At 43.8% G+C, this 70,966-nt stretch overlaps 4 protein-coding genes across 8 annotated transcripts; 2 read left to right on the top strand and 2 right to left on the bottom strand.

The window, feature by feature from the left end:
- Positions 1-10,887: 10,887 nt before the first annotated feature.
- LOC134883409 (endothelin-3) lies at positions 10,888-13,752 on the bottom strand. 3 transcript variants are annotated; one of them, XM_063911766.1, is made up of 4 exons: positions 13,536-13,752; positions 12,818-13,007; positions 12,299-12,445; positions 10,888-11,839 (listed from the first exon to the last, which is right to left on the bottom strand). In XM_063911766.1, the coding sequence occupies exons 1-4, from the start codon at positions 13,603-13,605 to the stop codon at positions 11,758-11,760; spliced, it is 489 nt and encodes a 162-aa protein (XP_063767836.1). In that variant the 5' UTR covers positions 13,606-13,752; the 3' UTR covers positions 10,888-11,757. The 3 variants fall into 3 exon arrangements, with proteins under 3 accessions (XP_063767836.1, XP_063767835.1, XP_063767837.1); XM_063911765.1 differs by having other exon boundaries at positions 12,818-13,010; positions 13,536-13,745; XM_063911767.1 differs by having other exon boundaries at positions 10,888-11,836; positions 12,818-13,010; positions 13,536-13,745.
- A 27,612-nt stretch (positions 13,753-41,364) lies between these two features.
- znf831 (zinc finger protein 831) lies at positions 41,365-52,507 on the bottom strand. 2 transcript variants are annotated; one of them, XM_063912086.1, is made up of 4 exons: positions 52,160-52,507; positions 47,164-51,244; positions 44,570-44,733; positions 41,365-43,898 (listed from the first exon to the last, which is right to left on the bottom strand). In XM_063912086.1, exons 2-4 carry the CDS (start codon positions 51,194-51,196, stop codon positions 43,191-43,193), a joined length of 4,905 nt encoding a protein of 1,634 aa, XP_063768156.1. In that variant the 5' UTR covers positions 51,197-51,244; positions 52,160-52,507; the 3' UTR covers positions 41,365-43,190. The 2 variants fall into 2 exon arrangements, with proteins under 2 accessions (XP_063768156.1, XP_063768157.1); XM_063912087.1 differs by having other exon boundaries at positions 43,744-43,894.
- Positions 52,508-54,958: 2,451 nt separating this feature from the next.
- On the top strand, positions 54,959-59,162 carry cstf1 (cleavage stimulation factor, 3' pre-RNA, subunit 1). Of its 2 annotated transcripts, none has more exons than XM_063909885.1 (6): positions 54,959-55,098; positions 55,430-55,623; positions 55,706-55,983; positions 56,077-56,274; positions 56,443-56,833; positions 58,658-59,162. In XM_063909885.1, exons 2-6 carry the CDS (start codon positions 55,455-55,457, stop codon positions 58,915-58,917), a joined length of 1,296 nt encoding a protein of 431 aa, XP_063765955.1. In that variant the 5' UTR covers positions 54,959-55,098; positions 55,430-55,454; the 3' UTR covers positions 58,918-59,162. The 2 variants fall into 2 exon arrangements, with proteins under 2 accessions (XP_063765955.1, XP_063765954.1); XM_063909884.1 differs by having other exon boundaries at positions 55,036-55,341; positions 58,658-59,161.
- A 613-nt stretch (positions 59,163-59,775) lies between these two features.
- Positions 59,776-68,978, top strand: cass4 (Cas scaffold protein family member 4). Its single transcript, XM_063909787.1, has 7 exons — positions 59,776-59,886; positions 64,897-65,319; positions 65,941-66,024; positions 66,115-66,231; positions 66,333-67,646; positions 67,791-67,874; positions 68,066-68,978. The coding sequence occupies exons 1-7, from the start codon at positions 59,884-59,886 to the stop codon at positions 68,480-68,482; spliced, it is 2,442 nt and encodes an 813-aa protein (XP_063765857.1). The 5' UTR covers positions 59,776-59,883; the 3' UTR covers positions 68,483-68,978.
- The last annotated feature ends 1,988 nt before the right edge of the window (positions 68,979-70,966 follow it).

The following is a 70,966-nucleotide window of genomic DNA, read 5'->3' as shown; positions in this document are numbered from 1 at the left end:
GAGACAACTTGAATCATCTGCTTCTAAACAACCTGCGGGAAAGCTTTGGAGTTTTCCTTGGCATGTGAGCAGTCAGTGTGTGTGGCTTTGGTTCCTTTCTGCTGAGAAACTGGATTATTTATTGACTTTCAAGACAAGATCTTATTTAGCTGTCATTCGCATGTCATCCCAATCTGCAGAACTGATTGGTGATTTACTGCAGGGCTGTGTGTATGCTGTCACAGAGCTGCATATTAACATGTGAAGACATGTTTTGAAGAAAAAATTGAGGGATCAGTCTCATGTGTGAGGCCGAGTTTTTCTTGGACACACAAGAGATCTCAGTGAGAGAAAAGACTAGTTTTAACAATTTTTACCATAATAACCAAAAAGACTCCTGGCCAATTGTGATCCTCAGTACTTTTTTGGTACAGAGAGAAGTGTGTGTGAGCATCTTTCTCTCCTCTCTCGATGAGAGGTCACTATGAGGAGCTCTTTCACACCTTATTTAAACACTGTGGTTATAAGATCTGCTATGGCCGCTTTAAGCAGAAAGCTTGTGATTTAAAGCAGCACATTTGATATTTGTATATGAATCATATGAACATGCAGTGTAAAGGTGCCACTTGTAGACATCTACAGCCAGCAGCAGTTGGTTGATAATCACTGCTCTGAGCATTAGATTAATCAGGAGGTCAGATTCTAGTCATTTGACTAGGACAAAGTAACAGGCCCGTATGATGCACGGTGAACTATAGAAAACGGCTAAATGTCATTTTGAAATATTGTGACTTTAGCTATTAGATTTTCTTTCAATATTCCTACTTTGTGGAAATGTCAACAGCACAGATATGTGATATGTTGTGAGTTAGCAGAATGTTTGGAATAGAGCACATACAGTATATTGGAGAAACACAAGCTATTACATTCAAGGGCTTGACTTGATCAAAATGAGTAATCCAGAGGTGGGACGAGTAAATCACAACTCAACACAAGAAGATTTAATCAGAACAGTTATTCTGCAGAAGAATAAATACATGAAATAATGAATGCCTGGGGCCGTAGTGCATTATATTCCTATGAATATGAATGTGATTTTTATTTTCCTCTACCTAAATATAGACATTTCCACCATTAATCGGTGCATAACAATACACCACATTAAACAAGTCAGATATATATATAATATTACCTTATAGGCAAAATGATCTGCAAACAAAAAGGAGCAATTGTACTCGTTTAACTTAAAATATCTGGTCTCAGTGAACACACAGATATCGGAAAATGTGTGCAGCCACACTAAATAAAAGTCAGACAAGTTTTCTGTCATGAAAACAAGCTTTCCCGAGGCAGGTGAACAGGTGTCCAACATGACTGATGTTCCCTCTCAGAGACCGTCAGCCACTTTATATCTGTTATTGCAGCTAGATTTACCACAGCTCCCAGTACAGACCCCCCCTCCAGTGGATCTTCCCTAAATTATTGGAAGTGCAGTCCAACAAATGGGCAGGGGTCCTAAAGTATAACAGCAATGGAGTGCGATGGCTTATACCCATCCGTGGAGTCCTCGGTCTGTGGTAGGTGCTTCACATTCTATGGAAGCTCTGAGGCTTCTGAAATCTGTGATAAACTGCACTGCTGGTGCTACATGTAAATCAAAATCTCACTCTTTTATTTATGACTGTTTCAGTCCCTCTCTTTTGCCTTTTCCCCAGTCAGTTTCTGACTAACCTTAACACTGTAACGCTGTCACACTTCCCGGCTAAACTGTCAAACCAGCAAATCATTTAGTTCTCCTTCATTGTCGATGGCTACAAAATCATTCCTTTCTCAATAAAAGCCCTCAGCATTTACACCAACATATACGGCTCCAAAAGAAAATGAAGAAAACCACTTTAAATGAGTTAAATGATTTTTTAATTTATTTTATTGTATTCTATAAACTACTGACAATATTTCTCTGTGTTGGAATTCAACAGACACTGGAATGGCTGCCATACATTTAGAGAAAAATGTGGAGTGGTCTCTTAATTTTTTCCTGAGCTGTATATAGTCATTACCGGCCCACTTTCAGCACAGTATCATATACTGTGCTGTATCACAGTATCATATACTGTGCTGAAAGTGGGCCAGTACTCACCGTTTTTTCTGGTACTCTGCTCAGCCCTCAAGTGCAGCTCACAGCCACACGTGCATTATGTTGGCGCTCAGGTGCTAACATCAGTGCACCTGAACGACTCCAGCACACCTGTAGACAATCAGACCGGGAGAGCTACTCACAAGAGTGGTAATGACTAGTCAGGGTGGTGAGTTGAAAATGCAATGTAACAGTCAACAAAGGGATGGACAGCTCCTTCCAACCAATGACGCCATTCTTCCAGTGCCAGGTTGATTGTAAGCAGTTCCCGGTTCCCTTTATCATAGTTCCTCTCTGCAAATGAGAGTTTCTGCGAAAAGAAGGCACAAGAGTGAAGTTCTTTGAGGGAGCTTTGTCACAAAACAGCGCCTCCCCCTGTGTCAGAAGTGTCTACCTCTACTATGAACTGAAGCTCTGGGTCTGGGTGGATGAGGACTGGGGCAGAAGTGAAGCAGTGTTTCAGTTCCTGGAACGCCATCACAGCTTCAGTGGTCCATCTGAAAGGGATTGAAGTAGACGTGAGGGACGTGAGTGGTGCTGCTAGAGAGCTGTAGTTATGGATAAACCTTCTGTAAAAATGTGCAAAGCCAAGGAAACGTTGAAGTTGTTTCAGGTTTGTTGCCGCCGGCCAATCTGAAACAGCCATGACTTTACCTGGGTCCATTTGCACCTGCCCCTGAGCAATGATGTAGCCGAGAAAAGCGTGACAGTACATGGGACAGGTGCGGGGGGAGTCGTGAGGAAAAAAAAACGTACCGGAAAAAAATCTGTATTGGTTTTTTGCAGACACTTTCAGCATTTTAAGAGAAAAAAAACAAAAAAAAACAGGGTCACCTTCCCCATACTCTTTAAGCGGTACAGTAGAGGAAGGGATAAGAGGGACAATTATGTCATATAGAACGGATACCAGTCGTCTTTGGGTGAAACCCAGGGTGAGAAACTGGTCAATTCCAGATTCGGCGGGGCGGTTGGGAAAGTGGGGAAATTGCTTTTGGACAAAATGCCTAATTTGGAAAATGCAAAAAAGATGGCTGTTTATATTTAGCTGACAGGGATGTGAAGGATGAGAAAATCCCATCCTTGTACAGGTCATTAATCGCAATAAGACCATTAGCCGCCCAAATATGGAAAGAGGGGTCAGAGCAGGATGGGGAGAACAAGTGATTATTTAAAATCGGAGTGAGCTTTGAAGCCCTATGTAGGCCAAGTTGTTTCCTGAATTGGAGCCATATTTTAATGGTACTAGTGACCTCTGGGTTTTTCTAAATATTGTGGGTTAATGTAGGAAGTTGAGATCAGTTTAAGGAATGTATTGAACCAGAGGAGGAGGAAGTCTCAGTACGGACCCAGGGTGGGCAGGAGTCAGGAGATTTGCAGCCAACCCAGTAGAGGAGTCTATTAATATTACAGGCTCAGTAGTAGTAGCGGAAGTTAGGGAGTGATAGACCACCTTCTGACTTGGGGAGCTGAAGAATGGATCTTTTAAGATGAGCAGGCTTGTCATTCCAGATGAACACATTATATTGTCGGTCGAGACTGGTAAGAAATGATTTGTTGATACAAATAGGAATATGTTGGAACAGATATAAACATTTCGACAGAATAACCATTTTGATAAGATTAACACGTCCAACCAGGGGGAGGGGGAGGGAGGCCCACTGGTAAGTCTAATTTGCATTCACTTAATAGTGGCTGAACATTTTTGCTAAACAAATCCTTAAAGTAGCTGCGGATGTACACCCCCAAGAACCTGAATCCATCCGGCGCAGTCGCGAAGGGGAAAGTAGCTTCGGGCAGAGTTTTAGCCAATTGGTTTACGAAAAATACTTAGCTCTTTTGGAGGTTTAACTTATACCCTAAAAACCTCCAAATTGGTCAAGGATTGACAATATAGGAGGAAGTGAGGACACCGGGTTGGAAATATATACGAGGATGTCGTCAGCATAAAGGGAAAGTTTATGGACGAGGCTGTGACGAGAGATGCCCTCAAACCCATCATGGCATCTGAGCCAGATAGCTAAAGGCTCGATGGCCAAGTTGAAAAACAGGGGGGGAAGTGGGCATCCTTGATGTGTCCCCCATTGGAGAGGGAAAGGAGATGATTGAAAGCCATTGGTGTGTAAAGATGCAGAGGGGACGGTATACAAAAGTTTAATCCAGGCTATAAATTTAGAGTCAAAGCCAAATTTTCCCAAAATGTAGCACAGGTAGCTCCATTCCACACTATCAAACGCTTTCGCCACATGAAGTGAGACTACAACTTCGGGGATGCTAGATGAGGGAGAGAAAACTACATTGAGTTACCTCCTGGTGTTACATCTCCCAGATGTAAAGCCTGTTTGGCCCAGCTGAATTATGGATGGTATCAGACATTGGAGGCGGAGGGACAAAATCTTACCCAGTATTTTACAATCCACATTTAAAAGAGAGATGGGTCTATAGTTACCACAAAGAGTAGGGTCTTCGCCTTTCTTCAGAAGCAAAGAGATGGATGCCATGGACAGGGTTGCTGGTAATTGGCCTACCTGAAGGGAATCATTAAACATCCTCGCTATAATTGGAACTAACAGAGTCGAATTTGCCTTATAAAATTCCACTGTAAAGCCGTCAGGACCCGTGGACTTCCTGTTTGGCATCGATTTGATTGCTTCCTGTATTTCTAAGACTGATATAGGGCCACCTAGTACACCAGCATCAATTTAATTAATTTTGGGGTAAGTTAAAGAGTCAAGGGGGTTGGGGTTCATTGTGTCAATTGTAGGGCATTCGGTTGAGTAAAGGCTATTGTAGAATTCAAAGAAGGATCTATTGATTTCAATTGGGTCGGAGACTAAATTGCCCTCAGGCGACTTGACTTTGGGGATTCATCTGGAAGCGTTGACTGCACGGGCCTGCTGAACCAGAAGCTTCCCAGCCTTATCACCCTGTTCAAAAAAGCGTTGCCTGGTTTGTCGTAATTGTTTTTCCATCATGTTCGCCATTAAAAGTTCATGTTCTGAATGCAGTAAAAGACGTTCTTTATAAAGGGCAGTTGAGGGGGATTAAGAGTAAGTTTCATTAACCTTCTGTAGTTCATCCGCGATTTCCAAAAGCCGAGCCTTTTCAGCCTTTCTTAGTCATGAAACGTATGCAATGACTTGCCCCCGAACGTAGGCCTTGAGAGCCTCCCACAGAATACCACTACTAATGAGTGACACATCATTGAATTCAATATACAGACGAACCTGTGAGGCAGGTGGGAGCTGAACCGCCATGATTTGTAGGGTGACACGCTAAGAGGGAAGTGGATGTCAATAGACACAGGCGCATGATCTGAGGTAACTATGGGGTGGTACTCGCAAGAGCTGGTAAGATGCAGCAAATTATTATCCAGCAGAAAGAAATCAATCCGTCAAAATGTGTGATGGACGTGTGAGAAGGATTATTAAATCTCCAAGGGTCTGACATTCCTAATTGTGCCGAATAATTCAAAAGCACATTGGAGGATTTTGATGGGTTGCTATTTCTAGGGGCTGATCTGTCAAGATGCGGATCATGAGCAAAAAGCTAAACACAAACAAACACAATAATAATAACATCGGAAAGGAAAAAACAGAAAAAAACATCCCATAAACCTAAATGTGACCATACCTGGAGTTAAACCCAAAATACAACCATGACTGAGTGCTGTGGCTCAAAGCTTAACAGCTAAGCTTATGTTTAGTTGTTATGTTAGTGAGCTGCCAAGTCAACTCAGGCAGCTAAAAAAAACAGTCAGAGTGCTTGGGTCCCCTCGCACTATAGCAAGAGTGTTTTAAGCTCAGAGTGGAGGCTTTGATGGGGGACCACAACATGTAAACAATAGAGTGCGAGCAGTGCAATGTCGATGCAGTGTTGGGAAGCGGGATGTTTCCCACAATAATTGTCAAAGTGTGCTTATGAAAGGACATTAATAAAAAAATGATATTGCTCTCTCACTGGCCTACAACAAGGCACAAGGTGTGTCAGAGTGGCTAGGTACCATGCCTGTGCCAGTTATCGTCAGGACGATTAGATGTCATGTAGTCCTTAGCCTCCGCAATTCATTGAAAATCTCCTCTTACCGCCATCCTTCGTTACGATGGAAAGCCTCGCGGGAAACAACACAGCCCCAGGTTATAGAGCTCCGACATAAACTCCCTGGTATTTGTAACGCTGTTCCATCACCTCTGGTGCATAATCCTCGTAAATATCAATAGGAGTACCTCGGTATTATAGCTGGCTTCTCTTGGTCCGGGCTTTGTGGATGATCTTCTCCTTCTGCTGGTATCAGTGGAGCCGAACGATAACGAGCCTCGGCCTCTGTCCCAACTTCGGTTTTTGTACTGAGTGAACTGATGGCGAATCCAGGACACCCTCACCGAGGACCTCCATCAGCATGTCCGGGAAAAAAGTGGAGGGACGAGGCCCCTCAATGGACTCAGGCAGGCCCACAATTCTAATATTGTTGCGGCAGCTGCAGGACTAGAGGTCGGTGACTTTGGCTAGTAGCTTAGCATTGCTCTCCATTAGCGTAGCGCAGCTAGCTTCCAGGGCTAACATACGTTCATCCTGCAGATTGGCGTTGGATTCCAGTGAAGCAATTGTCTGCCCGTGGTCTGACACTGTCACTTGAATGCGATCTAGCTTTAAGTCGAGGGCCGATATGGCCGTCCTGAAATCGGCGGACAGGGCTTTATGGAGATCGTCCAGGAGGCCGGAAATGGAGGCCATGCTTCATTGCTAGCTTCCTCTGGAAGGTCGGCCCTGGCGTGTTGTTTGTTTTTGCTCTGTTTAGTCGATTTAGTTGTCATTTTTTGGTGATGCGTTTAGGCGAGATTATATTATTATTCACTTGTTATTAACTTAAAGTAGAATTATGGGCTTTGGGAAAGTTAAAATACTAAATGTTTGGGAGCGAGACGCATATCTACTCAATCTTATGCAACCGGAAGTTTGGAGAAAACACTTCTACCTGTCCTTTCCCTCCGACGCTCTCAGAGACGATTGTCAACCCGGATGGCAAGGCGGAGGAGGTCATAAAGACTACCTGGCTCCTCTCTGGAAACCAGCTCCTTGATTACCTCCATCAAAGATTGCTGGAAGGTTCCTTGGAGAGCTTCATCGTTCCGCAGCCTTCTCGGCCACGCTGCTGGATCCTTGACGTAAGTTTAACAGTCTTTTGTCGGCGTCTTTACCACGGACTGGATGGTCAAAGATCTTCCTCATCTCCTCCGTAACACTGTAATATGAGAAGCAGAGACCCGACTGGGTCTCCCACACCGCTGAAGCCCAGGTAAGTGCCGCTCCGTGGAGGCTGCTAATTAGATAGCATATCTTGGCTCGTTCACTGGCATAGGTATGGGGCTGCTGTTCAAATACCAGCGAACACTGTACTAAAAAGTAGATAGAGCAGTGGCGGGCCGTGCATTTCACACCTAGGCCTTCAGTGATGTCCTACACAGTCCTACCTGAATTATTCCACCTCTTAATACCATCATTATGACGCCATGGCTCTAGAAACTATACATTTAGACAGAAACACAGTATAACCGGGCGTTGCATCACCTTAACATAGTCAAGTACAACAGAGTTATATTAATATTTCTGAAGCATTTATAATCAATACATCAGCATTTACAGTTAACTTAATTAATCAGATTATCTGACAAACCGCTCCTTGACACCTGTGTCTGTCACATAACGCAGGACAAGTGCCAGCTGTGCATCATTACCCACATCTGACGTCTCGTCCACCATAACAGCGACAAAGGGTGCTTTTTTAATCTTCATTTTGATCTCTTCTCCCATCACTTCAGCAATAGCATAAATCAGGTCGTTTTGTATTTTGCCTGACGTCCCAGTAAACATGTTGTTTGTGTACAGGTGGTAATGCAAATCTGTGTTGTTCTCAGCAAGAAAAGAAAGAAGCTCCACGTAGTTTCCTCTGTTTCTGGACTCGGCGCTTTCATCGTGTCCCATAAATGAAAGTTCCTTTTTACCCAAAAACAGGACACGATCAATCAGTCTTTCAATATTTCCCTATTTTTGTTCACCCTTTCATTGTGGAGCTCCGTTTCCCATCCGCACTTGTTCGTTGAGCTGTAGATCCACTCGGGTGTCCCCAAAGGTTTTCAAAAGCACCAGTGCTTCCAAGTGCCCAGCTGTGCTTTGGTGTCTCGTTGCTGCCTTGGTTAGACAACTCAAGTTTGCAAATTTAGTGTGGCTCCAAACACCAAATCGATCAGTTGCAAATACCAGGCATTCCCGGCAGTACAATTTGCAGTGCCTCTCGGAGGCTGTGAGCCAGGGGTACCGCTCGTAGTTTCCCTGCTGTGCTAGGCTCGCTAGCGTTGGAGTTGGTCGTTCCCTTTTCAAGATGTGTAGCTTTACTTGAAAAGTTAGTTTTGAAAATGGCGTTGTAATTATATCTTCGACCAAATTGATCTCTTCTCCTCCTTCAGCCATTGTGGGTTGAAAAAAATAGCTTGTAGAAATCTACACAAATTAGCTCGCTCAGGTTCTAGTTCTGTTTGCTAGCTTTGCCCATAGACTGTATGGCTCTGCCTACTGCCTAGCTCTGCCTCTCAATAGTGCGTATCCAATCAGAAGATGTGCACGTGCTAACGTTAGCGTACGCCTGCTAGCTGGCCCGTTGTCGTTCACTTTAAGCTACAGCCGCCCGCACTGTTGATTCTGAAGGCCTAAGGGCAGATTTCTTTGACCCTAGCAACACATTATGGCTGAAATATGATTGGATAAAAGCTCTAACATAAAGGCCAGCCCTCCAAATCTCATTCTGAGGCTGGAAGCAGCGCAGCCAAGACGAACGCTATAAAATGAAGAGAATAGACTATGGGGAATAATTTAATACGTATTTAAGGAAAAAATATATCAAAATTTAATTTATATTCTGATGATGTTTAGGCCAGCAGAGAAGGCCTTGCTGGCCCTGGCGGCCCACCACTGAGATAGAGTGTAGTTATGGCATTGAAATCTTAGATTCCCAGCTCCTCCAACAATGCAGCATATTATACACTCCCCGGCCAAAACAAAGGTCACACTCTAATATTCGTTGGACCGCCTTTAGCTTTGATTACGGAACGCATTTGCTGTGGCATCATTTCCACAAGCTTCTGAAATGTCACAACATTTTCTGTCTTGCATTCATTTTTTTTTATCTTGCATTCATGACGGGAGATTCGGACCACTGCCCAAAGTAATCTCCAGCACATCCCAAAGATTCTCAATCGGGCTCAGGTCTGGACTCTGTGCTGGCCCATCCATGTGTGAAAATGATGTCCCATGCTCCCTGAACCACTCTTAAACAAATTTGAACCCGATGGATCCTGGCATTGTCATCTTGGAACATGCCCATGCCATCAGGGAAGAAAAATCCATTGATGGAATAACCTGGTGATTCAGGATATTCAGGTAGTCAGCTGACCTCATTCTTTGGGCATATAATGTTGCTGAACCTAGACCAGACCAACTGCAGCAACCCCAGATCATAGCAATGCCCCCAATTTGGCCGGGCAGGTTTATAAAAGACATAAGACAAAATAAGAAAGTAAAACTAAAACTTAAAAAATGGTGCAAAATGAAACAGAGTAGGATACATTAGAGTAAAATAGAGAAGGTATTATGTATGGCCAGGAAAGAATTCCAACTGCAGAGCTTCAACAGTCAGTGTCTTCAGAGTGTTGTTGAAAGGAAGCTGATGTCACACAGTGGTAAACATGCCTCTGTCCCAGCTTTTTTGGAACGTGCTGTAGGCATCAAATTCAAAATCAGTGAATATTTGCCAAAAAACATAAATTTATCAGTTTGAACATTACATATCTGGTTTTTTGTAGTGTATTCAAATGAATATAGGTGGAAAAGGACTTGCAAATGTATACAGTGTGTATATATATATATATATATACAGCTCTGGAAAAAAAATTAAGAGACCACTTCAAATTCTTCTTAAATCTCAATCTCTACATGTATGGCAACCATTCCAGTGTCTTTTGAATTCCAACACAGAGAAATGTTGTCAGTAGTTTATGCAATACAATTTTTAAAAAAACTCATGAGGTTCAGAGCATTCTTCCACCCACTTCCACTCTCTAGAAAAGTCTCCCTGTTGTGCTTGTCGTAATTCCTGGCTTACTCTCGGTCTGATTCTGGATTTCTAGTGTGCCCTCCTGGTTTTGCTACCCTTGTTCCTCAAGTCTTCCCATTTTTTGATTGGGAAAACATTGTATTTATTCAGTCACATGTAATGTAATCTTTGGTGATTTTGAGAACCATAAAGACTACGAAACTACACGTTGACTTTTTTGAACTCTGAGATGACCTCTCTCTAACTATTTGTAGTTTTACTTTCCTTACATCAACACAGCATGAGGAGAACTTCCACTAAAGCATAATATGCAGGCTCTATCAGGAGATGGAAAAAAAGACCTTTCAGTGGTGAGCAAAAATATAAACAGCCAAATCCTATCAAAATCCGGGGCACATATTTCCGTATTAGTTTGGTTTCCTAAATAACATCAACTTGTTCTTTTCCCTAACCATATTATTATGATTAATAAGCTCATAACAAATGAAATTATGGTCTATTGCCATTTTAAAATAATGTATGTGTATAAAATATAATTTATTTGTGCATTGCAATCATCATTGCACAAACATACTATATATATATATATATATATATATATATAGTATGTTTGTTTTTGCGCCAGCCATTGCAGGACAAAATGACAGAATAACAAACAAACAAAAAATGACTTTTTTGTATTCTTGCTTTATCAGAATAAACTTGACATTTCAAGATTAAAGTTGAACATTTGAAAATAAATCAAACTACTTTATAAAACTACATTTACTGAAAGTTGTACTTTTGTCAAAATGCAAAATCAAAACAGTGTTGGTCCTCATGTCTGATCTCTGACTGAGGCATCAACTTAAAAATAGCGTGATACAGTGTAGCTTCAATAAACAGTTGATCCTCGGGTATTTGATACATATATCCATAAGCAGATACAATTTATGAACACTACACATACATAATGATCTCGATCTACTGCCACAAAGTTCTAGCTCTCATTCTTCACATCATTCTTGTGATCACATCTACAGTATACTTCTATATACAACGTCTTTTATACACATTCAAACTGCATTATATAATTACTGTATGTATTGCCTTTATTTCTTTCATTTTTAATTCACAATCCTTGGATACAGCTAAACACAGGTTCCAAGTGCAAAGTAGTTCACGCAAATGCTTTCAACAATTACTGCTGAAATAACTCCCCTCTTTAGGTGCATCCTAATGTCAAATATACGGGTTGTTTCCGTGACTGTGACCATTTCTGAATTTTTAAACATAAAGCGGAGTTACTGGCTATGACAAATGAAGTTCCTGTGGGGGGTGGGGGGGGGGGCTGTAAGACCACATCCCCTGCTGATATCTGAAAATGATGTGGCCTCCACATCACAAATCCTGGACATGTGAGCTTCACCAAAGTCTCTCATGTTGGACCACCCTGCTTTGTGACAAGATGTTAGAAGAACCCTCAGGAGAAATGTGCAGTTTGTGCATCTCCTCCACCACCCTTGCAGGACAGGTCGTGATGATGTCACTGAGACGTTCATCTGATCGCAGGCCTCCTGTGAAGCGCTGCTGTCCTCCGGTCAACTCCAGACACCACTCTGGGGGGCCTCCTCCGCCTGCTGGCCAAAAGTACACAGAGACACTTTTCATTTCCTAAAGATTAACACCTTAGATTACCTTTACATTTAGCCCTTAGGCCTTGTTTAAATCATAGCTGAACAAATTATAACTTTATTATATAATTCTGAGCTTAACACATTCAAATTAAAGGATTTTTTTCAAGTCTTACCTATTACAAAAAGCATGTTCCCATACATTATCCCCATCAGAATGGCATTAAAGGGACAATGTAGTGTCAATGCATGTCAAGCATGGGGATGACCATGGTTGCTAAGGTTTCCAGTCGGTAAATATTAATGAGTTAGAGTGTAATAAATGTTTGGTTTGGTTTTGATGGTCACCTTTAGGATAATTAGATGTGTGTGTTTTCAGTAGCTATGGTACAACACGTGATCACTGCACCTTCTAAAAAGAACATTATTTTGTTATGTATGACCTACATGTCCTGTGTTGGTTACCTGCTCATGCAAAAGCTGCTGCAGTCAGAGTCAGTGTGCCGTGTGCAGACACAGCGATGGGCCGCCCTGTCCCCCCGCTCAGTCCCAGCAGAGCGGCGCTCACGTTGGGGCGCCTGGTAACTGGACATGCCGTATGGGACAGTGTGCCTGAAGACGAGAAGGGAACTCTTGGCTTCATGGGGGAGCAGCAGCAATCAGCCCAAAGCCCTATAGCGTATCTGAGGGAAACCCTTTGCAACTGAAACTTTTTGACATTTTACGTATTTTAAAACTGTCTAGCACTAAACCTGAAATTAGCTGGCATCTTTCAACACATATCCACAATTTATATGTGTGCCTCCTGCCATATACCAGTTTGAATGTGTTGATAGCTCTCCAAAAGTTCATATAATAAGATACTGAAGCCAGGAGGCTGTAGATGAGTAACAGTGAAGCATGGTTTGATGATTCTTCGTCTTAGAGAAGCATCAAAAGGACAGAACAGTGCTATTCCAGATGAAATAAGTGAAGAGGACATACTCTGGTGAGTTGATCCAGATGATGTCCAGGTGGCAGTAATACACACACTCCTTGTCTTTGTAAGTGTAACATGTGCATCTCTTGAAACGTCCGGTGGGCCCCTGGAGTCCACAGGTAGAGCAGGGCTCCACTTCATGGGGCTTCCCCTCCACCTCCTTCCTCTGGCTCCGAGCTGCACTCCATGGGGAACCTGCTGGATCAGACACTTCCTCTCTTATATTTGGCCTCAAATTATGTGACTGAACTTCAAATCTTTTATTACTGGTGTTAATCCAGCGCTGGTGACTGTAATATCATCACTGGCTGTGATCTCAGCAACAAGCAGAATGATGATCTGATTGGTTGCCTGATCAACTGACAATTAATGATTTGATAATGGATTCATGTCAACAGTAAACATAGCAAACAGTGCCACCGTGAGGCTTCTACACATCACTGTGAATGACTTCTCTGCTGTAATCAGAATCAGAATTGGTTTTATTACCAAGTAGGTTTACACTTGGTAATAAAAACGAGCACATCACTTTTGGCTCTTGTTACTCAGGAGACCATGTGTCTTTATATTTACATAGACTCAGTGATCGCACCTAAAATATATCCACAACTTTAATCTACTTTTTTGTTGTTGTTTGTAATATCTGAGTGACTTCAATGTTGGTGTGAACAGCATGTGTTCTGAAGCCTCACACAAAGTGCCTAACACCACTGGTCTACTCACCGTTTGCCAAAGATGCTGTCACCAGGATAAGAATCCAAACTCCCATATCAACAGGTGACATGATGGCCATCACACAGGAAAAATCTGAAAAATAAAACTAATGTTGACTAGATGTGCAGGGGGGGTGAGAGCGCTGTCCTCAGTGCTGCATCATGTTCATCAGTCTCCTCAGTGACGGTGTAGAGCTGCTGCTGCTCCTGGTCCTCCTGCTCTCACTCTCACACACAAACTGCTTCAATGAGAACCGCCAGCTTATATATAAGTCACCAGTGACACCCCAGTTTCCTGTTAACTTCAAAATAAAAGCTTCCATGTCAAACGCTGATGGAGTGCAGAGCCATCTGGAGGAGGTTTGCTTACCGAATCATGGTGCATTCTGGCGCGGTGCAGCCATCCACAGAAATCTGTCAGCTATTTAGCATCCGAAAAAAATTGAGTTCACACGAAAGACAAAGGCACTTACAAAGAGAAGCCCCTTCGCTGAGGCAGAGGAGCGCACTTATTCTTAATTGACTGAATTAATGACATTGGTCCCTATGAATTAGAAGAATAATAGACCGATCACTGGTACTCAGGGATGTAGTGTGGTCCTGAAGTGCTGGTTTCCGCTCTGGCAATTGCAGTACGCAGAAGGAGCGTACACATGCCACATGTTTTACGTGGCTGTGTCTTTAGTTGAAAGCCCAGTTGCGATCAGTTCATCTATAATACTCATCACCAGTGGCGTCATTAGGCCTATTTTAAAATATAATCTAAAATATTCTTAAGCCCCCCTAAATAATTTTATGTTCATTTCTTTTTTTATTTATGTTTTTTTTTTTTTAAATGCCGACAAATTCAATATAATGTGGCCAGAATATGAGTTCACACAAATAATCATACAACCAGTCATTATTCACTTAAATATGGTCATAAATCTTAGTTTCCCTATAGTGAAAGGTAGAGAGTCAGGGTCAGTGCGTCGTTATCCAATCCATTCCACTTGTTCATAGAGCACGCCCACATCACTGAAATCCAGTCCACGTTTTCACTGCAACCTAGGTTGCACTCAGTCTCTGCATCTGGGTACCCGCAGCATGTACCAGGAGCGGAGCAGCATTAGGAGAAGAACGTGAACATGAATGGATATACGACATTTTTTCAAGGGAGTAAGTATTGATCACTGCTGTTGGTGACAATAACTTAGCTCCAGCCCCCCAGCTAACAACAGAAAGTCCCATGTAATTAATGAACGAAATGCTCCCTGCTTGAGCAAAGATTTTGCAGAGTAGATGCAGGGCTACTAAAAGGCATCCAGGCATGCAGTCCGAAATCTGAGAACTTCTTGAGTGAATCACACTTGAATGAACTTGCAAAACACTACAGCACTGACCTGAAAACAGAGGAGGTTCTGGTGGCCAGAAACTTTCTTGCCCGGAAAACAGAGGCTGGATGTTCACCCAAAGATATGTTGACTGTGCACAACCTCCTTGATTCAGACATGTTTCCCTCCCTGGAGCAGTGTGCGAACTATACCACGGTGTCCGGGGGAGCTGGATTTTTTTTTTTTTTTTTTTTTTTTTGAGGGGGGGGGGGATTCTGATCTGTGACATAGGCCTATTAAATAGAAAATCCGTTGCACACGGGGTGCCAAAGGTCTACATTTACATGAAACAGAAACAGATTTACCGAGCATATGGGCTACGCAAACTTCAATCAACTTGATAATAAATAATCCACGGACCACCAATGTAACGTTTGACTGTTTAATTAGTCTAAGTCAATTTAAAATAACTAAAAATACATAGGCTACATTTCACATGTCATGGGCTTTAGCCTATAGCCGAACACACGCGATAGGTGCGGCAGCGCAGCACCAACCATGAACATATATTAATATTAACAATACAACAATACGCAACGATGCACATAGAGGGAGAGAGCAGACAGATGACAAGACGCTGCATGGTGGAAGAGATGCTGATGGTCCATGGAGCCACTTGCGGGAGAGAGAGAGAGAGAGAGAGAGAGAGAGAGAGAGAGAGAGAGAGAGAGATTAGACGCTGCATGGTATTTTTGGCATTTTTTTCAACACAGCAAAATTCAGTTAAGCGGGTCTTACCTAACACAAAAGCGACCACAGCGGTCTGGGCTCAGTTGCTTTTGCTCTAGGTCCACTAGCCCATGATGTGGACAGACGATGACCCGACTTCAGCCAAGATGTGATGAAGGGCGTTGGATCGAATCTCTCCAGTGGAGGTCCATTACGGTCCACGAAAAGTAGTGAGGAGGTGCTGGCTTCACGCAGTCTATTGCGAGTCTTACTGTCCGTGTCATTCATAGCTGAAAAGCCCCTCTCGCACTCCGATGAAGTGGGCAGGTAAGTTCTGCTTGCAATGGACAGTTTCTCCAGCGTTTTGCCTGGTGCAGGTGCAGCATCTTGTAACTTCCAGTCGCGAAGCTCCTGTACTGCTTCACTAGCAGATTCACCGAGTTCTTTCGCAAGGGCCCGTATTTCTTTTTCCCCATACATTATAAGTGCGTTGCGGTCCTGTGGCCAAAAGCGCTTGTTGAGGGGTTTGAGCATATTGACAAGATCTGACTCTGGCATTCGCTTCTTAAGATTGTCGATCACAGACTGATAGAACTGACCCCTTTTAATTTTGCCGCTGCACTCCACTAGCTCCACACCTTTGAACAGTCTTTGTGTTATGCGGTCCTCGGCCTTCTGTGCTGATTTATCTCCACACTCTTTCAAAGCAGAAAGTACATCGATGCACTGCTGAATCTGACAATTCGCGCTCACTATGTCGATGTCTCTTTGCTGCAACCTTAGTGACAGGGCCTGAAGCTCACGAAGCATGTCTTGCATGCAAGCCAGATCGGCTACAAATCCAGCGTTTGAGAGTTGTTTATGGAGCCCTAGGAATTTCTTCCTTTCCGTGTCATTACGAGATGGATCCTCACTTGCGATTTTGAAGTGTCTTGCTAAAGCAGGGTAGTTGTTCCAGACGGCCTTAACAGTTCTAAAACTGCTTGACACCCACCTGATGGTAAAAATCTGCCCGATTTTTAAAAGCTGCATATTCAACTCCGCTGCTGCCTCCTCCAGGAGTCTCGCATTCTTTGCGGACTGATTGTACAAACTGTACAACTTTGAAACAAAAATTTCGAAGTGGTTACATCCAGCAACAAGTTTAAGAGAGTCATGGACTGCCAATTCTAGCCGGTGACAAAGACAATGTATAGACTGGATTTTGGGGAAGTCCTGTTTTAGGTGAGCAATGACCCCACTGTTTTTGCCAGTGAGGACAGACGCGCCGTCAGTGGCTATGCTGATGAGATTGTTAGACAAAAACTCGTCATCAAAACCTGCAACACGTAGAGCCTCTCTCAGGCTGTTGTAGATGGACTCGGCGTCTGTGCCCTCGACTAACTCTTTGAGGCCTAAAAACACATTATCCACATCTCCCTTTCCTGTCACGTCACATCTCACATATACAATCATATATGCACGTCCGTGCACAGTGCTCTCATCAATAGTGATGCTTATTTTTGACTGGGCCTTTTTAACATTACATACAAACTTTTTCTGCATTTCGAGTGCAATGTGGCCAATAATCTCAGCACAGGATTTGTCGGATCTGTGTACAGCACCTACCTTTGCCCCATTGATCTCTTGAAGCTGCATGACAGGTGAGAGTTTTTTAAATGCCATCCTTTCCTTTGCTATCATATACGCAGATCGGAAAGCATTGGACGTTTCCTCCAGCAACTTTCCGTTGATTGCGAGAATCTGGTTCGGCAGTATTGCTTGTTTTCTTGTTTCTGCCAGTTCAACTGCCCTGTTGTGCGCCACACTATCCCGATGCTTGTAGATTTTCTTACGCAAGTTGTTCTTAGTTTTACTGGATACGTCCCCGTTCATCCATTCTTCTGATAAGTGCACTCCACCTTTATCAGTACTGAGGAGAAGGCTTTTAGCATCCCTGCAGAGAGTACAGCCTATGGATCCATCCTTGGAGAATAGCCATGGGAGGCGTGTGATCCACTCACTCCACTGTTGGCTGGTCCAGCCATCCGGCAGCCGCCGGACCACCGCAGCAACTTCACCCCCCCGATCTCGAGCAGCAGGCAGGGAGGAAGAGGAAGCACAAGTGGGGTGGTCATCAGCAACATCATCATCTTCTTCCATATCTCCTTCGACCTCTACTATGGTAATTGTAGTCATCACGTTAGAAGCCTCTTCTCTTGGCTCATCTTCTTGTGTCTCTTCAGCACACAAGTTATCTTTAACTGTCAAGTTAGCACTAGCAGCACTGACATTAGCTCCCTCCTCTCTCGGTACTTTTGTAACAGCAGTCACAAAGGATGTGCTTCCACCAGCTACATTCGTTTGGTCTTCTTTATCAAGTTGTTTGGCAGTCCTTTTAAAGAAATTGCCCAGTGTAAGTTGTTGTTTTTTTCTTTTCAACATACTGTCAGCAGCAGCAACAATACCTTGTAAACATGTAGTGCTACAGTAAATAAACGATCACGTGAGTGAATTGGTAGTGGGCGGAGCTGCAAACAGCGGCAAGCAGGCGACACTTTTTTCATGAATCATAAACTCTAAATTGATAGTTTTCACGTGACGTCAGAATGCACGTCGGAGTGCAAGAAAAGCTTTCCACAGCTGTCAGCCACTGGAATTAACGAACCGATTACCTTTCATTCAAAATCACTTAATATCTCTTTGCTTAACATTGTCTGAATAAGGTAGTACAATGCAAGACAGTTGTTGCTCGGTTGATTGTTCAAATCGGCTAAGAGACAAGTCCGGACGATGTTTTTATCGCATAGGCTACCAGCAGATAAAGAAAACTCAGACGATGCTCCTACCCCAGAAAAGCTTCCAAAGTCAAAACAACCCTCAAAGTATGTGTCTTTGCAGTGATCGTTTTATCAAATGGTAAGTTCACCTTATGTAATTAAAATACTTAAACCACCGTCACCGTGTTATGAATCGTGTAGTTTCATAGACTGGCTGAATATCGCAAATTGCGGGTGAGAGTTATCTAGCTCAGAGGATGCTATGCTTTCCCAGGATAACAGTAGGCTAACCTAGTTCAGCCTACACTTTACCAGTTAGCTGCTGAAGCTTGTTTTGAGACAGAGGGCTGATTTGTAAGAAAATAATTATTTGCAAATTCAACTATTCACGTGTATACTTTGAGGGCTGCCAAACTTTGATGGCATCTCCGAAGGCAGGGGTCACGTCTTATTGACTGTAACCACAACCTGGTTTTTTTTCTGCTGCTGATATGCCTAGTCCTGGCTTGTCTCCTCGCCGATTTGAACAACCAACCGAACAACAACTGTCTTGCATTGTATTACTCAGTCAGAACACATTAAGGTAGAGATATTCATTGATTTTGAATGAAAGGTAATCGGTGATCCTAGGTCAATTCCGGTGGTAGAACTAGACAGCTATCGAATGCCTTTCTTGCGCGCCAACTGGGCATTTTGACGTCATACAGCCTGACAACTATGAATAGAATTTTATTTCACTTATTTTACACCTTTGAAAAAAACATTACCCAAAATGGCATTTATTTGGTCATCATATCAATATTTTAGAGAGCTCCCCTAAAATTTCGCAAACCATGTTCCCAGGGGAGCTCATGTCACCACTAGGGGAGCTATAGCTCCCCCTGCTCCCCTCCAGTTCGCACCCTGCCCTGGAGGCAACCATCCAAGTTGCTTTAACAGTGCCTGTAAGCAGCTGCTCGTGTGAAAGGTCCTTTAGTGTACTGCGCCGGCTGCACTCCTGGCTACGCCAAACAATGGGTCAGAAAAGACTTCACAGTCTTGCAGTCATGTCAATTGAAAAAGACGCACTTCAGCACCTAAATCACAATAGAGTGATAGACACCTTTGCCACCCTTAAAAACAGACGACATGATGCTTCCACCCACCAAGTAGGCTAACTGCCAATTGTAGGCATGTTATTTTAAATGTACTTAGTGAGAACACAGTGCTCTTTTTTGCATAGTTTTGGATAATACATGTGGGCTGTTAATGAATAAGAAGCATTGGTTAAATAGGGCACTGTAACTATGTGATGGTTCTTTTTTTGTTGTTGTTAATGCTGTGAACATACAGTACTTCCTGTGTTTGTTGTTGTACTGTATTAAAGATGTAATGGTGGCCCGAAACATTTACACAGTAAAGGATCTGTTAAATCTGTCCAAAAAGTGTAAGGCAATTTCTCAGTTTTTGTTAGCTGTTTGTGAAATTAAAGGTTTGCTCACATCCTGTGCATCTCCTGGGGGCTGAGCCCCCCCTGTCCTTAAAACCTAGTGACGCCCCTGCTCATCACAGTACCATGTGATAAGTACAATAGAAGTACTTCTGGGTCATGTAAGAATAATCAATATATTGAAACAGAACATTAAAGGATTTAATTCACTGTCTCCCGACAGATCAGATCTTTGTACTTCCGGTAGTACCGGATGTTATTGTTTTTAGCCTCAGTTAGCATGTAGCTTATAGTATGTATATATGAGTAGAGTGGGAATGACGTGTGGAGTTACATACTAAACACGCCGCCTCTACCTCTCATTCATTGATGCTGCATTAATACTATTAAGTGTTTAATAATCAATAAACCTAGAATAATTGTACAATAGAATATCATAGGTGGAAGCTTCATGTCTACGCCAACAGATGGCGACGGTGACGTCATAAGAGGGATAAGCAGAACGTGCCATGGATCCACCTCTGACGACTTCAGCCAATAGAAGAAACTTTTCAAATCCTCTTGGCAACTTTTTTTTTTTTTTCAAAAGCGACTAGCGACAAATCCAGCGATTTTTCCTGCTGTTATTGGAGACTTTTCTGGTGTTTTGGAGACTCTGACGTGAAAGCATGTATTGTTCTGCAGTTACTCTCCTCAAGGAGCAGCGGTTGCTGCAGTGAGCCCCTCCGCTGTCCCAAGGCACTCAAGTCTCACAGTAGACTTGCGCCGCAGTCCCAGCTGCAGTCAACGCGACTCACACAGGGCGGGATCTGTTGCTGTAGAACGAAAATATAAATGTTTCTTCACTGTTTACTCCAAGATACCAGTGAGCTGTTTTTGCTCATGCTCACACAGTAGCCAGACGTGCTCCGTCTGTCACTGGTGTCTGTGCCCCAATCTGCGTCACTGTATGCCCAGAGGCCTAAACCATCGCTGCTTTTCCTAAAAGTCAGCTGCTTGTCAGTAGTACCTTTTAGATAACGCAGTACATGTTTCACTGTCACCCAGTTTTCTTCTGTGGGGTTTGCAAAATGTTGTGATAGCTTGCCTACCACAAAACATAGATCAGGTCTCGTACAAGTAGCTAAGTAGATGAGACTACCTACAGCTTCCCTGTATTTCCTTACATCAGTCATCTCAGGTGCATCATCAGTGTAGTCAACCTTTTGTTCACATGGTGTCTCGCGTGTTCTGCACTCCTGCATATCAAAACGATTGAGAATCTTGTCAACATACCTCTGTTGTGACATTGTTACACAATCATCAGTCTGACTGAAGTCTATGCCTAGAAAATGCTTCAACCTGCCTAGGTCCTTCATCTTAAACCTGGTGGAAAGCATTGCCTTCACTTGCTCTAGACTTCTCATGTTATTCGCTGCGATGATAAGATCATCCACCCAAATGACTATAATCACCTTCCCTGCCTGCTTAGACTCTTTTGAGTATACACAATGATCCGCTGGGTTCTGTGTGAAGTTGTCATTTATCAAGCATTTGTGTAGCATCTCATTCCAGTTACGCCCCGATTGCTTCAGACCATAAATAGACTTCTCTAATTTACACACTAGGTTTCCTCCCACTTTTTCGTAACCTTCAGGTTGATCCATGTAAATGTCTCGGTCTATGGGTGCATGTAGATACGCCGTCTTTACGTCCATTTGGTGTAGTACCAAGTTTTCTTGGGCTGCCTTTTGCATGACTACACGCACACTGGTCATATTGGCCGTGGGGGAGAATGTCTCACCATAATCTATCCCCGCTCTCTGGCTATACCCCTTCGCCACAAATCTGTCCTTGTACTGCTCATGTCCATCACTATCCTCCTTAATAGAGTATACCCACCTACCTCCCACTGTCTTTCTGCCCTCTGGCAATTTGGTCAGGGTAAAGGTCTGGTTTTCCTCGAGTGACTGCATCTCGTCGTCCATTGCCCACTTCCATTTACCTGCCTGTGGTGATGCCATAGCCTGTTTAAAGGTCAGTGGCACACCACACACTGCTCGATAGCAATAGTCAATACTGGTGAGCGTACTATCATCATCACCACTATCTTCCTGAGTAGCGTAATCACAAAGATAACTCGGGGGCTTACGCTCTCTAGTGGGGTATCTCCCACTGCTTGGGGCCTGTGGCGTCACCCTGTGGTGCTCCTCACCATCATCTCCTGGGGATTGTGGACTGTCAGTCTGTACGTCTGTGCTCGTAGCACTGGGCTGTGATGTGTCTGTCTTCTCACTATTTTCAATGGGGTCAAATCCTAAGTCCTGAGTCTGAGTCTCACTGTCACATGTGGTCTTTGTGATAAATTTGACCAATCTGTGCTTCTGCACTTTTCCCTTGGTGGGGTGGTAAACTAGAAAAGCGGGGCTGCCTTTGTCGTGCCCTACGAAGAGCCCCTTCTTACACCTCGGATCTAGTTTACCCTTGTCTTGTTGGTACGCGTAACACTCTGGCCCGAATTTGTGCATCTTAGCTAGATCACATTTCTTCCCTGTCAATGCTGTGTACGGTGTTGTACCAATGTGCTTGTTAAAGCATCGGTTTCTGGTGTAGGCTGCTTCCTGAACAGCATAATGCCATAGGGTCTTAGGTAATTTGCTGCCAATAAGCTTACACCTAGCCATCTCGAAGAGAGTGCGGCCCTCCCTCTCAGCTATCCCGTTCTGGTGTGGGGAGTAAGGACAGGACGTCTCATGTCTTATTCTGTTCTTACTTAGTAGTGACTTAAACTCTCTGCTAGTAAACTCGGTCCCGTTGTCTGACCGGATGCACTTCACACTGCCATAAGGCGCTACGTCAGCCAGAAACTTTTCAGTAGCCTGTACGGCATCACTCTTCGCTTTCAGAAAGTAAGTGAAAACTACTCCTGTGCACACATCTGTAAAAGATTGCATATACCTGTAACCATCAATTGAACCATTTGTCACTGGACCAGCTAGATCAGTGTTTACCAACTCAAGTGGTGTTTGCACCTTGTCAGTTGCATTTCTGTTTCTTGTCTGAGTAAACTTCCCCTCTATGCACACATAACATTCTTTGTCAGGCTTACGCTTTGCACCTTTAATGTGCATGCCTACGGTTACATCCTGCAGTTTCAGTATGTCATCATAGTTACAATGCCCCATAATTTCGTGCCAGGTTTGGATATCATGGCTAACATTGCACACATCATCTTCATCACACTCTGTTTGCAAGTAATACATTCTGTTACACACTTGAATGTTAAACCTTGCGCCGTTAGACGCCACAACAACATTGTTACCTTCCTTGAAGAGTACCTTGGCACCATGTGCAGTGGCACATTTCACGGAGAAGAGTTCTTGTGGGAATGAAGGGATGTACAGGGCGTTCTTAAGAGTCACTGTACATCTGCGTCCTTCGCTGTCGATGAGACACACCTGCGCGTTCCCTCTGCCTTCAGCCAACCCGAACGTCCGCCTCCCGTCGGCCAGCTCCATGCTGTGGCCCTCTGGTTTGAATGTGCTGTCGAAGGTCTTGAACCGGCTTCTGTCGTTCAGCATGTGGGATGTCGCGCCTGTGTCGACGACCAACCCTTTTCCCTCGATCTGCCGCTGCTGCGCTGGCTTGCAGGTGTCCTCGGTCTCTGCCCGTAATGTGACGTCGTCTCCCGCGGGTCCCCGCGCGCCGATCCGTCCTCCACCACTCGCTGCACGACCGCCGCCGCTGCCATCTTCAGCGCGAGCGCACCTAGAGCTTTGTGCACGCTCTTTCTTCCTGCAGGCTTTGTCGCTGTGGCTTGTGCTTTTGCAGGAACCGCACCAAACTTTCCTCGTGCATTCATCTTTTCGATGTCCCTTTTCTCCGCACCGCCAACACGCCATGTCTGTCGAAGATCCGCCGCTCCTTTTCTTCAGTGCTGCGCGGGCTTTCAGCACCCTTTCTCCCGCCATCTCGGCTACTGGCTCTGCATCCTCCGACGCCTCGAAGTTTCGCAGCTTAGCCTTGAACTCCGCCAGTTTCATCTCCGCTGAACCATAGGTTACCATCAGCGTAAACGGCTTGTAATTTTCTGGAAGTCCCCTCATAATCATTGCCATCATCAGTCCCTCACTCGGTGCCTCGCCAGCACCTCTGAGCGCTGTAAAGATCTGCTCTGCCCGGATAATGTACTCAGTTACAGTCTCTGTATCCGCTTTCTTCAGCGAGGTCAATGTAATGTACATAGAAACAATCCGTGGCCTACCTTTGCCAATGTAGTGCTCTCTCAGCACTTGCAGACTCTCACGTCCCTTGTTTTTAGTGTCTCTGAATATCAGTCCCAAACTCACATTATCCAGCAATGGCGCCAACGCGCAGTATGCGTCCACATTCAGTTCATTATCCTTGCCTCGTTCCTCAACGGTCAGCGGTCCACCAGGCTCATTCAGAATAGTCTCTTTTAATCCAACACGGTGCATGCAACACAGCATCCGTTCTTCCCAGAGCTCATATTCTTCGGCCCTACCATCGAACGTCGGCCACTTTGCCTTTTGGTTTGCCATTCTTCTCAGCTTTAGCTTAGCTCCCCGGTTCTACCGCACTAAACTAGCTACCACACTTTTAGCTAACTAGCTAACGTGTTCGTCACCACACTTTCCGTTGTTGCAACTACTGTCGTCGTTACTGGGCCCATAACCTGTTAGCAGGAGTACTGCCAACACACAGCAGGAGTCCAATAGTGCAACACTAGAAAGGTAGACGAGACGAATTCTTCCTTCAGCCTTTCGGGCATATTTATTATACAGCAAACAAAGGAACTGCTCTTCCAGCCTTCATCATATTGGGAGCGGGCCAAGAGAAAAATCACGCGCAGAACATTCATATATATAGGGGGTTGTGACGTCACCAATCATATTCATCTCTTATAAAATCAATAGCACCCCCCTTATGGTGTGGAACAGGTAAGTAGTACAGAATACATCTCAGTCAATCATACACACATATGTCAACAGTATTGAATTACTTATTTCTTTAGTATTCCATAACTTAATATCGGAGATAGTCAACCTAAAGTGGTAGAGACATGGCAGAAATCCTACAATGAAGCGGGTCTGTGAAGTGTTCTCCCTTTGTGAGAGGGCGACCAAGAGAAGAGAGCGAGTGTTGAGGGAGTTTACGGAGCAGATGAAAAGACATAAAAGCACAATAACAAGTATATTTGGGTGTTTTTTTGTAACTAACCGACGGTGTCAAGAGGAAGTAAAGTCCCCAATTTTCCAAAATCTGACACTAGAGGCGGTCTTAACGCATCGGCACCAATAGCCTACAGTATAATAAATGTTATATATATAAAACGTAAAATGTGTAATCACACACTTAGCGATATAGATGAATATGAATAATATGAATAATAAAAATGTACCTGGTTTAAAACACTTTTGTCGTCACACTGTGTAGAAGAAGAAGAAAGCTACTAACGCTAAGGCTACAATAATTGTATTGCTGCAAACAAGCACCACGCCATTGAAACATCAACTTTGTTATAAGTTTATTTCACCTTGCTATGTGTTTTTAAAGCATATTTGAAATGTATGAGGTAGGACTCAGAGGGCTTTCCTTTACTTTCAGCTGTCAGATTGTAAACTGAGTCACGTGACTGGGGGCAGATGACAGCGCTGACGAGATGTGTTTCCCGCAGCGAGACGCTACAATACTAATTTTGGGCATTTTGATTCGGCCACAACAGAAAAAATAAAAAACTCTCGCTCTCTCCAGAAGGGCAGGTCAGCAATACAGGGCAAACGGGCCATTGCCCGGGCAACATTAGCCCGTACCTGTGCACGTCCCTGGTAGTTACTATCTGGCGGTCCGGAACAAAAGTGAGCACGATATCACAATACAAACATGTTTTATAGAACCATCCCTTTCCGGCCATAAAATAAACAACTTCAAAATAAGACGTGCTCCTCTCTCGTGCTCTCATTGGTTGGTAGGGGGGGACTGGATCCTGTTGGCTGCCTGTCACATGGGGTTCTCCGGATTCTTCTATAGGCTGACGTCGTCGGGGGCGGGTCCTCTAATGACGTCACCGTTGCCATCTTGATAGTGATGTCCTGAAGCTCTCACCTACAATATTTTATTATGCAATCCTTCTGAGGTTTATCAGTTATGAAACACGCAATAGTATTATTGCAGCATCAATGAGTGAGAGGTAGAGGCGGTCTGTTTAGTATGTAACTCCACGTGTCCTTCTCCCTCTACTCATACACTACAATATCAGCTTTATGCTATCTGAAGCTAAAAACAACATCCGGTAATACTACCGGAATTGGACAAATATCATCCGTCCAGAAACAGTGAATTATCTTTTAATGTTCCGTTTCAATATATTGATTATTTCTAACAAAAGCAATATTTGAGACCATCAACTGTGGGGAGAAACCCCTACAGATCACCAAGGTGTGTGCCACACGTTGGCTCTCCATAGAACCGGCGGTTTCCCACATTTTGGATCAGTGGGAGGCACTTAAACTGCTTTTCGCAGTCACCAAGTCAAGTGAGCACTGCTACATGGCTGAGGTTATATACTCCATGTACAGTGATCCTCAAAACATCCTGTATCTGACTTTTTTGAAGTCAGTGCTAGGTAGGGCTGTCACTTTACGTTCAAGAATCGATTGTACAATCGATTGGACCGACCAACACAAGTTTTGAAAAAGAGAAGAGGGAATCGATTTTTACCAAATAACTTAATTTTAAACAAATTAAACAAATAAAAAATATTTTATTTCATTATGATTATTATTAACATAACTCACAAACAAGCAGAAAAGAAAAGAATTCCGAAAGTGCAGTAGGCATTGCGAGGGCTAAAAAGTAAATTCCCACCAATTTTACGAACCGGAAACAGGCTGATAGGGTCAATCGGCTGCTGCTGCTTAGTGTTTTGCCAAAAAATGGAGGGCAACGGCGATCAAACTGCGCGACATGAGAGAGGAGTGATAACCCCTAATCACATGAGGAGTTCGATATGGAAGCACTTCGGATTTTGGGCAGAAGGCAAAACTATGGAGAAGGACAAAGTGGTATGCAAACTGTGCAATCATGAGTTCCCATATCACAGCAGCACTACAACTATGAGGGGGCATGCAGACTCAGTATGTTCTAGTCCACGGTCTGTTGTGGGGAATGTAGCGATCCTGCGTGTTGGCTAAGTGAAATATTTTCAACCTATTTTTATGTTAGCTAGTCCTCAAGTGAATTTTAAGTTTTATTTTCAAACTATTTAACAATCGCCTGCCTATGCGAAATTTGTTTCATATTTATAATGGTAAACAGCCAGAAGCTTGCAGTAATGTTTTTCGTCATTGATGTTATGACAGTCCATACTGCTTATTGTTTTTCAAGATTGCTCCTGTTTGATAAACACGAACTTCTCGCAATAAATAATCAGAAATGCTGACCTGTACCTCTCTCGCGCCCTCTTTACGTTCGTCCTAATGGCAGTGTGTTGGCCTTTATTTTGAAAATTTAAACGTAGACGTGGATAATCGATTCTACAATCGATTCAATGAAAATGTAACCCTAAAAAATCGATTGTGATTTTTTCAAAAAGTGACAGCCCTAGTGCTAGGCGAGGTACAGTTGGCCATCAAGGCTTTTGAGGGAGAGCAGGTAGATCCTCTGAAACTTCTTGACAGTTTGGTTAGCCTGATCAAGTCTGTGAGTAGCAGGGTACTGAATCCACTGGCCAATATTGATGTCCTCAAAGAGCCAATTGATAGATACATCAGTCCGAATCCGTACCTCGGTTACCTTTTCGAGTCAAAGGCACCTGAGCTCCACCTTGCGCCTGAGGAGAAGAACAATGTCCGAAAGCGGTGTGTAGCATTCACCATCTCCCTCACTAAAGAATTGAGAGTGAGACTGCCGGACAACATGGAAGCGTTGCAGTACATGTCAATTTTCAATATGGAGGAAACTCTAAAGCAGAGATAGACACTATTGTTCAGCAATGGCGTGCCATCCATCTTAGCAAGTGGAATGAAACCAAAGACAGAGTGGGTTTCTGGAGTGAGGTTTTGAAGTTCAGGAATGCAGCGGATATCCACCCGTTCCAGGAACTTGCCATTGCTGCTGTGTCTCTGTGCCCTTGCCACACTCGAATGCTGAAGTCGAGAGATTATTCAGCCAGAAGAGTGTGGTAAAAAGCAAGCTAAGACATCGGATGTCCTTGCAGAACCTTAACTCCATCCTGTATGTCCGATATGGTCTGAAGCTGTCTGGTGATGCTTGCTATGAGCAAAAGCTGCCTGATGATGTTTTGCAGCTTTTTGACACATCAGCTGCTTACTCATTTAAGTCAGCTCCCTCCGTTGCAGAACCTGCCATAGAAAGCCTTGACCAAAATTAAGAGGACCTACTCTTTCTGAGCCAGCACAGCGTGTGTGTGTGTGTGTGTGTGTGTGTGTGTGTGTGTGTGTGTGTGTGTGTGTGTGTGTGTGTGTGTGTGTGTGTGTGTGTGTGTGTGTGTGTGTGTGTGTGTGGAGTGGGGTCAGAAAAACAAAGATAACATAAGGTTAGACATAAGGTTAGAAACTAAACCAAACTTAAGAACCCCCCCCCCCAAAAAATAAAAAAAAATAGTTAAGGTTAACAAGATAAAACCGTCCACACAAAAAAAAAGTTTGAAAAATGTTATAGTTATGGGAAAAAAAAGTTAATGTTTTACTGTATAAATAAAAAAGAAAACTAAAATAAAAAATACTGTGACTTGTTGTAGGCCAGGGATTCCCAAAGCTGCCACCAAGAGGTGCGCGAGATGAAAAATGTAATGGTGGTCTGGTGTAAAAACATTACACAGTGTTGTTTTTTAAGTGGGATTTTTCCATAGGCTACATTAAAAAACACGAACAATAAACATTTCCTTTGTAATCCCTTTTATTTTAAATTAAAATACTATAATTTATTAGTTTGTGATAGAAACGTAGAAGAAGACAGCGGCTGTAGGCTAGGATATATGCGCGCCAACTCGTTTCATTCATTCTTTCAAATATGATTAATTGGCTTAAATCAATTAATCCTTATTTCTTACACTTCCCACTTAAAATATGTTGAAATGGAAAGTATACCAATTACAATTGCTCATGTAAGAAATAATCAATATATTGAAACGGACAATTAAAAGATAATTCACTGTTTCTGGACGGACCATATTTGTCCAATTCTGGTAGTATTACCGGATGTTGTTTTTAGCCTCAGATAGCATGTAGCTAATATTGTATTGTATATATGAGTAGAGGGAGAAGGACGCGTGGAAATAGGATGGCCAGACGTCCGGCTTTAGGCCGGACAGTCCGGCTTTTCAATGCCCTGTCCGGCGTCCGGCGTATTTGTCCTCCTTCTTGACTCAACAACAACAGCCCGGACTCCGCTATTCAACTAGACAAGCTAACGTGCTACCGAGCAGACAGAAACGTAGTTAGCAGGGGGAAGACCCGCGGCGGTGTGTGTGTTTACATCAGTGATGCTTGGTGTCGAGATGCTATTGTTGTTAACCAACACTGTTCCCTGCTGGTGGAGTTTATGGTTCTAAGGTGCCGTCCTTTTTACCTGCCGAGGGAGTTTTCTGCCATTCTACTGGTGGCAGTTTATATCCCTCCGAGCCCCAACAACAAGGACAGAGAGGAGGCACTCGGTGACTTTACAAAGCCATCACTGAGCAACAGACAGCACACCCAGACGGAGACTTCAACCACGCTGACTTAAAAACTGTTCTGCCTAAAATATACCAGCATGTTGATTTTCCAACCAGGGAAAACAACACATTAGACCTAGTCTACACGACCATCAAGGGAGCATACAAGGCGTCCCCCCTCCCCCACATTGGCCTCTCTGACCACCTCACTGTCCTGCTGAAACCGGCCTACAGAGCAAGGGTAAAGGTTGCCAAACCGGTTTCAAAACAGGTACGGGTGTGGACAGAGGACTGCTGCACTTCAAGACTGCTTTGATAAGACAGACTGGGACATGTTCAAGCAGGCAGCAACTTACAACCATCACACTAACATACAAGAATACACAGAGACAGTCACAGGCTACATCACCAAGTGCATTGATGATGTAACCACCACCAGAGCCATCACCATCCGAGCCAACCAGAAGCCATGGCTGACAGGGGAGGTCCGCACGCTGTTCAAGGCCTGCGACACCGCCTTCAGAGCTGGAGACCCAGCTGGGCTGAGAGCAGCCAGGGCTGACCTGTGCCGTGGCATCAGGAAAGCTAAACGTCTGTACACCAGGAAAATCACAGGACATTTCAAAGACAGCAGGGTGCCTGTGGCAGGGTATTAGGACCATAACGGACTACAAACTACCACCCCAGACCTGTGACAGTCACACCTCCCTGCTCAACAACCTCAACGGCTTCTTTGCACGCTTCGAAGCACAGAACAACACAACTGCGCAGAAAACCACCAACCCCCGCCGACGACCAGGCTCTGTGTCTGTCCCCAGCCAGTCTGAAGAGCACACTGCTGAGGATTAATACCTGCAAGGCTGCGGGACCTGACAACATTCCTGGTTGAGTGCTGAGGGACTGCGCAGAGGAGCTCACAGATGTCCTCACAGACATCTTTAACACCTCCCTGAGCCAGGCTGTTGTTCCCACGTGCTTCAAGGAAACCACCATCATTCCTGTGTCGAAGAAGTCATCTCCAGCCTGCTTCAACGACTACCGCCCCGTCGCACTGACCTCGACCATCATGAAGTGCTTCGAAAGACTGGTCATGAAGCAGATCAAATCCACTCTTCCTCCCTCCCTAGACCCGTTTCAGTTTGCCTACCGGGCTAAACGGTCCACAGAGGATGCAATCACCTCCGCTCTACACCCAGCCCTCACACACCTGGACACTAAGAACTCCTACGTCAGAATGCTATTCATAGACTTCAGCTCAGCATTCAACACCATCATCCCCCAACAGCTTGTGCGTAAAATTACAGACCTGGGCCTCAGCCCCTCTCTCTGCAACTGGTTGCCGGACTTCCTCACAGAGAGACCACAAGCTGTCCGGGTCAACAACAACACATCGAACACACTAACACTCAGGGTTTAAATTGGGGCGGAGCGCTCCGGAGCGCAGCTCCGCCTCCTCACTTCGGACGGACCGGCAAACCGAGCTCCGCTCCGCCTGCTCCAGTGATCATATTTTAATTTTTTTTTTTTTTTAATGTGATTAAATTAATTTTTCAAGTCTTCTAAAAAATATTAAAATTGTAAGGAAGGTTTGTCAATAATAACGCTGAAAATAAAAGCAAGTTTAGGTGAATTACAGCACTGTGCAGAGCCATGACATCACAGCATTATTCAATCCAGCCAGTCAGTGCAACATGCGAGATTTTTGGCGGTAATGCACCATTCCCGTTAGTTTGCCAACCGCCATAAAACCCAAAAATAAGAAGAAGAACATGCGAGATGTCATTCTGAGTGAAACGAGTTTGCAGTTGGTCGCTGTCTGTGCTGTATCTTCGTGCTATGAATTTGCAAATACATTATCAACATAGGAACAATTCTTTAGCAAGACAGGGGTAAGTTGTGCTTCTTTCGTGTATTTTAGCTTCTCAGGCAATGAATGTCCTTTTGTATCATTAACAGACGTCTCTCAGTCGAGAAATAAAAATCACCCTCAAGTTCGTATTTCAGGCTGTATTTCTGTCAGATTGTTCATTTACCAAGTTAGTTATTCTGTGGGTTCTAGCCTGCTAGTTAAATATCACATCAGAATGTTTTAAAAAAGAAAGAGTTGGCTAACTGATTGAGCGAATGCCTGCTGCAACGTTGCTTTGCGTATGGAAACTAGCAAACGTCTCTCTTGCTAGTGAGACAACCACCAGCCTGGATAGCGTGCTCGACTCCCAATCCTATGAGTTTGGCCAAAGTTATGAGGTCGCTAAACTTCGTTATTCGTTACAAATTAGTTATTTCTAATGGAAAGGATGAGTGGTAACCTACTTCAGCACACATGGTAAATGGCAGTGTTGGTAGGGTAGGCTTTTGAAAGACTTATTGTTGCTTCGCTTGTTACAGTAATAACATCAGATGGATTCAGTGCCACAATGTCTTTAGGTAGCTCGATTCTTTTTCATTCTGTACTGTAGCTCATGTTGATTTTAACTACATTCAAGTTTGTGAGCCTGTGCGTAGTGGACCACCCCCACATACATTGGTATTTAACTTGATTTTTCTGTTCAGACGCTGTAACTCTGACAATGAAGCGGACACTGAGGGACTTTTTCAGTGGGTATGTTGAGGTCATTTTGGCAACAAAAAAAACAACAACAACAACAAAAAACCCAGCCATATTTAATACAGTGTTTAGAATTGGTAACCATCATATTTTATGCATTTAACAGTACCACTGTCAGGAGCAGCAAAGGAGTAAGTGCAGGCCCAGCTACAGACCCCTCCAGAACCAGAGCAGGTCCAGCTACAGACCCCTCCAGAACCAGAGCAGGTCCAGCTACAGACCCTTCCAGCAGCAGCAGCACCAGTGCAGGCCCAGTTACAGACCTCTCCAGAACCAGAGCAGGTCCAGCTACAGACCCCTCCAGCAGCAGCTCCAGAGCAGGCCCAGTTACAGACCTCTCCAGAACCAGAGCAGGTCCAGCTACAGCTCGCCCCTCCAGCAGCAGCACCAGTCCAGGCCCAGCTATAGACCTCTCCAGCACCAGAGCAGGCCAAGCTACAGACCCCTCCAGCAGCACCAGTCCAGGCCCAGTTACAGACCCCTCCAGCAAAAGAGCAGGCCCAGCTACAGACCCCTCCAGCAGCAGCAGCACCAGTCCAGGCCCAGTTACAGACCTCTCCAGAACCAGAGCAGGCCCAGCTACAGACCCCTCCAGCAGCAGAGCAGGCCCAGCTACAGACCCCTCCAGCAGCAGAGCAGGCCCAGCTACAGACCCCTCCAGCAGCAATTTGCCAATATGCTGGAATTTAAAACAATATGAACACTTCAAGACCAAATTCCCTTTCATATATGTTTCAAATAAAGCCCTAGGATGTGAGGTTTGTAGGGATGCAGCTTCAGCAGGAGTTTTTAAGTCAGGACCCATAAGGCATTCCTTTTCTTCTGAATGGCAAAATGCCAGAGTAACTCCTTATGGAAACACAAAAGATAAGCAAATGAAATCATTGAGAAAAAAACTACATGACCACAAAACCTCCCACAGTCACAAGCTAGCTCAGTCAGTTTATCAGAAAACACCTGAGGCTTCATTAGAAGACAGTTTTCTCAGAGCACAGCAAGAAAAGTTGAGCACAACTGAAAAGGTCTTCAGAACGGCATATTATATTGCCAAAAATAACCGACCGTTTACAGATCACCCGGGCCTCATAGACTTACAAACACTCAATGGGCTCAACATGGGCAGAGTCCTCCACAGTAATGTGGTATGCACTGACATTGTTCATTTTATTGCTGAAGAGATGAAGAAATCCCTAATGTCCAGTATCAGGCGTACAAAGCCCAAGGTGTCTATCCTGATGGATGAAAGCACTACAGTGAGTAAGAAATCCTGTCTTGTTATATACTTACGAGCATCTGTGGCAAATGCAGACCCACTTACATTTTTCTTAAATGTCATTGAGCTGGAAAAAACTACAGCAGATGGCATTACTGATGCATTGATCCAGTGCCTCGTGGACAATGGACTAGATGATGACTTTCTGAAGGACTGTTTTGTTGGATTTTGCTCAGATGGGGCATCAGTGATGCTGGGTAAAAAGGCAGGCGTATATGCAAAACTCAAAGCAAAATACCCTGACATTGTGGGATGGCACTGTCTCAATCATAGGTTGGAACTCTCAGTTGGTGATGCAGTAAAGTGCTGTGTTGAGACTAACCACTTTACAAGCTTCCTCGACAAATTGTACAGTCTTTACAGCCAATCACCCAAAAACATCAGAGAACTTAACAGTGCTGCAGCATCAGTGGGAACACAATTGCGGAGGATAGGTCGGGTTTTAGGTGTGAGGTGGGTAGCTTCCTCCTACAGAACTGTTGAGGCTGTGTGGAACATGTATAGTGCCCTGCACAAGCACTTCACAAGTGCTAGTCAAGATTCGGCTAGAACCTCTTTAGAGAGGTGTATGTATGAAGGCCTGGGAGATAAACTGTCATCTGCAGACTTCATTAAAAATCTTGGACTTATGTATGATGCGTTGGAGGAACTAAAAGATTTATCAGAAGCATTACAAAGCAGAGACATCCGTCTCTCTGAAGCGATGAAAAAAATAAAAAGACAGGCTGAGATTTTTTCAGCAATGGGGGAGGAAAAAGGGGCATACTATAAACTTGCTTGTCAGGGTGTTGAAGAAGGTGTTTTCAAAGGGGTGCCAGTGAGAACAGGTGGGAGGCAAACAATGATTCCACCTCAGAAATTCTTTCACACTTTGAGCAATAGCATGCTGTCCAGGATGGTCACAGAGGGTGAACTAGAACTTTATGAGCTGCTGAATATTCTTAATCCCGAAACCTGGCCAACTCCAGTGCCAGTCTTATTTGGAGAGGCCGAATTAAGGCTGCTTTGTACCCGTCTTAAAATCCACTTCTCAAATGTCAAGCAAGATTTCAGAGACCTTAAGGACAGTGGCTTGCCACTGAAAGGAGGACTGATACAGTTGAAACATGCAGGAGACACACTGGCCGTCAGTACTGCAGAGTGTGAAAGAGGGTTCTCCCTAATGAACAACATAATTTCACCCATTCGCAATCAACTAAAAGTTGAGAATTTGTCATATTTAATGTTCATTAACTTAGTGGGCCCACCACTGGAGTTGTGGAACCCCACTAAATACGTTAAAAAGTGGGTTATGACCCGGCGGTCTGCAGACCATATGTCTTGTAAAGTGAGGCATGAAAGCCACCACAAGCTTGACATGAGTGCCATTTGGAATGTCATGAATTGAAGGTGCACTGTGTAGGATGGTGGCCACAGTATGTATTGCAACTAAACTGCTCATTAAAACTGCTGCCTGACAAAATGACTTGTCAAAGGACAAATGGGTTATGTTATTGTTGTGATATGTGCATATGAGATAAATAACTAATAAAGAACACAATGTGAATTAACGGTGTGTTAGTAGCAGTGTATTCATATAGTAGAAATGTTTCGCGACATTGACCACTGCGAGTGAAGGGCTCCCCCACTTTACAAAAGCCAATTTAAACACTGCTAACACTGAGCACAGGGGTCAGGATGCTGAACTCTCTCCCTCCCTCCCTCCCTCCTCTCACTCTCTCCCTCCCTCCCTCCCTCCCTCTCTCGCTCTCTCTCTATCCTCCGTCCCTCCCTCAATCCAGCCCCCACTACCAACCAATGAGAGGATGAGAACGGAGCTCGTCTTATTTTGAAGTTGTTTATTGTATGGCCGGAAAGGGATGGTTCTATAAAACATGTTGGTATTGTGAAATCGATCTCTCTTTTGTTCCGGACTGCCAGACAGTAACTACTGATGAGCACCACTCAGTCAGCGGCCTGTGGATGCGTGTACCGGGCTATTGAGCCACAGCTGTGAAACTTTTGTAAAACGTACTGCTGCATCCTTTTAATAAATACTCCTTTAAAAGGAGCTTCACTTTGTTTTCTTTTAAATCGACTCCTGGGCTTCGAATAAAAGAACATTTCTTACACTCTCTTTTACTATAATAACCTATGTCCATATGCGTTCTGTTTGGATGGAAATGCCACAATCGTGCGCATGCATGCGTACGCGAGTCATGGGTGCGCTCTGCTACTTATAAAAATAGCACTACTCCTGCTGGTACTGATGTTGGCACCTCACTGGTGTTTGGAGTTAGTGTCTACACCTTTAGGCCAGTTGTTGAATATTTGGAAATATAATCCCAAGGTCTCTTGTTTCGTTGGTTGATGTGTGATTGGCTGTAACCCCCCGAGAGTTTCACTACACCATTGTTGTTGCTGTTTACATCCAACGTTGATGCGGTTCAGCTTGTGTAGCGTGCCCTGTCTCAACACTCCCTTTAGCCCTTACTGCAGTGCTTCCTCTAAATCCTAGCCGCCGCTCCTTCAATATGTTCTTTTTTTATTTTTATTGACGCAAATACACCACTGCCGCATGTCTCCACCTTCACAGCAGAGTCCTGCACTGGGGCCGGGTACTTGCAAGGGGGGGGGGTGTTTGTGTGTGTGTGTGTGTGTGTGTGTGTGTGTGTGTGTGTGTGTGTGTGTGTGTGTGTGTGTGTGTGTGTGTGTGTGTGTGTGTGTGTCAAGCACCCAGGCACCAGGTCAGAGTCAGAAGAGTGACAGTGTCGTCTAAGAAAATAGGGCAGTGACTTACCGGAGTAAAGGTAGACTTATTAGTTTAAGATAACTCATAATAGATTTCGTTAGCCTAATAGCATAATTGCCCAAGTCATATTTGAATGTTTGAATGTGCCATCTTTGTATGTAGCATCAAAAATGACTTAGAAGACTGAAATATTTTTTAGCAAGTGAAGGACACGCTGGCTGTCTCAGCACCTGACAGTCAGCACTCTGCAAAGAAATCTCAGCGCAGTACTGGGTGCCTTGGCGGAGGAGACAGAAATCAAGAAGTGTCCAGTAGCCAAGGTTCTCTATGGATTCTGCTCCACCTACCGCTTTGTTGCTGCAGTCTATCTCCAGGCTGATGTGTTGCCACATCTTGCTCGCCTGTCCAAAGTTTTCCAGAAGGAAAATGTCAACTTTTTGGCAATAAAAGAGCAGGTCCATTAATCTATTACTTTAACATGTTTCTCCCTTAATAAGAGAGTAGAACCAGTTAGACCATTAAAGCATGACATTTTGCATTCAAGAAAAACAATTTTTGTGACTGCCTTTTAGGTCCCAGTGACAATGGCATGTCTGAGAGGCATCAGGGATGCTGGTGATACACAGCCGCTTGGATCTTTCTTGGCCCAGCTCCACAATAACCTGGATGACCCTGCAGGATTAGGGGCCTTTGAAATCAGGTTCAGGACACAGGTAATTACATTTATAACTGAGTTAGTGGAGTAGTTCAGTGTTGAAAAGCTACCTTGAAATATTTTGAGTAATTGTATTTTCTTTTTTTCTTGTCTGTCCTGTTTACTTGTCACCTTTCACCTATGTATGTTATTATTGTTATTGTGTTATTTTATTTTCATTGTATTTTGTACTACAGGGCACTTCTGGGAAGGAGACCTAAATCTTAACTTATCTCCCTGTGTACAGGTTTCAATTAATCAAACTCAGTACTCATTTTGTTTTTTGTACCATGTTTAGGTAATGGAGCCACATCTGGATGGTCCCCTGGACAGCCTGGACAGGAGATTTCAAAACCTGGGGATAATTGGAGCTTTCCATGTGCTGGGATCCAAGGCACTTAAAGAAGATGATGCTGTCGTCACTGAAGACCTCAAGAAGCTGTCCAAAAAATTCCTGCAGCAGCAGCCTGAAACCACTCTGCTGCAGGAATGGTCATCCTACAAGCAGCATTTACTCACAGGAGCTTTTAAGGTAAAATGTTAGGTCCAAATGAATGGGGGAGTTCAGCATAAAGACGATGGAGGAACCTATTTAATGACATGTCGGCCCGCTGTGTTTAATGTGTTTCAGGATATGGACCAAGTAACAACAATGGAAAAACTGTCATCCCAGAATGAGGAGTAGGCACAACTGTATCCCTCCATGAGCCAGCTGGCAGCCATTGCCCTGACGGTTCCCATCTCAAGTGTGAACTGTGAGAGGGATTTTTCAACGATGAATAGGGTAAGACTTTTAATAATATATCATCAGACACAAACTAGAAACACTTTTAAAATGATTATGGTGTAGGAAATTGAGAGAAACAATCTCATTATTGTTTCTATTTGTAGGTGAAGACTGACTTGAGGAACAGGCTGGGGATCACCTTGCAGCATGTATGCTCCTGAGCATCAGCGGGCCACCTCTTGGAGAATTTCCATACAACAGAGCCTTAGAGCTCTTCTATAAAAAACCCAGAAAAATCAATTGTTCTGAGCCTGGGTGCAAACGTTGCCGCTGATACAGCAAGACATTATTATTTGTTTTTATTTATTTTTATTTATTTAATTGTATTGTTTTATTTATTTTTTATTTGTACATTCAGCCATTTTCCAACAACTGGCCATTCAATAAATAGGTTGTAAAAGTAAAATCTGCAGTCAAGTGTCATTTGTTTACGCCGCCATGGCTTGCCACATAGCCTGCCCCCGCTGCTGAAAGAAATCCTAGAGGAAACACTGCTTACTGCAGAAGCACTCTTTACCAACGACCAGTGCTTAATTTGTAAATCATAAGGTGCCGGAACGCAAAGTACATGACAGCTCAGGGATGACGAGACGCGTACAGGTCCCGGAACGTATACATAAAAGGTGCTGAAAACAACATGAAAATGTCCACTTGCAACGCTGTGGGACATACAAGCCTCGATTTCAAATAGTATCCATGGTATAAATGTTATGACGATAATTTACAATTATTTTAGGATAGTACGCACAACGCACAACAACAACACATCACCACAGGTGGGACTTCAGTATACAGCCAGCAATCAATTTCTCAACAGGTTTAACGTGTAAAAAAAATATTGATTATTCAAAGATTGGCACGGCGGCCTATTAATAGACAGTATGTTTGCTCACCATATTTAGTTGTTTAAAACACCCCACATCACGAGCATGTCCGGATTGTCCTCCATCTCTTTTTTTCTACTTTTACTGCGTGTGTCTGTGGCAGTTCTGTGTCCTTTGGCCACCCAGGACCTCACGTACGGGACTGGATTGAATTTAGCCAGGGGGGGTCCAACAAGATTTAGGAAGAGTAAAGATGACATGGTGGATGTGAGCAAAGAGCTACGGTTGGGAGTGCAAATCAAGTTCATTTGTGAAAATCCGCGCTCACATTCAGCACTTGCAATTGGAATGCTGTTGACAGCAACAAGTAACTCCATCAGCTCATCGGGGGGGTCTTTGCCATCTGAGTCTCTGTACTACCTTCTGTAGGCCCGTATGACTGCGCGCGGGTTGGCAATGTTGAAGCGCTGACACAGTGACTCGACCTCAGTCTCTCCATACAGCGCACCTGCGTCCTCGGGCCAGTATTGTGCGTAAAGCACCTTCAACTCCTCAATGAACTTGTTATATCCAGTTTTATCTGGCATCCGGCCTCCTTGAGATAACATACGGTCCTCCAAGTTCTTGGCCACAGTTAGAAAAAACTGCTTGGGGTCGAGTGATCTGTCGCTTGATTTTCCTCCATTCAGCGTGATGCCATGGAAAGAGTTTTCCTCAATTCCCCTTTGGCTCAGTTCAGTGTAGCGACCTGGCCGATCCGACATGGCCTCAAGTACCCTGATTTCCCGACAAATTGACTTGTGTGCTGAAATGATGGTAATGTCTCGTTTTTGAAGCTCGACTGAGAGCTCAGATAATTCTTGCAATGCATCGCACATTATGCCTAAATTGTTCACAAACGCATGCGAAGATAAGCGCATAGCAAGCCCACTGTATGTTTGCTTTGTGACACTGTTACGGGAGGGATCTTCTGATGCAGTTTTGAAATGCTTGTAAAGTGCTGGGTAGTTCTTCCACACTGCTTCAACGGTTCTAAAACTTGATGCCACCCATCTAGTGTCTAAAATACGACCTATTTTGCATAGCTGGACATCCAAGCTCTCAGCTGACTCTCTCAGCTCCATTCGATTTTTGTTAGATGTGCTATACAGTGCATATATCTTGTCCATCAATATTTTAAAGTGATTTATAGCACCCATCTCTTTCACTACGTCTGCGACTGCAAGCTCAAGCCTGTGGGCTGAGCAGTGCCACACAGTAATGTTGGGAAACATGGCCTGGAGCCGACTCGCCACTCCGCTTTTACGCCCTAACATAACCGAAGCACCATCACAAGTTACTCCAATGAGGGTCTTAGAGAGAAAATCCTGTGTCAAATGCAGGCGCTCCAGAGCAGACAACAGTTTGTGGACAATACCTTGAGCAGTTAGATCATCTAGCTCTACGAGTTCAGTAAAAATGTTTGTAGGCTTGTCCATATCGGGCAACTGAGCCCTAATGTATATTATCAAGCAGCTCTTTTTGCTTAAACTGGTTGACTCATCCAGCATTACACTGATTTTGGGAGTGCACTGTACTACTATTTTTTCAAACAGTTTTCTTTTCATTTCTTCAGAAATATGTTTCTGTATGTTTCCACATGCAACATTGGAATGTAAAATTCTCCCCATATCGAGTCCATTTAATTCTTGGCAATCAATCTCCTGTTCGAAGCCATATGCGGGACGGTGGCGTTTAGCCTCCTTGTACGCCGTGCGAAATACGCGAGCTGTAGTGGCCATCTGTTCAGACTGACTATTAATTATAGATTGTCCTAAAGTGTCCACTTTTGCCTTTTCGAGAATGTTTGCTGCTGCTAGGTGAGCCTTGGTACGGGCATGTTCAAATACCTTTTTTCTAAGTGCGCGTTGCTGTTTTATAATATCTGAAGCAGATGAGGTTACTGTGCATAAAACCCACTCTTTTGCCAGTTTCATCCCCGACGTCTTCTCTGCCCCCAAAGTCCCCACCGCCTTACACGTTGTGCAACCCAAACCTGATTTTCCCCTAAAAAGCCAGGGATAGTAAGTCTGCTTCACTTTTAGCTGAGCTTCTGTCCAAGCAGTTGTGCATCCCATCCCTGACCTGTCGCTGGACGTCCCACACTCCTCTACGCTCTCCTCTCCTACTGACTCTTCCTGCTGTAAGCCTGATGTCGCGGTTCCACTTGCCTGCTCCAGCTGTTGTACCGGGCTAGTTGATGCCAGGGTACCCACCGGTTGCTGTTGGTGGTCCACCTGGCCGACGGTAGCTGGCTCCTGCTCCGGCTGGCGGTGAACCTGACCCGCTGCTGACACGGTGCCAGCCTCCTGCCCGGGCTTGGCTAGCTGTCGGTTAGCTAGCTGGCTAGCTGTTGCGGCGCTAACCTCCTCCTGGTTTTGACCATCAACATGACCGCTGCAGCTGCCCTCGTCGCTGCTTGTGGAGGCTTTTCTGACTCGTTTTGAAGTGTCTATTACCTCTTCCTTCTTTTTGAAGAAAGACAGTAAATTTAACTGTCTTTTTGACATGCTTGCATTTAATTAGTTTCTTCCTCTCTGCGAAGTGCTCCTCATGTGGCGAATTTCAAAAGTGAACGCGTTTGTCCGTTGGTCCAGCTTTTCAGTGCGTCAACACAGATCTCCGACTCTTTCAAATCTTAATCTTAATAAACGACATGAAATTCTTGGGATTTTTTTCTGTAAATTAATATCTGTATATTTTATTTCATTTTAACCATTTTTTTATTTTTATTTTTTGTGAGAGGTACCGGATCTGCCCAAATAGGTGCCGGAACACAGGGTGGCCAAAATGAAGAGGTGCCGGATCCTGTTCCGGCAGGATCCGGCTCAAATTAACCACTGCCAACGACTGTTTAAAAAGAGAGGTCTTAACAAATATCCACGTACAAAGCTCCTACGTAAGCTTTCACACCTCATGATCTTCATCAGGATAATATTGTGTTATGTCAGAGGATGAACGTAAGTCAGGCAAACACTGTAAGAGCAGGGGAACTTTTTTATTAACTCTCCTGTTGTTGAAATAGTTCAAAACTAAAAGTGATGTGCAATATATTCAAGATGAATTCATTTGTTTTTTAATTGCACTTACACTCTAAACCAGGAATATAAATTGAGAAAATGTAAATGAAAGAAATATTTGTAACACATTATTAAATCAGCTGTAGAAACGAAAACCTTTTTAACCACTTATAGACAGAGGAATGACAAGCATGTCATCATGAGCTGTAGCTGTGTACAAAATGCTGAATTATGTACAAACATGTTCACATGCACCCACTTCCTGTTCTTGTGAAGGGCCTAATCATAGCTGCTGACTCATCATGAAACCCAGGCTGGGAAAGGCTCAGCCAATGCCCGCTTCACCTGCTGATCTTTCAATGCTGCAGCATGTGTCCATGAGTCACACACAGGTGGTGTCTGTGAAGATTCAGAGTGCACTTTATGAGAGAGAGTGTGTGGGAAGGCAATCATTCTTTAACCATGTGTACGAGTGTGAGCAGTTCAGTGGCAGAAGTGTGTGTGGAAACAGCAGCAGCAGCAGCAGCAGCAGCAGCAGACAAGCAAAAAGACATAAGGTACATGTAAAGTAAGCGCACTCGCTGCTGACACCAACCATAACCTGCTGTTCCCACTCAGGTGAGTCCTTAAGGTGAATGCTCATTTCTGCTAGTCACATAAACATCAGTTAGCAGACCATGAGAACAAGACAGGAAGGCTTGTGTCACAGGCCCTAATAGCTTTCCTATTAAGCTAGCTGGCGAAAGTAAAATAGGTCTTTGTTTCATATTCATTGACTCTTTCATATGTTCAACCTGGGTGCTGGTAATTCGGCAAGACTGTCAGAAACCTCCAATTATTCCACACTTTAATCCCAGGTACACCATAGAGAGGGTCCTGACCTTCTACAGGTGCACCATAGAGAGCGTCCTGACCTTCTACAAGGTTCTACAGAGGGTGGTTAAAACTGCACAGCACATCACCAGGACGGAGCTGCCACCCATGGAGGGTTTTCTACTCCCAGCGGCTCAGGAAGAAAGCCCACAGGATTATCAAAGACCCCCATCACCCCAGCAACAATCTGTTCTGTCTGCTGCCGTCTGGCAGGCGTTACCGCAGCATCAGGACCAAAACCACTAGACTCAGAGACAGTTTTATACCACAGGCTATAAGACTGCTAAACACCTGAGCTCTGTGAAGTGTCTCCATAAAGCATTCATCTGTTGTCATCTCACAATTTATTTTATCTAAATAGTTATCACTGTAAAAAACAGTATATCATCTTACTGTACAGTATTTAATTTTACGTTCTGTTCTTGAATATATCATCTTCCATTTACGTGAATATAGACTTCTTCTTACACTATTTTTATTTTGTTCTTTTTTTAAAAATGTGTTTTATTGTTTTACTTCTTATATAACTATGTTGCATTGTTGGAGAAGCTCTGGATTTTCATTGCCATAACAACCCTGTAGCTTCTGTGCACATGACATTAAAGCCTTTGAATCTGGAAAAAAAGATAGCTACCCACATTGCTATATTTCTAGTCACAGCAGGAACATTATCAATTTAGGAAAATAATAAGTGTAACCAAATAGAAACGGTGTTGCTCCATTTAAATTACTGTAACTATCTGCATTGATCCTGTGATTGTTGACGCCTGGCTCTGTGACAGTCAGTGTGTGACAGTCAGTGTGACCAAATAGTCAATGACAGTTTGAGTTTCAACTGAGCCTTTATTCTTACCGCTGACTCTGAAAGAAAGATATGTGCAGCAGGTAAAAATCCAGAGAGATGTTTCTGTTAAAGCTCGATGATGAGCTTCCCTTCATCGTCACTGCTGCTGGTGTCCTCTGTGTACTCCTGGCAGCTCTGCACAGGCCTCGCTCCACTCACCGTGAGAAGCTGGCCACACAAGAAAACGCCCTCCCCACAAATACTGCTCTGCCCCCTGAAGTCATTCGGTGCTTTACCCTCACTGTCCTGATAATCCGCAGGGTGCAGCTGTGTAAAAGGCTCTGGTGGCAGCAGCGTATTATCATCCAGCACCTGGTAGTTTGACTCTTGGTTTAGCCCGCTCTGACTCTTGGTAAATTCAGCAGCAGAATAAGAGGCACAGCTGTTCCCTGCAACATGCTGGACTCTGATGCTGCTCTGCTTCTGGTCCTGCTGTGGACATGTTCCTGTTTGCTGAGGGCTGGGTTGAATTGGAGACCAAGCATTTGGTATTTCTGTTAATATGGCCTGTGCTTTGACAGGTTGATTTGAATAAGATTCACATAGGCTCTGTGTTTGTTGGTCGAGAGTGCTGCCGGAAAAATTTAAGTTGTTCATTTCCAATGGAGCCTGTGGACAGTGTGACAGGCTGGTCCCACTGCTGCCAGAATAGGGCAGAGTTTCTGACCTGCTCTGTGGAGGATACTCAGACATTCCTGAATGTGTCTGGGGAAAACGCTGATCAGAAAGCCAAGAGTGTTTAAAGGCATTCCTGTCTACCTCTATGTCTTCTGCCTGTTCAAAAGAGAAGAATATCACCGTGTTACAATCATTCTCCTTCCTCCACTGAGGCTTCCTGCATTCATCAAGCTCTGCAAAGTGACATACATGATGATAAAATAATCACAGGATTTGTTATATAGTAAAGTGCTTTTGTCATAATGTGTTGCTGATGTGTTTAACTTTTAAAACTCTCCCAAAGCCTAAAGCCACATAAATGATATGTAATTCTTTTGAAACAACAGGCTTCTCTGTTCATACATTTATTGTGTTGCAAATATTATCATTAGACCAAAATTATGTCTCTATCTCTCTCGGTAAATTTTGTTTAAAAAAAAGAAAAACAAATCTGTTATCTGTAGTCTGAATCTGTGAGGGATTGGTAGAAAGATTAAGGATAATAAAGCAGTAAAAACGAGTTAAGAGAGAATGCTGGATGGGAAAAGATCCCATGAATTGGAAGAGTTCTTAACCATTTGACCTTTGCCGTCTGTATTTTAAAGTGGGTTTATGTTAAGTATAGGTACACAAGTGAAGAAGGAGGTAAAGAACCATAGAAAGGATCTGAGTTGAGTGAAAGTTGTCTGGGCTGTGCTTGAGGAATGTAAGCTCTGAAAGGGTGAGGGTAAAGTCATTGAGTGAACCTGCGTCAGGGAGCTGTGAAGACTTCCATAAGTCCATCTCACCTCTGGTTTCGTCTTATCTGCTGAACTTGTGTGTGTGCAGTGTGACTTTGTCTGGTCTCTCTTGGTTTCTCCGCTCTGCCGGGCTCCGCCCCGGCCCTGCAGGGAGCCCCCCTGCTTGGTGCTCTCTCTAGGGCCCAGTGTCGGCGGCTCCTTCTCCATCAGCCCTAAGGGAATGTAAAACTCTTATTTTAGAAACTATAACTGGTACAGATTTTTTCTTAAAGCACAACCACATACTTTAGGATAATACATTATATTATTTTGGTTATAAATGTTATATCTATCTTATACTAGCATCATATTACCAGTCCAGCAACCAAATAATAGACAGCAAAACCATTTCTTGTGACATACATGGACATATGTCTGTTCATGGAAAACAAACGTGCATGCTCTCTCTCTGAGTTAGAATTGTCTGCCGCGGTACAGAAAATGACATCCTCCCCTGTCCCGTTCCCTGTCCACTCTTCTGCACGTCTGCTATATGTTGCTCTCAAGTCTTTTCCAGACAACTAGAAACTTGATTATTTTCTGAAGTCCCAAACTTCTTAAAAGCGAGTCACTAGAGTAGAATGACACTTTGAGGGTTGACAATGATTTCAGTTTTCCATTCAGAGATTTTAAAGAGCAAAACATCTTTTGATTATTTGTTTGTAATAATAATTCCTGCATTTCATTTTTCAAGTTGCAAAAAGTGGACAGGGTCAGAGAAAGCCTCTGTTCTGGAAAGCATGATCATACATCGCCCTCTAGTGGTTAAAACCTCTCTCTTAAAATGTGCTCAGAGTCAAACCACTTGGTAAAAACTATCCCTGTGTATCATAAGAAGTGGCGATAAAAAAGTAAGTGCACCATTTGGAATTTTCTGGTTTTATGCATGAATTGGTCATTAAATGTGATCTGTTCTTCATTTAAGTCGCACGTTTAGACACACACAATGATCTTAAGCTCCTAACACACAAAATGTATAATCTTTCATGTCTTTACTGAACACAGCCATAAAACATTCACAGTGCTGCTGGAAAAAAAGGCAGATTGATATTTAGGGTCATTGTCCTTCTGCACCTCCCAACTACTGCTATATTTCAGCTAGCTGAAACCCAGTCTGACAATATCCTTGACGATATCATGATAAACTTGGACATTATTATTTCCCTTGATGATGGCAGGCTGTTCAGTCCCCGAGTCAGCAAAGCAGCCACAAATACTGATGCTCCCTACACCGTATTTTACCGATGGGATGATGTTTTCATGTTGGTATGTGTTGCCGTTTGTCTGCTGTAGCACTGTGTGTTCTTCCCCTTTAATTCAACCATAGTTTAATCTGACTTCAAAACATGTTCCCAGTTTAATTTTGGAGTTTTAAGGTGCTCTTTAGCAAAACTCCAGGCGCACAGTGGTGTTATTTTGGAGATCAGTGGCTTCCTCTGTAATGTTCTGCATGACCAATGCACAGTAGAATCATAAACTCAGATGTTATCCGGTTCCAATGATACATTTAAGCCTTTAGCTATTACTCTATAGCAATGGTTCCCAAACTTTTCCAGGCAGGCCTCCTTGGGTAATTGGAAACATTTTCGAGCCCCCTCTAACCCGGTTCTGACCTACATTTGTAGGATTAATTGTACAAACATTACATTTTCTCTTAATGTCAAGACACAAAGATCCAAACTATAATTTTATATATTTTTTATGGATAGAACATCCATTTGTACGTAGTTGGTTCTATACAATGATAACTGTTAGAAATAAGAAAATAATAAATCTATTTTATGTATGTCAAATTATAACAAAGAGCAACCAATGTTTGTTTACAACTTCCTCCCAAGCTTCACCCGCCCCCATGCAGTACTTCCGCGCCCCCCTAGGGGATCCTGCCCCCTACGTTGGGAACCACTGCTCTAAAGTCTTTTTTTTTTTAAATCTCAATGACTATTCAGTGTCGTGCCTTTAGAGTTATTTTTGGCTGGACGCCAGCTTATATGGAGAGTAGCCACAGGACTAAATGTCTCCTTTTATAGAAAATGTGTGTAGAGATGGACTGACGAATACCTTAACTCTTGGAGATTACTTTGTAACGCTTTTCAGCTTTATTCAAATCAACAATTCTTGATCATAGGTGTTCTGAGATCTCTGAGAGGCATGGTTCAGCAGATGCTTTTGATGAATAGCAAATTAAAAGGTTTCACAGACTTTTATAGTAACTCCAAAACATCTCAAATCCTTTTTCACTGATTAAAGAACATTTTGAGAACTCTTCACTCAATTTACTTTTGTTAAAGTCTAAGGGTTCAAACACTTCTTCCAGCCTCCACTAAATGTTCGAATGGTTTATTCAAAATGGACAGGAACAACAAGGTGGAAAAGTCACGGGCAGGTCAAGAAAGGGACTGGCTCTAAAGGCTTGGTTGTCATGACGATACTGAATGTTTTACTATCATTACATTGTCCCAGAATCCTGGCGCTGGACCATTATTTGTCAGCTTTTTGCCACTTCTGTCACTGTTTCATTTTAAATACGATTTTCTAGACCACAAAGGAAAATCAATGACACATCTACACATTGTTAATTTGATTAAAATATTCATACATACCTGCAGCAGGGCTCTGATTTCTTCTTAAGACAGCTGGAACATCTTCAGGTCTTTCTACCTGGATGCTAAAAGGCACTGGAACAAACTGAGCGAGTGGTTTCTCTGAGTGGGTTGAACTGCTGACATCCTGTGACAACACACTTTTCTGTGGAAGGGTCTCTGATAATGTGGTTTGCACTGGATTACTGCAGTTGATGAATGCTTGTGGCTTCAACTGTCTTGAACTCTTGCATTTATTGATTGAAGATGAAGACCCAGAGAGTTGATCAGCACATGCAGCAGCGGAGGCCTGCAGAGGGCGATGGATTCTTCCACTATCTAACTTGCTGCTTTCATATGCAGAGGCGTCCTCCACAGCTTTAATTGTGCCTACATTACCTGCCTGATTGTTAAGCATGATTTGTCTTTCTTTGACCAGTCTTTCAGTTCTTGTTTGAGAGGTCAGAGCTCCGCGGCCCAGCCTCCACTGCTCCTCAGCACAACAGTTCACTGAAAGAGAGTGTTGCTCCTCTGAAGATTGGCCCCTTCCTGACTTGACATCGCTTAGTGAAGCAGCAGTTGGCATGACATTACCGGCTGAGCTCTGAGTCGCAGTGACCGTGTCACTTAGGTGGGGCAGTTGTGACGGGCTTAGTGCTTCAGGATGTGTACATTCAGCGGATGGTGTAGCCTGAGAGAGGTATTGTTGTTCTGTCAGCTCTGCCTTCACAAATTGAACAGGCGCTGGAGGTTTTGTTTTCTCCATGTGAAGTGTGGGTAAAGACTCACTTTTTTCCAAATCAAAGTTTAGAGGGTTTTTTTGGCTCATTTCCGGGAGTGTTGCTTCCACATCACATCTCTGTGAGAGGACATTGACTGATTGTCTCTCGATTTGGGGTTCAATGAGAGCCAGCTGCTCATCAGATATGATCTGGAGGCAGATCTGGAGGTCTGCTGTGTGAACATGAAACACATTCTGATCATCTGGCCGCATCTGGTTGAATGGTACCATGTGACAAGGCACGGCAGGGCGGTTTGAGCCGCCATATGCACTGTTTACAGAGCTGAAATGCTCTGATGCTGGCAAGAGCTGTGTGTGTGACAGAGGAAGGGGAAGGTTAGCCTGACTTTGCGTGAGTTCTGTAATGGCAGCAGGAGATGACTGATTGTGTGCTATAGTTAAGGTAGGTGTTGAAGAAAAGTTTGCAACCTTAGGTGCAACAGGTCCGGGTACAGGCCCTGAGCCCCCTGTGGATTTGGAAGACTGTATTGAAGTGCTGAATAATCCTGCCTGATAAATCTGCCGGCCGGTTGTGGTTGTTGTGGTTGATGAAAATTGCCCTTGCGCTATAGATAGTCTAACTGTTTCAGTTGGATTGAGTCTTGTTTCTGCCTGAGAAAGGGTTGTGGGGATCTGGTCTTGTGTTGAGCTGACAGGATTTGTCTTTTTGACATCACAAGTCTGCTTTGTTATGACGGGATCACCGCTTTTCCTCTCTTTGAACGAGGGAAAGCTTTGCTCACTCTGATAAGGTGACAGAACAGAGTTGAAAGCGCAGCCATCACTTCCTGTTGTTTTATCCACACCATTCTGTGAAGAAACTGCACCAGATTCGGAATCATGAGGTAACTTCAGCTGGTATTTGGGCAGGAAGCTGGCCTTGGCAGTGGGGGGGTCGGCTAGTGAGGTGCTAACAGACAATGTATTTGCATTGATAATGCAAGTTGGTAGAAGAGCTGCTTTGAGCGGCATGTGTTTTAGATTTTTTGGAGGGTTCATACAACAGAGATTCTGCTGAGGTGCGCTGCTGATGCTAGAGAGTATTTGTGTGTTGGGTTTGGTTTCCATCTCCAGAAGGCCAATTATTTTGCCATCGGTCTTCTTTTTTTTCCTGTCAGGGATAATATTCAAAAAGTCAAAATGTTTTTCTGCATCAATCATTTTCCCTGCTTCTGCTTTGCTCATACTGTCTGTTTGGTGGCTACCCAATGGCCCAATAGAAGAAACCGGCAGTACTGACAAAGACAGATTTCTCCGAAGTGGTGTCCTGAGAGAGCTGCATGATGTGTGAAGCTGGCTAGTTTTGATATTCAAACCCTTTGCAAAGACAGGGGTTCCTGCAGTGCTACAGCCTGAGCGGCAGGCTGCAGCACTGCTATTGGGGAGGTTTATTGTTGAGTCTGTTATTGTAACTGTCTCCATATGAACCGCTGACAGGCTGTTGGGCAGGCGCCGCTCAACCTCCTGCTCTGGGTTTGTGGAACATTTTCTGCCTTTGATAACGCTATCATCACCCCCTTTTTCAGCATTGTAGAGCTTTTTGAATGTTCCTCCCCCATACATGTACCACTTGTTGTAGGCAAACTTCTGTGCTTTTTTCCTCCGGAACTTTCTGTTGCTTGGCTCTCCACAAATGTCACCACCATCACCGTCGCAGCTGCGACTGCCGGTGCTGGCCTCCTCCACAGATGGATTCGTGAAGAGAGTGTCTGTTGCGTGGTTGCCATCTACGGCTGTCTGTCGGACCAGTGGGCGGTGGGTGGATGAAGGCTGTTTCACAGGCTGGACAAAAGTCGGCGTTATCTGGCCTGAGCTTTCCCTCCGGACAATTCTTACATAATCATTCTGATAGCAGGAGGTTGGGCTGCTCCTATCCGGCTGCAGGAGGGCCACACTGAAAGGGAGGGAGTGGCTGCGGGTGAGGGGGGCATGCTCCACAGTGTTGGATCGCTGAGTGGGCACGGAGGTGTAGAAGTCGGGCTTTGTGTGTCTTTGTAACCCAACATTTGGAGTCTTACTGATCCTCATATCGAAGTGAAAGGAGTCCTTGTATGTGTACGGCATGGGGAGGTCAATGCTACCCTGCTGGGATAGAACCGTTTTTCGTGGCCTAACGTTCTCTAGCTGTTTGTCCTCCACAACAGCTTTGTTCTCTGAAATCAGCTTCGATATGTGCTCCTCAAGTGATTTCTGCTTCCTTGCTATGTATTTGTGTTCCTGTCCAGCCTGGCCTGGTCCTAAGGTTGTGTTTGTGGTGGTGGTGTGTTTAGGATACTCCTTAGTGGATTCAGTAAAGGAATCTACACTGTGGTCAGGTAAAAGGCTGCCGGGGCTTGGGTAGTGCTCACTGCTCTCACTGAAGCCTGAGTCTGTGCTCTCGTGGCTCTGGGATTTCCCTCTGGACACAGAGTTCTCCCACTGCTTGGAGAACAGAGTGGCTTCTTGTCTCTGAAGGGGAAGATGTCGACTGGCAGTCAGTGGAGGTTTCTCATCTTCCCTCCTCTGTTTTTTTATTGTTACTTTTGCACATTCATTTTCTTCCATCTTCTGACCTGCATGGGTCATGGTATTCTGTACACCAACAGAACCATGCGTCTGTACAGAGAAGACCTTTGCAGTGCTGGCTGGGCTGTTGGTCTCAGCAGGCAGTGTGGCATCCTTTGAAACATTTGTACCCTTTTCCATGATGCTCGACTCCCCGCTATGCTCGTCCAGAGACAAGCTGGAGGTACAGGTCTCTCTGGAGTCGGACATGCTGTCTAGGCTGCTCATGCTGCTCTGCTCTGATTCAGACCAGAGGCGGGCATGAGCCTGAGTACGCTTATGTTTGTAGAGGTTGCTCTGAGTTTTGAAAGAAACTCCGCAGGTGGTGCAGGGATAAGGCCGCTCCCCGGTGTGACAGCGCAGATGCTTTTCCAGCACACTGGGTTTCATACAGTCCCGTCCACAGTGAGAACATACATGTTTTCCTGACGTCTTGGGTCTGGCTGCAGGAGCTGCCGCGGTCAGACTCAATCCCGGCTGACACTGCAATCCTCCAGTAATATGGAGTGTGAGAAAAGGAAGTGTCTTCTTGGAGTAAAGCGGCGGCATGGCCACATGGAGTGTGGCTGGCTCTCGGGGAGCTGCTGGAGGCTGCGCAGGCGAAGGAGGCACTGCTTGGATGTAAACAGCCGTCAGTGGAGCCTGGAGGTCCATCCTTCCCTCTGTCTGCTCTGCAACGGTGCTGATATGCACCGAAGCACTCTGCAATCCTGGCTTGCCAGTCTCCATGGTAACCCTGCTGCTGTCGTGATGTTCCAGATCCAGGTCTGTAATTACCTGTAAGATAAGAACAGTTTGCATTGGACCCCGGCTTTGCCTCAGATCAAACATTGCAATCTGTTTTAGCCAAAATGCCAGTTGATCATAATGACAAGAATGAGAGTTCCGTTTTGGAGAGTATTTTGCATATAGCTTCATCAGAAAAGAAGACAGAAGCAAAGCACCATATAAATGTACAAAAGCTACTAACGATGCAGTATTGTAAGGACAGAAAGCTGATATGGAAATTCAAAAACACAATTTTTCATGTGTTATAAAATCAAGGAAGACATGGTTTGCAAAGCTGTCCACAATTCTACAGCACCCAAATAATCATTGAAATCTTAACAATATTGTTATTGATCAGCAATAATATTCATGTTACAGAGTGCAGAGAAAAAAGGAGGCATTCAAATCTGTGCTGTGTCATTTTAAGAGCAAACTGTGCAAGAATACAACTGCTAAGATGTGTTTTCTATGCAGGCACACAAATGTATATATGCAGTACAAAGAGGCAGGGCAGGACATAGGGGAGGAGCGAGGGACTGAAATCTGATATTTGTACATAAGAAGCTTAAGATAAGACAAGATAAGAATTACTATTGATCCCAGACTTTCATCTGCCAAATATTATGTGTCAGCTGACAAGCCTTTAAACTGGGTTTAAAAAGAGGCTAAACTGTTCTTAATACCAGCTTCTGCTAGTAGCAAGAACAAACTTAACAAAGCTGTAAACAAAAAGCCAAAATCTCTAGATGTGAGTCATTTGTTGTTTCATTCTGTCTCTACGAATTGGATTTCTAATTTTTCCTCTGATGAGGGAATGAAATACAAAATTGTGATGCTGTTTCTGAAGGTGTGTAGGTAAGAATAAAACAAGAAACCAGAACACAACTGAAAACTGTGAAAAACAATCAGTGAGAAGTCACTTACCTTAATACTCTTCAATCAGCAACACACATCGGACTTAGAGAGTGCTGAACACTGAACAGCCATCCTCAGAGTACCTGCTCATGCACTCTGATCGGTGTTCCCCTCTCACAGCTCTTTCACGTCAACTGCTTCTTGTTGAGGAAGCGGAACAAATGCAAATGAGAGAGAAGATGCACTATGAAAGTGGTGAGGCAGAGAGGAGGGGAGTGAGTGAGGGAGAGGGGCTTGCTGAGTGTTTGGCTGTCAGACAAAGACTTCTGGAGGACACGTTGAAAACATAGATTACAGCTTGTGATCAGCAGGAGAGCCTGGAAGAGTTGGATGATGATCCAAAGTGTTGTGCAGAAGTGAAAGCGACTGCTTGGCACAGGAAGTGCAGTGACAGAGGCGAACTTACCTTCAACAGTCACTTGGGCTGACTGACTGACTTTACCGTCAACAGTTATGTGCTTGCTCCCCCACCTACCTACTTCCTCCCACACACTGTAGTTGATACACCCACGAAGACAAGGGTGCAGCAAAGCTAATGTTGATGTGGCTGTTTTTCTTCATGTGCACTGCTCTCACTCTCTCAGGCGCAGAACAGATGGAGGACTTATGAGTTGCTGGAGTAAAACTCCTACCTCATGCCACAGCCCCATTACACCATGTAGTCCAGCAGTTTAAACAACACATACATGTGACTATTATGTGCAAATTTATTTTCTGCATTTTAGAAACACAATACAGGTTGTGTTGCTCTGTTTTGAACTCAGGATTCTTATAAAGCCTGAGGAATGATGTGTTATCAGGTGCACACCTTTGTTTAGTCTAATGTCATCCAACAGATCATAGCTATGTTAACAGTTCATGGCAGCATAACAAGACAAATACAAAACATACTTTTACACATACACTACCACTTTTTGTCCATGGTTCTCCAGTAGTAAATGTGAGTGTCAGAGACCCAGCGTCAGTCTGAGAATCCGTTACATCACATGTTGCAGGTGCCCTTCTTTAGTCTGTTACAAGATACATATGACCAAAACTACATTTTAAACCTAAATAAATAGTTATTTAGTATTACTAACATAATATTCATGGTATATTATGTATAACACTGATACTACATGGGAGAGTCAAGTACAAACACATTCATATCACACTCACATTAGAGTACAAAGTGTTTACTATATCATTTTTTAAGTTGCTATGTATTTTACTTTTAAATGTGAATACATGAAAAACATTTCTAAATATTTATACTCTCAATAGCTCCAATTTTTTTATTATTCTGTCACTCACCTGGGTTAAATTGCAATTATCAGGTAAGATCTGCTGAAGTAAAACAAGTACTTTTTAAATCATTTCACTGCTAGACTCTAGCTGGTCTCCACGGCAACTGCAGGCTGATCCACTGAGAGCATGCTTTGTGTTGACATGGTAACAAGACAACTCTTACCGTGCATGTATTCTACCCCCTTACACGGCTCAGTCCTAGTTTCAGTCATGATTGACAGACTAATGAAATCATTGCTAACTATAGTAAAGTGTATACACATGTGTTTCCCAAGACACACAGTCAACAGTAATGTGTAATGTTTTTGACAGATTATATTGTTTGCCACAGAGTAGAACTTTCGGACATACTGAGTTATCACTGATGTTGACATGATCCCGGTAGTCCCACATCTTATAAAATGTTCCAAAATCTCAGGTCATCATGCAAAATCTACATCTAGAGCGGCCCCTTTATCACTTGTTATTGGTATTTCACTCTCAAATTATACTTTCTTTACACAAACAAATTGTTTGGATTAATTTGAAGACAATATACTGCATTTTTCTTTCAGTTTTGAGATGTACCTTCATGGTTTATTGCACTTATTGTGAGAGGATTTTTATAAAAGTTTCAGCTATAATAAGTGTAACATATTTTTACAAAGCCATCTGCCTCTTCACGCTGCATTACACCAGATCTTTCAAGTCATGGCACCAGAAATGGATAAACCCATCTTTTTAACAAGATATCAGCAGTTACTTATAATGGCAGAAATTATTTTTACGGACTATTAGCAGTTGAGTAAGGGCTGGGAATTACGTTTTTTTGTTAAATATATTTTTGTTAAATATTTAAATATGGTTGAATATATAAATATTGTTTACAATTTATATTAAACAAATATATATAAACTGTTTTACCAAAACAGTATTCTGATTAACATTTGTTTTTTTTTATTAGTTTTGTTAATCTATTAGAAATAAAGATGGAAATGAAATGAAATATCTAACAGTAACCATCTGCGTGTATTTCACTACACTTCTTTTTTGTTGGCAATTGAAGTGATGAGCCACATTGCAGGACGTGACCACTCAGAGTCTGTGTGGGTGGCTGCTGGATGCTGGAGGCCTACATTCACTTACATGTTCAATAATGCCTTTTCACTGGATACCCAACACTGTAGCAGTCTCATGCCCCACTGCAGTCTTCAGCAGCACAACAAGCTGCCAACACATGGTATGCACCTGGGAGTGATGAACTGAACGTAAGTGTCTCTGTTCATCCTGGAGTTGTGTTTTAGAGTGCATTTAAAGCAACAAAAGTATGCTCAATCCTTGGCAGAGGCGCGTAGCTTGTCTTTCTTTTTTTATGGAGCACAGTAAAACATTTTTTAAAAAAGCATACAAGCACATTCAACATATGGGGGAATGGACAGACGGAGTTGTTCTTCAATGCGTGACCACGCTTTTTGCCTCGTAAACGTCTCATGTACGCCTAACACTGCTGTTGTTCTATCTCCGGTGGAACTTTGACATTACCCGCAAATTCCGTTTGCGGTGAAGGCAACCTCACTCCGTAGGCTTTCAGTGCTGTGACGTAAGACGTGAGGTGTGACGCGTGACGCAAATACAAAGCATGGACGTTTGGGTCCAGGAGCGCCATTGAACGTTTTCAGAGGGTTGGACATGTTTATGTTTTATATGTGATATTCAGTTCATATCTTCAGACGGCACACGCTGCTGTGGCTGCACACTTCCGGCCAGCTCCGTTGTTTAACCCGCGCTCATACATATACCGTTACTGCTGTTGTAATGTTCTGTGTAGCCTTCACTGTAGCAACAAGCTAACGGTGTTAGCAATACTGCTAACGTTCCATTCATTGGCGGTAGCTGGCTACAGCGTTATTGTCCCGTGTTGAAACGTAAGGCAGACACAGGACAACCTTAGACACCAGTTTATAGCATAGCATTGGCTTGCACATATTGCTGACTCTGTGTCTTTTGTTTCAGCCCCCTCTGTTCTCACTGACCCAACATGTTCCGTCCCAAACCCACTCTGAAGGACCGACAGCACCTGTACAAGCTGATCATCAGCCAGCTGCTGTATGACGGATACACTAGCATTGCCAACAATCTGATCAATGAGGTGAAGCCTCAGAACGTGGTGTCGCCCTCTGAGCAGCTGATGCAGCTGGCTAAAACAGGTAATATTGTCTCCTTCATGTCTGACCTGTGTAATGGTCAACATCAACAGCCCCTGATTGTTCATTTTCCAACCTTTTTCAGGGATGGAGAATGATGACAGTGCAGTCCAGTATGCTATTGGGCGCTCAGATACAGTGGCGCCTGGTGTGGGGATTGATCTGGAATTTGATGCTGATGTCCAGACCATGTCTCCAGAGGCATCAGAGTATGAGACCTGCTACGTAACATCACATAAGGGTCCCTGTCGTGTGGCTTCATACAGCCGCGATGGCCAGCTGATTGCCACTGGCTCTGCTGATGCTTCCATCAAGATCCTGGATACTGAACGCATGCTGGCCAAGAGCGCTATGCCTATTGAGGTGAAGCAGAACTGAAATGAGAGTACACTGCAGGTCTTTAATCCAGCTGCTTATGTTAACTGTTTTCTCTGTGTCTTAATGTCTATCTGTCAGGTGATGATGAATGAGACAGCGCAGCAAAATATGGAGAATCACCCTGTGATACGAACACTGTATGACCACGTGGATGAAGTCACCTGCCTCGCCTTCCATCCGACCGAACAGATTTTAGCTTCTGGATCAAGAGATTACACCCTCAAACTGTTTGACTACTCCAAGCCCTCTGCAAAAAGAGCATTTAAATACATACAGGTCAGTTCTAGAACCATTTGTCTTTGTTTTAGTAAACGAAAGTGGAGATGCAAAGTTGCATAGTAATTGAATTGCTGATGTCAACAAGGCTGACATCAGCAATTCAATTCACACTGACTGCTATAATTCAGTTGTAATCCAATCATCTCTCTATCTGTTTCGCAACAGGAAGCAGAAATGCTGCGTTCAATCTCCTTTCATCCGTCCGGTGACTTCCTGCTGGTTGGAACGCAGCACCCCACACTCCGCCTTTATGACGTCAACACCTTTCAGTGCTTTGTGTCCTGCAACCCGCTGGATCAACACACAGACACCATCAGTGGTGTGAGTTACAACCCCAGTGCTAACAGCTACGTCTCCTGCAGCAAGGACGGCAGCATCAAGCTTTGGGATGGCGTCTCCAACCGCTGCGTGACCACGTTTGAGAAGGCCCACGATGGAGCCGAGGTCTGCTCCGCCATCTTCTCCAAGAACTCCAAGTACATTATGTCCAGTGGCAAGGACTCTGTGGTAAAACTGTGGGAGATCTCCACAGGCCGGACGCTGGTCAAATACACAGGTAAATACTCTCAGACAGTCTGCAGTCTTTTCTCATATTCCATTCAATCAGTTCGCACGTCATTTTTAAAAAAAGATTTCAGACTAGCAGACACTTTCTCAGTAGATTAAGATAGATTCCCTGTCCACTCACTCTATAGTTAACAGCTAAAGGCTGTACTTCATGTACTCTTAACCACCTGCACCTTCAATACGTCCTCCTTCCGGAAAGGAGACTGCCCCAGCAGCTCTGAGAGGGGCTCACATACCCCTGTTCCACCTAAAACCTGTTCCCTTCTAGTTTGGTGCTCATCACTCTGTAAATGCAGTCTATTTTGCATTTGTTTCTGTACACTGTAAGCGCCTCCCATTCGGTTAAAAATGCAGGCTATCAAACCACCTAAAACAAGCAGATGCGTGGCTTTTTTGCAGTCACTTGATCACTCGCATTCAAATTGCATAACTTTTAGCTCGTGTCAGCCATCTAAATGTTCTTAACACTCCTGCTCTTGTAACAAAAATGTTTCATATGTTTAGTGCTTCTACACAGTGTGTTGATTCGAGAACCCTCACAAATTCTAGCTGCTGCTCAGATTTGAGTCCAGCTTTAGCCATTTGAGGTAGAAAAGTAGAATGAAGAGAAACATATTTAAAGTCATGCGCCCTTCAATAAACACAGCACAATGCCAGTGTACTTCAGCTAGAATTAAATCCCCACATCTAGAAGGACAGATGTCTGGAATTAATTTTATACCGATTCAAAAGAGAAAAACTTTAGACTGCTTGATTTCCATTAAATGCAACAACTTGCATCAGAACAAAATTCAAGATTTACAGTTTTGAAATTTCCCACACTACGTTCACAATGACATCAATTTTCATTAAAGGTCTCCTTTTATGCTATATTTGAGCAATATATTATAGGTCTCGTATGTATACAAAACATGTCTGAAGTGTTTAGCTCAACATACCAAACAGATTGTAGCATGCCTCATCCCCCTCTACAGTCTCAAAGAAAACCATTAGTAACACACTACGCTGTCATGGATTAAAATCCTGCAGCGCACGCAAGGTCCCCCTGCTCAAGCCAGTGCATGTCCTGGCCCATCTGAAGTTTGCCAATGACTATCTGGATGATCAAGAGGAGGAATAGGAGAAGGTCATGTGGTCTGATGAGACAAAAATAGAGCTTTTTGGTCTAAACTCCACTCGCGGTGTTTGGACGAAGAAGAAGGATGAGTACAACCCCAAGAACACCATCCCAACCAGGAAGCATGGAGGTGGAAACATCATTCTTTGGGGATGCTTTTCTGCAAAGGGGACAGGACGACTGCACCGTATTGAGGGGAGGGAGGATGGATGGGGCCATGTATCGCGAGATAAAACAATGGACCGCTGAGACTTTCCTTTTATCTATTTAACTTCACATTGATATGATTTCTTTTTTCAATAAATGCTTGTTGCCCCAAGCCCCCTCTCCTCAAGCCTCTCCCTCGCCTCCTCCGCTCACATCTCCCATGGGGAGACTAAGACGCCAGGCGAGGAGTCAAGGGCTGCACACTCAATTATGCTAAACTTTAGGCAATCATTTATTGTACATTTTTATTGGTTAAACCCCCCCCCCACTAAAGTGAGACATTTGAACAGGGATTGACACTCATTTGGACCCTCGCGTTGTCTCCAAATGAGCTGAAAAAAAAAGATCCTTTTCAGGTGGGTCTGAAAATATATCAATGTTAATACTCTTGCAGAGTTGAAATTAAAATGAGTGCAGCTATGAATCATCAGCTGATGAAGCTCTGATTTGATACACATGTTGAAGTGACCCTCCCCCTGTGTGTTGCAGGTGCGGGGCTGAGCGGCCGTCAGATGCACAGGACCCAGGGCGTGTTTAACCACACGGAGGACTACGTGCTGCTGCCAGACGAGCGCACCATCAGTCTGTGCTGCTGGGACTCGCGCACGGCCGAGAGGAAGAACCTGCTGTCCCTGGGACACAACAACATTGTGCGCTGCATCGTGCACTCACCCACCAACCCTGGCTTCATGACTTGCAGCGACGACTTCAGGGCCCGCTTCTGGTACCGCCGCACCACCACGGACTGAGACCCAGCCCCCCACCCTCTGTGAGGAGCACACACTGTGCTGGGGATCTTTTGTATTTCAACATTGAGTTTGAGTTGTCATTTCTCTGGATGTTTTTTGTCCATTCCACACTGAGTCTTTGTCTTCTTTTAATGAAAGTCTTTCCCACGTTTGATTTCTCACTTATGTTAGAGTTGACAGCAAAGTTGTCTCTTTTCTATTCCACTTTCATAATTTGTCTTGCCTATGTTGTTTTTCAAATTTTATTAAACAATTAAAAGGAAGAAGCTTCTTCTGTGTATTTGATGATGAAAAGTCCTCTTTGAACACATAACCACAGCTTTAGTCATATCCTGTAGATATTTTAAGACCACACACACACACACACACACACACACACACACACACACTAATAATTGTAGATACAAATATTTTATAAACCTATAGGCAGTTGGATTAGCTTTCTTTAGACAAAACATTTGAATCCCAAAATACTATGTTGGGCTGAGTGACATATATATATATATATATATATATACACATAAATATACACAGTCTATTTTAGTGACACCCTAGCTCACTCCCCGGGCACTGTTGTCTGTTGCCCAGACAACAACAAAAAACACAAACATTTCTGCTTCAAACAAACCCCCCCAAAACCGGCCTTATACATTTCTAAAAAGAGGAAGCAAAATAAAAGAAAATCTGAAAAATTCCCCTCAGTTAGTTGGAAAAGTAAACTAGTGATGTACTTCTGCTTAAACAGTGACATGGGGGGGGGCAGCTGCAGAGAAAGGGCTGTCTCTAGCCAATGGGGCTGCAGGATAGCAGCTCTGTCAGTGAGAGGCCCCGCCCCCCACGTAGATCAGTGTGTCTCAGTGACTGTTCACACAATATGCCTGAGAGACGAGGAGGAGAGCCGATCCACAGCTCCTGGGTGAGATGGTTCACTGATTGCTTCCTCTGTGTGGACTGGACAACGCTAACATGGTGAGTACTGCAGCTGCAGTTCAAAAGTTAAAAGTAACTATCTCCTCATTCTGTTTCTGCTCGGATGTGTCCCTGCAGACCATCTGCTCTGATTTCTGTTTAACTTGCTGTGTCAGCGGCTGCCTATTTCCACACAGCCCCTCTGAGCTGTAACCTGAGAGCCTGTTAACACACAAGTCATCACAACTCAGAGCATCTACTCAGAGAGCCATTATATCCATTCATGAATTATCAGAACCAATGCAGGTGAGGGTCATTTTAGTTTGAGGGGTGTGATCTGGTTCCAGCTTTATTTCTTGAATCTTGAATCTTATGCCTCTTTAACCTCAGCTGGGCCACTCTGGTCTGAGTGTGTTCATGACATGTTAAGTTAATGACTGATAGTTTGTGAATTTGTTTTCTGAAACTGGTTGCAACTATACCACAAAAAGCATATATTAGCAGCATTATTTTCTCTACAGGTGTTTGTAAGACTAGTTCTGATTGATGGATTGAAGTAGTTGATGATTAAAAGTACAGAATCACTCTGCAACTTCTCTGGGGTCAAATGTTTTAGAAGCCTTGATCTGATTGGTGTAGGAGCTTTCTCTCCCAGGTCCTCTGCAGTTTACAGAGGGGAAGGAGATCACCCGGACATTTTCCCATGCAAGGCAAATATTTATCTGAGCTCATCAACACTGCCTTGTTGATGACTAACTTTCAGTTGTGCCATCTCATATCCGTTCTAGAAGGTCAGTTCTTTATGGAATTTAACTTTTTTTTTGGCTAATTGAGAGCTATTTTGGAAGGCAAGTCAGTACAAGTCATGAGCTTTACATTGACACGCCCACTCTTTTCTATCACTCCATAGGTTATCCAGCCATGCATTGAGGAATATTAATAAACTCTGGAATATATACAAATATATAAGAGGTGGACAAGTAGAGCATTGAGCAGTTAAAACGTTGAAACCTTTCTCAGGTGGTTAATAAGCCACTATTGGGCAGCATGTGGTTCATTTGAGCTTGGTAAGGTGATTCTGACAGCATTGTTTTGAAAGCCACTGATCCTCACCACATCCTTCACAGCATGATGCTTTGTGTTGCAAACACTACATGGCTACTTCAGATGAGCTGATGTTCTTCTGTGCATCCTTGTAGATCTTTACCTGATGTAATCTATATTTTATTTCAGTTTGTTTTCACAAAAAGGAATCTTAACTCAAGGCCAAAGTGTGTCATCACTTCTTGTCTTCACTACGGTTGCAGGGATCTACTACACAACGTTGCTCCAAAGCTCTAATGCTGTTCAGAAATCCCATAGTGTAGCTTTAATGAGACATCAGAGTTACAGCAGGTACACAAAGTGAAAAGCATTCTGAAATGTGAATATGAAATGTTTTTATAGTACTATCTCCAATGAAGTTCAATGTGTTAAATGTCTAATAGGTAAACTATGTTCGTGTCTATGTTTGAAACAAGCCACTGCTCAGGGATTTTGACCACCGGTTAAACATCACCAAACGCTCCATTACACATTGTCACACAGGAAGTGTGAGTATAAATAACAGCAGTGTGAGCACGGAGATAAGTTCCTCTGCTGTCATATACTGCCTGACACATACACACACACACACACACACACACACACACACACACACACACACACACACACACACACACACACACACACACACACACACACACATACACACACACCCACACACACACACCCACACACACACACACACACACACACACACACACATACACACACACCCACACACACACACACACACACACACACACACACACACACACACCCACACACACACACACACAAGCACAGACAGACAGACAGACAGACAGACAGACAGACAGACAGACAGACAGACAGACAGACAGACACAGGCAGGCAGGCAGGCAGGCAGGCAGGCAGGCAGGAAAGAGCTGAATCAGATATTTGATGGCCATCTTTCATACTTCTCTAAAGCTATAAATAAAACCAGCAGCACCCTGGTCTCCTCCACTGTGTGCAGGAAGTGGTCACAGTTTGACGATGAGAGAACACAACAGCCTTGTATGGGATTAGGCAGTGCATAAATCTAACTTTGCTTCAATCTGCTTGCTAATTTAGAACTTTATTTAAATGAATGACCTATTGTACTCAGACAACTACAGTATTTTGCTTCCAAGGTGATGTCAGAATATAATTGTCAGGGATTTCAACATTTGTTTATCCCTCCCTCTCTGTCTCTCAGATAGTTGGGAACATTTAAGATGTCACATTTACATGCTGACTTCCTATTCACATGAAGAAAAGGCTTCCTCTCAGCTCTGTGCTGTGCCTCATCCTGAGTGTGTGTTGTGCTGGGCCTGCAGTGTGTGAGTGTGTAATGATGAGGAGCAGACCCTGGGCTCCAGGGGGCAAAGGTCAGAGTGTGGTTCCCACGCTTTAAGCTCAAGTATGAAAGTAAAAACAGTAAATAGAGGGAAGAATGACTTCATCTCTATCCCCTTCTGTTACAGGATCATTTAGCATTTGGACAGATCTACTGCTTTGCACGTTTCATCCTGTGAAATGTGCACCCTCTTATTTTATATCGTTGTTAATTGAATGTAATTGGGTTTTGGAGTGTTGGTTGTGATTTTCAACTTTGCCTGTAAAGACCTGTAGGTCTGTAAAGTTTTCTTTTTGTTTATTTTTTTTGCATTAAACAGTGAATTAATAACCCGCAATTTGAGAGCTAAGTGTTTGGCCTCATATGTCAGTTGAAAATATAATTGTTGAGAACAATGATACTTTCCACATCCAACCTGTAGAAGAAGCATCTTATTGCCTGGACAGAAGCTTTTAAAACGCTTCTTGAGGTGCATTTAAGGGGCTGAGGATAATCTGTGAACAGGACGGAGCGAGGGCCAGAGAGCAGACAGCTGTGACGTTAAAGAGCCGAGGGCCAGCTGTCCGGAGGCTGAGCGGCACAAGCAGGCGTGTGCAGGAATCCAGAAGAGTCACAGCTGAATGAAACTTTGTTACTGTACTCTGTGATCCGCAGGCAGTCACCTCAATCCAATGTCTTTATGTTACGTTTAGAAAAAGAGTTAAACTGATCCCAGAAACATGTCACATGACAGGCTTTGGTTAAAATGCTGAAACTACTGGCACTGAGCGGGCTGTTCAAACACACACAGCCTCTCATGACCAAAACACTCCGTCATAATGTCGTCTAACTACCTAAATGTTGTCGGGGGGGCTACTGACCATCATCTGAGCCTTAGTTCTTCACTTGCATGTCTGTAGCACATGTCTCTGTGTGTGTGTGTGTGTGTGTGTGTGTGTGTGTGTGTGTGTGTGTGTGTGTGTGTGTGTGTGTGTGTGTGTGTGTGTGTGTGTGTGTGTGTGTGTGTGTGTGTGTGTGTGTACTATGGGGGGTCCACAGTCTGCAGTCACTGGGCTCTATAGGCCTCTATCCAACAGGTGCTGAGCGTGGGTGAATGGGTTCTTTGTTGAAGAGGATTCACCCTCAGAGCTAGCAAACACACACACACACATACACACACACACACACACACACACACACACACACACACACACACACACACACACACACACACACACACACACACACACACACACACTCACATTTTTGAGGGTGCTTAAATGGCATCAGGTTGCTTAAGAATAACTACATCCAAACACATTGGATCTGTTAAAAGCAAATGATGCGGCATCACTTGTAGAGATGAATGACCATCAGCACCGAGAGGAGAGAGTTATTAGACTCCAGAGTTGGCTGTTGGAATGAAAGATGTGGAATTAACACGTATCGTAAAGCAGAAAAACAGGAGATGTCCAGTTTTTAACACATTTCACCTCTCTCGCTGGTAATGAAATGATGCCTTCACTGACGTTGATCTAAAGCCAGCTTTGGTTACGTTTATTTTAATATCATTTTAATGGCATTTCGCTGCCTTAGCAGGCGTACTGACTGTCAGTGGACCTACATTTACTTCAAAAAATTTGCTGTACACACAATTGCGCAGGTGCTGGCGAAGTACGTAGGGACTTGGCTTGGGGACCAGAAGGTCAATGGTTCAATTCCCTGAAAGACCAAGTGCTACCAAGGTGTCCCTGAGCAAGGCACCTTTCCTTACACTCCCCAGTGCCATACATATGGCTAGCACTAGGATGGGCCAAATGCACAATGTACATTTCCCCTCTGTGCGACCATTAAGGGTTTATTCTTATTTTTAATACATAACGGACCAATTCTTCATTCATTTTATCAGAGCCCTTCTAAATCAAAACACTGTTTTTCTCTGTGATCCTCTGTGTGAGGGAATTACATGTTTAAAGTAGCAGAAAATAGAAATAGTCAAGTAAAATTACTAGCATATTAACATATACATGCTGTATCTGTATACTACACATTGGACTGTATTCTTATTATACCTCCTACCACCTCGCTGTATCATTTATTATTATTAGCAAGGAAGACCTCCAGTCATTCTTTTTCAATTTCCAGAGATACAGAGTGCCACATTCAGAACAAAAAGAGCTCTACTTCAGTTTGATGTTGTTTCCCAGGCATGTTAATAACAAGGGAAGGAGTCACTGAGACTTTTGACAACCTTTTGGATCCTTGGCTAACATACTGATCCCCAATTTGCTCCTAATGACCTGGACAACGTGTGTGTCAATGTTTATGAATCCCGAGGCTAGCCTTGTACGCCAGCCTCTGTATAGATGTGTGTGAATGCAGACTTGCTTACTAATGATTTAGAAAATGACTGTAATGGTGCAAGGTTTTCATTACTCAGATCTGCAACTTGTAGTAGTATTTTGCAAGAGGAGATGTTGTCATAGGCTTTCAGCCGCATCCAGAACCAACAACTAAATGCAGATCTTTACTTTGAAACTGACCACAGCACTGCTGCACATGGAGGTTGTCTTTGTGTTCACTATCTTACATTTGTCATTTGAAAAGTGTCTTCTAACCTTCATTTCCATTTTCTCTGTTCTTTATTGTAGAACAAACTGGCAAAGGCTCTGTATGACAACACTGCAGAGTGTGCAGATGAGCTGGCTTTCAGAAAAGGGGACATTGTCATGGTGATGGATCAAAGCGTGGCTGGTACAAGCGGATGGTGGATGTGTTCTCTTTATGGACGCCATGGTCTGGCCCCTGCAAATAGGCTGCAGCTTTTACCACAAACTGGAACCACTGCAAGCTCCTTTACCCATGACACAGAAACATCCAGATTTACTGATGCTGAAACTGATGACAGTGTGCAAAATATCTACCAGATCCCATGTTTACCCCGACCATCCAGCAGCCCAGCTTATGAATGCATGGATAAGATCTACAAGATCCCGTCCACTCATTTAGCAGCTTCAAAAATGCCAGTGCAGCAGAAACTAAAGCACAGCACAGGAGGACCTGAGGAAAACAAGGTAACACATATTGAATTTATGTCGGAAAGAGCAAAATCCTAAATGTAGATCTTAATCTTTCTATTTATTGTAACTGGGGTCAAAGTTAGGACTTTTCCTTGGGAAGAGCTCACCCTCATGATTACAGAGGTAGAATGTTGCAGAAATGCAAAGCTGTGAAACCCCTGCTGGCAAAAGAGCTTACAGATGGGGACCAGGGGCCTCTCCATGGGACAGGCACGTTGCACCGGGGTCTTTATGGGCCTATAAAAGACCAACAGACACAGACTTCAGACACTTTTAACTTCAAACAGCAGCTCATGCCGCTTGGGACCCAAAAAGGCAGAAGTATCTGTATGGCAGAAGGTGGAGAGAAATAAACTCACATGTTCACCATTTCCTCTCCTGCTCCAGGGGAGTCCTGTTCCGTTCTGCAGTAGCCACCAACAATTAAATAAGCAGCATGGTTTCTATTATAAAGCTGCGTTAATTGGCAAGTGTAACATAATTGGGGTTCTCCTGCACTATATGGGCAAACACTGTCCACATAAATGTGTTGATGGAGAGGTCAATGAGGTAATGCAGCTCTGGTCAAAGCAGTGGTAACAGTCAACCCTGAATAGCCTGTATTTCTGTCTGCAGCCTTCATTCTCAAGCAAGCTGTCCAGTTCACCAGGAGAGGTTTATGACGTCCCGAGCCAAGCAAGACGAAATTCTGTTTTTACTGTGAGTTCCTGCATTTAACATAACCAAATACATCAGATAGAGACTTTTTGTAAATATTCTGCCGCTGTTATTGATATGTTCTTTTTGCAGGCATCAACCACTCCCAGACATATGCCACGGAAACACTCACTGATTCCAATTGTTGAGCTGGAGAAAAGATTTGATTCTCCGGAGAGTTCAAGTTGTGGCAGTCTGTTAGACTCTTATGTGAGATAAACATATTGAGAAGGATTATTCAGCAAGGAACCTAAAATTAGTTTTTTTTGCCTTCATAGCTGTAATAATGACATATTTTTCGGGGTTAACAGGTGTATGCAGTTCCACCATCCATGCCTCAGGATCCAAACTATGACATCCCTGTTCCTTCCACCACAGAAGCCCAACAAAGAATGATGGGTGGATACAGCACCCTTCCCACCCCCCACAAGCCTGAGTGGATTTATGATGTGCCAGTGGGTCCTGAGAAACTAAGTCCACCCCAAATCTCCAATGATACCATGCACTCCAAAGCCATTTGTAGACTTTATGACACTCTTTCAGCACATGCTTGGTCCATTCAAGAAGGCATTGCAACCTCCTCGCTTTATGATATACCGAAACCTAATTCACTTGACATCCCGAGTCCACCTAAAGTGTTGCCAAAAGCCCCAATTTATGACAAGCCCCCAACTAAGAGGATTGCGGAGGACATAGTTTATGCAGTCCCACCCCAGGAGGAACCTTTAACTCGAGTTCTCAATCAACCGTCCAGTGATCATATCCCATTAGAGTGCCGGAGCGACTCAAGTAATGCTCATGAACTCACAAAGGTGCATCTGCAGCGAATGAGGAACTTCCTGGCCTGTACATCTTTCCATGACCTTCCCGGAAGTGGGGAGTCACCAGTGCAAGAGGACAATGATCAAGGTAAAACCCTGCGACTCTCCGCAGCAGACAGCCAAAGAATCAGCAGGGCCTCCAGCTCCTCCGCCAGCTCCTGTGACTCTCTGACTCTGAGTTCCCCCTCTCCCGAGCCTCTGCGAGAAGTGACTCTCAGCCAGGATCAAGCCTGTCGCAAAATTCTGGACCTGCAAATTTCAGTTTGTAGGGCTGTCCCCCGTCTTATGGAGTTTGTCAGCAGTCACTGGAGGAGCAAAGAACACCTGGAGAAACACCTGAAGGAAATCAAAGACGCATCAGAGGGGATTGTGTGTTCTCTTATGTGCTTCCTAAACTTTGCTTTGGATGTGAAGGGCAATGCACGCCGTTTGACCGATGCCAACCTTCAGGCACGGCTCTATAAACAGCTGTCCATTGTTGAAGACTCAGGTGTGATCCTACGACAAACATTTAGTGCTCTGAACATGGCTGGCTGGCCCCTGAATACACTTTGTCAGGACCCCGGGCAGGTCCAGATACCTGATCAACTGGATCGCTTCGTTATGGTGGCCCGCACTGTTCCAGAGGACATCAAGCGTCTGGTATCCATCATCAATGCCAATGGCAAGCTTCTGTTCAGAGCCTCACGGAAAGCTCCAGAGCCTCTCCACCCCCTAGGTCAGCTAGATATAAAGAAGAGTCCTGATGTGAGTGAACCAGGAGGGGCCTTGGTGGAGGATGACAATGACTACATAGAGCTAAAGGTAAAAACTTCTTATCATCTGAATCCTCTTAAATGATAAAGTCAAGTTACCATGGTAACTGATGATGACCTAGTATCCAAAGGAAACTCAAAGCACATATAATACTGTAACTTTCATGATCACCAACTTTTGACTGTTCCTCAGACAAAGAATGACTTTGAAAAGCAGCTGAAGGAGGTGCAGAAAGAACCAAAAGTCACATCAGACAAAGTTTATAACAATGTAAAGGTCAGTATCTTCTTTTTAAACAAGGGGTTAGTTCCTATTTAATAAGCATGACCAAATTGAGAAACATCTTTGCTTCTAATGTATTTTTTTTTACATGAATCTATATGCCTTCATCCAGGAATCAAAACTGTTCTTGTTGTCAGATAAAGACAATGTGTGTCAATCTTTGCCTTCTTTGTCCCACTGCTCAGGCTCTTAACCATCGCCACTCCTCTGAGTCCTGCAGTGGCACAGAAGAACATCGACCAGCCTCTGTGTCAGAGCACTGCCGGCTTTATTTTGGTGCTCTCCAGAAGGCCATCGGGGGATTCGTGGGCAGTGTCCGGGATGGTCAGCCACCAGAGAAATTTATCTCGCAGAGTAAGCTGGTGATCATGGTGGGCCAGAGGCTGGTGGACACCCTCTACAGAGAGGCCCAACGTGTAGGCTCCCCCCAGAACCTCCTGTGTAGGAGCAACCACCTGTGTGCTCTTCTGAAGCAGCTGGCTGTGGCGACCAAGAAGGCAGCACTGCACTTCCCTGATGAGCAAGCTCTGCAAGAGGCGCAAGAGTTTGCTCAAGAACTTGCCCAAAGAGCACAGCACTTTCGGAAATCGCTTGACCTCTGAACATATCAAGCATGGGGATTTGTTTATACAGCAAAGGACTTTTATTCATCGTCTGTTTTATTTTTCATTCATTTCATATTCAACTACATTGATGCTTCACTAGCCAAAACTGTCACCACTTCAGCTGAATTTCACCATAATTATGAATGCAGGTACTGGCTACTATGCTAATGAAGGTAGAAAAAAGGAATCCAAACTAAGTTGCACATTTAGGTTACTGTACTCAAGCCAACTTAAATTGCCATTAAAATAGTAAGTATGAGAAAACATTTGCATTATATAATTTACAACATTTTTACTTGGAACATGTTTTATGTGGATGATTTATGTATTTTATTTCTTTATTGTGTTAGAGGTATACTCTTCAGGGTAGTAGTTTGATACAGTCTACTTTTTCTGAATATGTATGGAAATCATTTTAAAGAAATGTGTTATGCATTCCCAAACATTATGTTGGCTTTTTATTGATAGAAGAAATAAAAAAATAAGCACTTTTCATGACCTTTTGTTATTGTTTATCCTAACTATACATAAATGAACCACAGTGACCTCTGCAGAGAGGCTATAAAGGGAATACCGCACACAGAGCCTTATTCAGTAATGACATCAGTTATTTATCTAAGGATCCAGTGTCTTTGGATTTTAACCCGTTATCAAGAGTAAAGGTTAGGATATATTGGTTCCAGCTTTTGCCAGTTTGTCTAAAATATGTCTCTTGTAAGTCCCATAACTTTACATCATTTCAATTCTATATTCAATATATAGACAAAAGTATTGGGACACCTACAAATTACACCTACAGGAGCTTTTATGACATCCCATTCCAAATTCTTAGGCATTAATATGAAGTTGGTCCCCCCTTTGCAGCTGTAACAGCTTCCACTCTTCTGGGAAGGCTTTCTACAAAATGTTGGAGTGTGTCTATGGGAATTTTTGCCCATTCATCCAGAAGAGCATTTGTGAGGTCAGACACTGATGTTGAACGAGAGGGCCTGGCTCTCCGTTCTAGTTCATCCCAAAGGTGTTCAGTGGGGTTGAGGTCAGGGCTCTGTGAGGGCCAGTCCAGTTCTTCCACACCAAACTCATCCAGCCATGCCTTTATGGACCTTACTTTTTGCATTGGGGCACAGTCATGCTGGAACAGAAAGAGCCTTCCCCAAACTGTTTCCACCAAGTTGGAAGCATAGAATAGTCCAGATTGACTCTGTGAGATGAACCATTAATAATCCCCTCACTGGAACTAAGGGGCCGAGGCCAACCCCAGAAAAACACCAAATTAGTATTACCCCTCCTCCACCACACTTTACAGTCTGCACAATGCAGTCAGGCAGGTAACGTTATCCTGGCATTCTCCAAAAGCCAGAATTGTCCATCAGACTGCGAGATAGAGAGGCTGATTGGTCCCTCCACATAACACGTTTCCACTGCTCCAGAGTCCAGTGGTGGCGTGCTTTACACCACCCCATCACACGCTTGGCATTGTGCTTGGTGTTGTAAGGGTTGCATGCAGCTGCTCGGCCATGAAGCTCCCGGCAGAGTTTTGGTGCTGATACTAATGCAGAGCTGGTTTGGAACTCTGCAGTTGTTGAGTCAGCAGAGCTTTGGCCACTATGTGCCTCAGCAATCTGCGACCCCGCTCTGTAACTTTACGTGGTCTGAAACTTCGTGGCTGAGTTGCTGTGGTTCCTAAACGGTTCCACTTTGCAATAATACCACTTACAGTTTATCTTGGAATATCTATGAGAGAAGACATTTCACGAACTGACTTGTTGCAACGCTGGTATCCTATTACAGGACCACGCTCGAATTCCAGTACTTTTGTCTATATGGTGTAATGTGTTATCAACACAGAATAATGTCAGAGGGGGCGGGGGGAAAGAAAAGAACCTTGGAATGGCATTAAGAAGCAAAAAGAAGAACACGGACATGGAAGATGCAGGCTGTGGCCCCTAGGCTATGCTAGGAGAAATGGCGTAGCTAGTGTCCATCCGCGACACCATAAACAAAACCATATCTCCATACAACTGTCAGAATTCAAGAGCAGTTAATTAACAACAGGATATTAATTACCAACTAAGTGAAATGAGGACAGACATTAACCAGAAAATTGAGGAAGCTACGAGGAAAATTGAAGCTACTTCGCAGCGACTCGAAGAAGCCAAGCGGCGCATCGGAGAGGTGGAAACATATGATTTGGAAGCAAACGAGGTTATAACCCAGCTGCAAGAGACCCAGCTCCAACTTCAATCAAAACTCACCGAACTTGAAGAACACTCGCGTCCTTCCTTGATCTATGGTATCAAGGAAGGAGCGGAAGGGACCTCAAAGATTCGTTTGTGGAGAATCTCATAAAAACTGAACTGGGAGAGAGTACCGGCCTGAATGACCTGGGTATGGAGCGTGCACATAGAGCTCTTGGTCCAAAACCCACTGAGACTGCCACCCCGAGATCCACGGTCTGAAATACACCACTAAAGAGGAGAT

The sequence above is a fragment of the Eleginops maclovinus genome, chromosome 20, assembly GCF_036324505.1.
Source record: "Eleginops maclovinus isolate JMC-PN-2008 ecotype Puerto Natales chromosome 20, JC_Emac_rtc_rv5, whole genome shotgun sequence".
In the NCBI taxonomy this organism is placed as follows: domain Eukaryota; kingdom Metazoa; phylum Chordata; class Actinopteri; order Perciformes; family Eleginopidae; genus Eleginops; species Eleginops maclovinus.
The sequence above is the reverse complement of the archived record's forward strand: the minus strand, read 5'-3'. Positions and strand labels throughout refer to the sequence as shown.

Bases quoted from the DNA above. Each gene is read 5' to 3' on its own strand.
- cstf1 (XM_063909885.1), top strand. From the start codon at position 55,455: ATGTTCCGTCCCAAACCCACTCTGAAGGACCGACAGCACCTGTACAAG. The intron at 55,624-55,705 runs GTAATATTGTCT...AACCTTTTTCAG, and splicing joins GATGCAGCTGGCTAAAACAG to GGATGGAGAATGATGACAGT. The intron at 56,834-58,657 runs GTAAATACTCTC...TGTGTGTTGCAG, and splicing joins GACGCTGGTCAAATACACAG to GTGCGGGGCTGAGCGGCCGT.
- LOC134883409 (XM_063911765.1), bottom strand. From the start codon at position 13,605: ATGGCCATCATGTCACCTGTTGATATGGGAGTTTGGATTCTTATCCTG. The intron at 13,011-13,535 runs GTGAGTAGACCA...TGTCTGATCCAG, and splicing joins GACAGCATCTTTGGCAAACG to CAGGTTCCCCATGGAGTGCA. The intron at 12,446-12,817 runs GTATGTCCTCTT...TCTCGTCTTCAG, and splicing joins ATCTGGATCAACTCACCAGA to GCACACTGTCCCATACGGCA.
- cass4 (XM_063909787.1), top strand. The intron at 66,025-66,114 runs GTGAGTTCCTGC...TTCTTTTTGCAG, and splicing joins GACGAAATTCTGTTTTTACT to GCATCAACCACTCCCAGACA. The intron at 67,647-67,790 runs GTAAAAACTTCT...ACTGTTCCTCAG, and splicing joins ATGACTACATAGAGCTAAAG to ACAAAGAATGACTTTGAAAA.
- znf831 (XM_063912086.1), bottom strand. From the start codon at position 51,196: ATGGAGACTGGCAAGCCAGGATTGCAGAGTGCTTCGGTGCATATCAGC. The intron at 44,734-47,163 runs GTATGTATGAAT...ACATTCCCTTAG, and splicing joins AAATCAGAGCCCTGCTGCAG to GGCTGATGGAGAAGGAGCCG. The intron at 43,899-44,569 runs GTGAGATGGACT...TCTTTTGAACAG, and splicing joins CAGATAAGACGAAACCAGAG to GCAGAAGACATAGAGGTAGA.